Source organism: Vulpes lagopus, chromosome 6, assembly GCF_018345385.1.
Source record: "Vulpes lagopus strain Blue_001 chromosome 6, ASM1834538v1, whole genome shotgun sequence".
NCBI lineage: Eukaryota > Metazoa > Chordata > Mammalia > Carnivora > Canidae > Vulpes > Vulpes lagopus.
The window spans coordinates 45,980,941-46,053,029 of NC_054829.1; the positions used below are offsets into that span (position 1 = coordinate 45,980,941).

At 38.3% G+C, this 72,089-nt stretch overlaps 1 protein-coding gene across 1 annotated transcript; it reads right to left on the reverse strand.

Moving 5' to 3' along the window:
* Positions 1-41,973: 41,973 nt before the first annotated feature.
* Positions 41,974-56,386, reverse strand: TMX1 (thioredoxin related transmembrane protein 1). Its single transcript, XM_041759776.1, has 8 exons — positions 56,161-56,386; positions 52,996-53,111; positions 51,378-51,423; positions 49,030-49,158; positions 47,292-47,337; positions 47,096-47,197; positions 46,918-46,984; positions 41,974-43,725 (listed from the first exon to the last, which is right to left on the reverse strand). The coding sequence occupies exons 1-8, from the start codon at positions 56,310-56,312 to the stop codon at positions 43,547-43,549; spliced, it is 837 nt and encodes a 278-aa protein (XP_041615710.1). The 5' UTR covers positions 56,313-56,386; the 3' UTR covers positions 41,974-43,546.
* Positions 56,387-72,089: the final 15,703 nt, after the last annotated feature.

The following is a 72,089-nucleotide window of genomic DNA, read 5'->3' on the forward strand; positions in this document are numbered from 1 at the left end:
GAAAGGCAGCCAAAGGAGCTATTTATGGAGGTGTGGGCAGGGTTAAGGGAAACACAAAGTGACCCAGGGAACTAGCAATACAAGAAACAGTTGTCCCAGGGCCTGAGAAGACAAGGGGTGGAGGTAGTTACTGAGAACAAGTGAGAAGCTTAGAAGAGGCCACTCAAGTCATGGCTTTGAGAGCACATGGGCAGGGGGTAAAAATCAATATCCCACCTCTGTCCCTTCCACTCAGGCAATCTCTTGCAGATGGTTCCCACTGGCCACACAGAACTAGAGGCCAGAGCCTGGGCAGAGGTCTGTCTACCTGGGGTGCAGAGAAGGGTAGAGAAGGGATCTGGAGGGGCAAATGGAGGCTAATCAGCAGGGACTGGTCTGAAACAAGCTAATTATCACTCAGCCGGGGACTGTCTTGTATTTCGTCTTAGTGTCCCTCATGTGTGGGCCTCTCTCTGTGAGAGTCAGCATGAAGAAATGGAAAGAGCACAGACCTCGAAATCAGTTGCTAAACCGCCGAGCCACCCAGGCTGCCCTATATTATTTTGGATATCAGTTTCCTCAGTTATAAAGTGAGATGGTTTAACCCGAATGTACATGGTTTCTGGGGCTCTTTAGTTCAAAACCAGGAATTCTTAAGCTTTTTTTTTTTTTTATAGGAATTCTTAAATGTTAATGTGCATACAGATCACCCAGAGATCTTGTTAAAATGCAAATTACGGAGGCTAGTGAGGGTATGAAGCTTGAGATTCTGCATTGTTTTTTTGTTTTTGGTTTTTGGTTTTATCGAGATAGAAGTTTAAGGCATACGGCATAATGCCTTGACATACAGATACATACAGATATAGTCAAATGATTACCACCGAGGGCTTAGTTAATATCCATCACTTCATGAGATTCTGCATTTCTAACAAGCTCCCAGGTGACTGGGATGTTGCTGGACCGCACTTTGGTTGACAAGGTTCTAAAGGCCTGTGAGCCCTTTGATAGATTTTTCTGGAATAAATTGATGAAATCAATTTCATCAATCAAACTGCCGCCTTGCAGTTTTGTTTATTCTTTGGGGTTTGGTGTTTGTGTGTTAGGACCAAGAATTCTACCAAGAGGGCAGTCCCGGGGCTCAGCGGTTTAGTGCCGCCTTCAGCCCAGGGCGTGATCCTGGAGGCCCAGGATCAAGTCCCACGTCGGGCTCCTTGCATGGAGCCTGCTTCTCCCTCTGCCTGTGTTTCTGCCTCTCTCTCTCTCTCTCTGTCTCTGTCTCTCGTGATTAAATAAATAAAAATTTTTTTAAAAGGCCAAAATAATATAAATTGTCCAAAAACTCTGGGGTAGATGCTACCCCTTGATTAATCCTATAGGCATTTCCAACCCCCTCCTCCCTTACTACTTTCCACTTTACAATGTAAAACAACTACATATTTTCCCAGTCTCCCTTGCTGCTATGAGTGACTATATGACAGTCCTGAGGGTTTTTTGCAAATCTGATTTGTCAGTAGAGTAAGCCAGATGTGGATGTACTATCCTTCCCTGTTCATTCCACCTGAGCAGCCATGTGGTCTGGAACTGGGGTGGGCCTCTTGTCACAATAAAGCTACAAGCATGAGGATAAAAGAGCCACAGGATAAGGGCTGTAAAAGGTAAAGACACAAGGAACCTAGTCCTGGATAACATCATTTAGCTGGTGGCTGAAATCTAGCCAATAACTTCCTACTTTCAGCTTTCTTGTCATTTAAAAGTAAATAGATCTCTTTTTGTATAAGACACCATTTGTTCATCCTATGTAATGTTACACAGCTAGCAAGTGGTTAAGCCAACATTAGGACTCAAGGTCCCTGACTCCCAGCCCAGAAATACTTCCTATTCCTCCTTCATTCATTAAGTCAGAGAAATCTCCTTTCTGACTACATTTTAATAAACACATAGGGAATCAAGATGTGCTAAGGGACACTGGATGGGTCAGGTCAGTTGGTTAAGCATCCAACTCTTGATTTTGGCTCAGGTCATGATCCCAAGGTCATGGGATTGAGCCCCAAGTCAGGCTGCACACTCAGAGAAGAGTCTGCTTGAGATTCTCTCTCTTCCCCCCTCCTTTGTCCCTCTGCTCATGCTGTCTCTCTCTCTCTCTCTCTCTAAAATAAATGAATCTTTAAAAAAAAAAAGGTGCTAATGTGAGGATGCATCTGTCTATGGGAAAAGAAGTGTTATATCAACTCTTGTGAAGTTGACAGTAACATCTTAAGGGTTGGATAATCAGGTCTAATCTAGGAGTTTTGCATGTGTGTATTCACCCAACTTTAAAAAAGGAGACAAGGACAAGAGGAATAAAGAATAGACATACCTTCATTTCACCAAAGACTCTGCCCTGAGCATTTAGGTACCATGTGTTACTTCATAAATAAAACTGAAAACTGAACATCCATTAATACGGATCTACTAAGACATGAAAAATGAATGTTTGTCTAACCACAGGTTGCTGTTCTCAAAGTTACTTTTTAAAAATCAACAAAATATATGGGCTGGAACCCCTTAAGTCACAGAAACCATAAAAATAAATGAATGTGATGGTATACCCAGAAACTGAGAAACTTCCAGAAGCTAGACATCCCATTGGAGGAAATGCTGGCTCTGGCTGAGCCCAGCAGAGAGTCTGAAGAGACATGGCCATCAGAGCCAGGGTTGGTGAAACAGGTCAGATTTGCTCCCTTCCCTATACAGAAAGGCTTTTGAAGAGCTAAGGAGGGTCCCATTTAGGCTCTTGCCAAAACCAGTCTGCCATTTTTAAGTGAGAAAAATGAGTTGTTAGACACTGAGCAGTCATAATCACTTTATTTTTATAAGACTATGTTTTACAAAGCAACTTTTTATCCTTGCTGTGACCTTGTCAGGTTGGCTCTGCCTCCCATTTTACAGGTGAGAAGTTAGGAAACTTACTCAAAATCACACACCAATAAGTATAAAGAAAAAAACCTCCGTATGCCTCTGTAGGATCTCACTCTACCTCTCTCTAACTTCATTGGGACACTTTTCCTCATGTTTCCTCAGCTACAGTCATCCTGGCTAGGCCCCAACTCACTGCTCATTCTACACCCATTCTTACCTCTTATTTCTGGTCTCAGCTTCAAAGTTACCTACTTAAGAAATCTTTCACTTATGCCCTACCCTAGACTAATTATCCATTTTGTGAACTCCCACAAGGCTATATACTTCTTTGCACTATGGCTGTCATTAACTAATCACTTGATTGATTGATTGATTGATTGATTGAATGATTGAGTAAATGAATTAGGTAATGATTTGTTTACTCTGAGATGTTGGCACCAAGAGGTGGCTTTGTGTTAGGTTGGGAGGGAGATGTCTTTGACCACTTGACAATCTCCATTAGCTCTCCTTCACCATCTATTCCAAATAAACAGATAATGTGAGAGAAGTCATTTTGCAATACAAAATCACCTTCAGGATGAACCTCTGTACCATCCCCTTTTCTCTCTCAAAACCAGATTGAAAACCCATTCCCTCCTGTGTAGGCACTTTAGAACCATTTTTTAACCTCTTTCACTCTGAATAGAGTAAGAGTTCCATGAAGGCACAGACCATGTCTTGCTCACTCTTGAATCTCAGCACCTAACCCAGTGCTTAGCACATGGTAAGCACCACATTTGTTCAGTGAATGGATAAATGAATGAATGTAGGACTTTGTACTCCCAGATGGGTGGTTTCCCACTATACTACTCTGCCTCCTGTGAGGAAGAAGACTACAGCAACTGCCACTTTGGACACTGTCTTCTGCCGATCTCCAGTGCACAGCCTTGGTGGGGTCAGGGGCTTGGAAACACACAGCGCCTAACAGACATTCTTGGTTGAGTTAGCCAAGGTGTATCATCCCACATTGAGTGCCCTTTCAGGAGATTATTCCCTTAGCTGGGGAGAAATTCTGAAGTGCCGGAGGTAACAGAGCTGAGCAGAATCTTCCTATCAGCCAAGACTGATGGAGCTACAGCAGCAAGACCCAAGTCATCCCTGTCCTTGCAATCACAACTATAAAGAAATAAAACAGACACAGTGCTTCCCTCTGAGGCCAATCTCTGAAGATAAGGAGAGCACCCAGACCCAACAGAATGTACTCATGGAGGAGAGAATGTTTGAGGGCCCAGATTGTCCTTTTCTTCATCCAAGCTTTCAACATTTGGAAAAGCAAAACTCTTTATGGCCCCTTTCTCACAATCACTTGTAGATATTGATCTAAAAAAACAGAACAATTCCAGGACTCCACCCCAGACCTACTGAATCACAATCTCTAGTGATGATCTAAGAAATCTGTTTTGAACAAACTCTCCAACAAATTTCTGATGCTTGCTAAAGCCTTAGATGCTCTGAAGTCCCTTTTTAACCTAGAAATTTCAGAGCTGAGCATCAGTTTAAGCCAAGCCGGGCCTTCAAGGTAGAGGAATTCCATGGGACTAAAGGAGAATCCATCCAACCCAATTCTTTGCCAACAGTGGCAAGTGGCTTGGATCACTGCCTCTTCAGTCCACCTCTAAGCTTATCCTTATCACAGTCAAGGTATCTGGGACCTGCCAGAATGAGAAGAAAACTAAAAGATTAGGACCTGGTTTTTGTCACTTAAAAACAGTTCAAAGTGCCAGATTGAACCTGGAAGGCACAGGAATGTGATGGCTTTTCTTTGTTTATTTTGAGGATGAGCAGGGACATTTTGGCAGCCACATCCCAAAACCAAGATAGAATCACAAAGCCCATTTCATTTCCCAGTTACTCACTCAGCTGCTGCTGGGTCTAATCCCACCTCCTGCTAGGGCCATAAATCTGCCAAAAGTTCCAACTGTTGGGAGCAGCCCAGGGCCAGGTCACAACTGATCCAGAATCCTGATTGGTAGTTCATGGATTCTTTTGTTCTTTAAAAAATTGGACACTTTTGAGAAATTGATGACAACCAGAATCCCTCGTCTCAACACCACCCAAGAGTTTTCATATAATTTCAGGGGGGCAAAGGCTCCTTTGAGCCCATCCCTGAATCTCTGCTCATGAGCCCCAGGTTAAGAATTAACCATAAACATGATGGAGAGTTAAGAACCAGAAATGGCTAAAAATTTTTATACATACATGAGAAAAGTCAAGGTGGGGATGAGGTGGGATACGTAAGAAAACAAGTTGTGTGTATTCTTTTCATTCTTGTTCCATTAATAGAGATTTGGCAGAAATGTAGATATTTGCAATAGTTAATTTTCTGGAGTTTTATTAATCTGAAGTAGTTTTGTTATTTTAGGGACATTAATAATTGACTATATAGAATTTAATCTGCTCATAAAAAATCATGCTTGGCAAATATAATCTTTAAGACAATTAAATATTTACTGTCAAATTTACTTGAAAATGTTTGATATTTGCTGTGGGGTATGAAAACTGATAAACTTTTTATGAATTCAGGTTTAATTTTTGCTGTTGTATAAAGAAGCATCCCAAAACCGTAAATATTTTGAATTTAAAAGAAACATGCTTTTAAAAAATTTTTTTGTCTATCTCAAGTCCATATATCTAAGAGGACAGGTTCTTTACCCCTCCATACTCTTGAGACCTGTTATATCTTCTTTTTGTTATAGTTATTGGGCTCGTAGCATCACAAGCATGCAGCATGCTCCTACTCACACAGTGCTTGGTCAACTATCTGCCAACCTTATGCTGAATCTCCTAATTGTAGACTCATCAGCAGAGGAGGCTCTGAATCTGTCTTTTCCTGTAAAATGGTAGTGGCTCCCTGAACTTTGTAAGCCTGTATTTTGTACCATTTTCCATTGATTGTAAGGCACTCCTCTTCTTTTTTTTTTAATTTTTATTTATTTATGATAGTCACACAGAGAGAGAGAGAGAGAGGCAGAGACATAGGCAGAGGGAGAAGCAGGCTCCATGCAGGGAGCCTGGTGTGGGATTCAATCCCGGGCCTCCAGGATCACCCTGGGCCAAAGGCAGGCGCCAAACCGCTGCACCACCCAGGGATCCCAAGGCACTCCTCTTCTTATGCCCACAGGAGAAAGCACTATCCATTAAATGACAACACATGTCTTAACCATGGTCCTCTATAGTCGTAAAAGCCACTCAATGCTTTGACGTATCTTTCATCCATCCAACATGTGTAAGCAGCTTCTCCTGCACTTGGCTGGGCTTGTGATGGCCAACTCTTCTGTGGATCTCAGCTAGAGTTTCTTCTACTTGAGGGATGGCTCTTTTCCTCTTAGGTTCCAGAAAGCAGTCAGTTGTTGCTTTGCAAAAACTATGCATTTCCTTCCTCTCACTTTTATCATGAATCCCCATGATAACTCCATGGAGTAGTAGAGACAGAAAGAGACTATGATGTTTCAGGTGATGAAACTGGAAAGAAAGCCTGGACTGTTGGTGGGGGAAACAACACAAGCATGCATCCTCCCAAACTAGTGTTTACTCATCTCTGATTTCAAGACCCCTATGCAAAGAGCCACACTGCAAAGAGAAGCAACTCTCACTGAGATTCCAGAAAGGGTCACTCATCACAAGCCCACCTTCAAGATGGAAATGCTTTATTGTGGGTTCCTAGAAGCTGAAGTCTCCTTATATATGTTCAATTTAGTAAATACTCATTAAAATACTACACAAACACACCAAGCAGGATGCTGTTGGAGATTCAGGATGAAAGTGATGGTCCTGCCCTCCCGTGATTCATAATCTAGAGCTGTTCTCAGCCTGGGAAGGGAGAGGCACGGAGGGGGCATGGACCCTTTTGTGAATCAGGTGACATTTATAGGTGGTAGAAAATTGTTCCAGATCCCCATGTACTCACACAACTTGGTAAATCATTTCTTAGAGCTTATAGAGCTTGTAGACATTGAATGAGTACACATGTGTGTGTTCTATAGCATCCAGCCATGAAACTCATGTCATAGTCCTACCCAAATACAAAGAGACCAAGTCAGTTTAAGAAGGAGTAATAGCCTGCCCTTAGAGCTCAGGTTTTCTTGATTAACAGCTGCTACAGAAAAATGCCTTAATCTTGCTCAGACTTGTGTTTTGAGTCCTTATTTCTTGGCAGGGAGTGACTATACTCTCCAGAGTGCACAGCCAACCAAGGCATTATTCAAAAAACCCAAGGCTGTCCTCCCTGGACTTGCCCACAATACCTCTTGCCCCCACCCCCCATTTCCCCTTTAAATCCCTTGGGCAAGACCTACTGGGCCTCATTCTAAAATCTGACCTCCTCAGAGAAGACTCCTCTGAAAGAGGTTGGGGGACCCCACCCTGCCAGGGAAATCTCTTGCCAGGACTATGGCTACAAGGAGTTTCTGGCATTTGTGAGTTGGCTGGTGGTTGGGGATTTTCCAGTCTTTTCCTACTCTGTAAAAGCAACCAGATTTTTCATTTTAAGTTAGGATGTTGAAGTGTCACTGAGTTGCTGGGCACTGACATCTGGGACTAGAGTCTCATCGTGACCACAGCCAGAGTCTTTGTATCACTTAAGGAACAGGCACTCTGGCTTCTTCCCCATGTTAACTTGTGAATATGAGTATGGGGCTTTTGTTACACTCTCCACACCCTCTCTTAGGAAAGGGTTCCCACTTGGCTTCTCTTTCTGATCCTCAGGCCCAGAGCCACAGCGGCGTTTGTTGAAACTCTTGAGGTTGCATCCATTGTCTGTCATTCTGCTTCTCTGGATGTTAGCACTTCCAGTGACACACAAGGGAGGCTCAGATATGGCCTCATTTGGAACACTCCTCCTCCTCCTCCTAGTAATGATATATAGTGCTTTTGGTTTTATTTATTTTTTTAAATTTAAATTCAATTTGCCAACATATAGTATAACACCCATTGCTCATCCCATCATGTGCCCTCTTTAATGCCCAGCACCCAGTCACCCCAACCTCCCACCCACTTCCCCTTCTGCAACCCTCTGTTTTCCAGAGTTAGGAGTCTCTCATGGTTTGTCTTCCTCTCTAATTTTTCCCCACTCAGTTTTCCTCCCTTCCCTTCTGGTCCCTTGCACTATTTCTTATATTCCACATATGAGTGAAACCATATGATGGATTGTCTTTCTCCAATTTATACTGCTTTTGGTTTTAAAAGGGCTTTCCCCTTTATTGCTATTTTAACAATTAAGTTAAAATAGTAGTTAACAAGATAGTAACTCTATCTTACTCCTCTCAAGATAGAGTATCAGCTAGGATTGCAGCAGGAATCAAAGAGCACAAAGAGTTTAATTGAAAATTATAAAGAGGGAACCATCTATAGAGATATACCAGAGTCCAAGCAGGAAAACATAAACTATGCTGATTACTTTAATAAAAAGAATTAGTTTAAAAGAGTTGGAGATCTTTACATGAAGTATCTAAAGCAGTCAAATTCATAAGGACGGAACATAGAATGGTGGCAAGGAACTAGGGGGAAGGGGAGTTGTTCAATGGGAAGAGCTGTGCTTTCAGCTGTGCAGGATGAAAAAGTTCTGAGATTCCACAACAGTGTAAACATACTTAACACTACTGAACTGTACACTTACAAATGGTTAAGATGGCAAATTTTATCTAATGTGGCTTGTTTTTTTACCACATTAAAAAGAGAAAACAGTATTGGAGAGCTGAATACGTGAAAGAGCTCACTGACATAACACAGAAAAGTTAACAGTAAAATAGCATGGGGCCCTGGCCAGCTCAGTCGGTGGAGCATGAGATTCCATCTTGGGGTCGTGAGTTTGAGCCCCATATTGGGTGTGGGGCTTACTTATTAAATAAATAAATAGGTAGACAGACAAATTAGTGTAAAAAGAGACTATCACTACTCTGGCCAGGGAACCAAGGGAAGAACTTGGGGTTGAAAGCTCTGAGGCGCTGCCTGGATGATACAGGTGCCCCGCTGTGCTAATGGTTCAGGAAAGTGTGGCTGTTGTGAGAGGACTAGAATAGGAAAAACAAGCAAAGGGAGGACCAGGCCCTTCCTCCTCCTCAGCCTTTAGGCTTCCTGTGGCACCCAGTGTTGGCAGAATCAACAGGGAGCTGCTGGCACAAAGGGGTGTAATTTGCAAAGTCCCAGCCCAGCACCAAAAAGCAGGGCACAGAAGGGTTAGGAGCTGAGCAATATTAGCTTAATTAATAGGCACAAAAGGTGTGGGGCAAGATCACGGGAATGGTAAAACAACCACAACTGGGAACAGGAGGCAGTTACCATCCCCAGCCTAAGGGGCAAGAGGAAGGAATGATTTTATAGGGACCTCCTGAGGGTCAAAGCTGTGGGAAAGGGGAGACCAGGGGAAGCTGTGATCACCTGCCTGAACTAGAGCCAAGCAAGGAGGGAGCAGGTGTGTGTGGTGGGGAATAACCTCCTGACCTCTTACCTCCCACCTGCTCATCTCCTGAAACCAGCCTCAGCTTAGCCAAACCAAACTGGAAGCTAGGGATCAGTACGTTTCATATTCACTTAATAAAAATAGAATCTATTACATACATATATCTGCATCTGTATTTTGCCACTTCAGGACAATAGTAACAATGAAACAGATATCCCTCCAAATTAATATAGGTCAACCCATTCTTTTTAATACACTTAGCAATAACTTGGCACGAAGAAAATTTACTTTTAAGTGTGAAAAATTGGAAAAAAAATAAGTGAGAAATTGGACACATTTTTCAAGTCAGTCAGATGCCTAATACATACCACTAAAATACTTATTGATTTTCATAACACCTTACTGTAATGAGTGAACCAAATGTTTTTTACCCACTTCTCTTACCAATAGTTGAGTAACTGCTTTGCCTTCAGGTTCCTCCTCTAAAATGGGGATGATAATAATAATACACACCCAAAAGGATTGTTATGAAACTGAAATAAGAAAAAATAGGTTAAAGCACTGTAAAAAAGATGAGTTTTTATTTCCTGTTCCCTTCAGTCCTCCCTGGATCTCAGTGTGATTCTTTAGAGCACCATCATTACCACCATCATTGTCGCCGTCATGACCAGCCACTTCATCATCTCTACCATCATTCTCAGCACCTCCACTGCTGCTACCATCATCACCATCACCATTGTCATCACTAATATCATCTTTGTTCCAAGTCCTAAATATCCTTAAATTTCATTGCCCTTGGGACATTCAAAATTTTATTAAGAAAAAAATAAAAATAAAAAACCTCTCTTAAGGTAAATGAGAAGTGGGGATTTGGAGTCCAAAGAGCTCCACTGAAGCCTGCCCTGGCCAGTGACCAAGTATAGGTAGGTGCCTTCTGAGTTTCCCAGTTTTCTCATCTGTTAAGCAGGAATACCCATCTTCCTCTGCTGATTATTCTCCTTTTGGCCTTCCAAATCCATTCTTGGCCCTTTGCTATTCTAGTCTGTGTTCACAGAGGTTGACCTTTACAACCCAAATTATCTGGGCTCTCCACAGGTATGTGCACACAGTCATATGAATATTGATAGAAGGGCTAGAAAATACAGACCAAGCTTAAGCTCCCTGGTTGAAAGGGGAAGGAGAGTGGTGGTAGTGGAAATATAGGGTAAGAGAAAAAAAGACTAGGGAACAATGTAAAAATATTTACATCTAAAAACATTATGCTGGGGGCCTGGGTGGTGGCTAAGTGTCTGCCTTCAGCTCAGGTCATGATCTCAGAGTCCTAGGATCAAGCCCCACATTGGGCTCCCTGCTCAGAGGGAATTATGCTGCTCCCTCCGGCCTTCCTCTCTGCTCATACTGATACGCACTCTTGAGCTCTCTCTCTCTCAAATAAACAAATTTTTTAAAAATGAAAATAAAATAAATAAATAATTAAAAACTGCTGAGTAAAAGAAATGAGACCCAAAATCTTGCCTATGTATGATATCATCTGTACGAAATTCTAGAAAATGAAAAATCTGTAGTGATGGAGATCATGGTTGCCTGAAGCCAAAAGTGGGGGAAGAGTAGGGTATGAGGGAACATTTTGGAGTGAAAGAAATATTTTGTGTCTCAATTGTGATAGTGGTTACAAGGTGCACACATTTGTCAAAATTCAACTACCTGTATTTAAATCTGTATAGTTTATATGTAAATTATACTTCAATAAATTTTTAAAATATTCCTGGTATATTACAGAGGGAAGATATATGTCATATAATCCCAGACTGTAAATCTGTACAATCTGAATGTAGGACCAGAGCCAACACTGGCCAATGCACACATGGGTCTAGTTCAGGTGAATGTGACTACATCACCAAATTGGTTGATGAAATGGCCTTTCACAGAAATCCGTGTAGAGAAAACTCTACAGGGTCTTGGTGGGTGTCACATTTGAAAAGTTTTATCCAATGGGCTGTTGAGTTATAATACAACTTGGTAGAAGGAGAGTGGTCTTAGGACCACTGTGGCCAAAAAAGTCTGCCAACCTTCCCAGATTTCAGTTTCTTACTTTATAAGTTAAAAATAATATTACCCTTCAAATGCCAAGTTTTCGAGACCCTATTGCCATGAGAAATAATTCTAAAGATATGAAAGGAAACATCGATTGACTCAAACACAAAATGGACTGGGCTCATCAGCCAGCTTTGTGCTAATGGTACAAGAGATTTAAAACAACATAATGAGGGGATCCCTGGGTGGCGCAGCGGTTTGGCGCCTGCCTTTGGCCCAGGGCGCGATCCTGGAGACCCGGGATCGAATCCCACATCGGGCTCCCGGTGCATGGAGCCTGCTTCTCCCTCTGCCTGTATCTCTGCCTCTCTCTCTCTGTGTGTGTGTGACTATCATAAATAAAAAAAAAAAAAAAAAAAAAAAAAAAACCAACATAATGAGATCCCTGAATTCATAGAACTAAGCAAAGCCCCTCTTCTTTATGCCAGTCCTGTGGCTCCCATCCAGCCCATATCCTAGAAACATCTGTGGAACTTTTAAAAAGTACAGATTCCTGAACCTGTCCCTTGGAATGTATGACTCAGTGGGCAAGGGGCACAGCCCAGAGAGCCGGGTAAGTTCCACAGGGAACTCTGACAGTTAGCCTCTACCAGGCACTCGTGCTGCTCAGCTCAGGCATTCCAAAAGTGTCCCCTCAGAAAGAAGTTTTGTGATACTCTTTCAGCACCATCCCCAGACCCCAAAGAAACACACAAAGCAGCTTCCATAAGCGGCTGAGACTGGACACACCTGAATTAGGTAAAGGAGACAGAGGTATTAGACGGTACAGACACCCTTCCATATTTCCATTCAAAGGGCTTATTCTGAACCTTCTCTTCTACCTCCTGAGTACTAGTGATTGAGCCAGTTGGCCAATAGGACCTGAGAGGCTTTGTTAACACCTTATGCAATAAAGGTGCAAGGAAATGAGACAACTTCCTGACCTGACTCCGACACCCTCCCATACACCCTATACCCTGCCTTGAGATCCAGGCTTCTCAAGAACAATAAAAATCAGTCCTTCATTCACGTCCTCAAAAAACATTTACTGACTTGCCTACTATGTGCAAGCTTGATTCTAGCTATTGGGGACATAATACAGAGTTATGGACAAGCCTCCTGCTACAATCCAAATAAAAGGACAAGTAGAAAACAATAAAACAAAAAAAAGCATCAGATTTTGAGCACTGTAATGCAAGAAACTAAAAATATGTTGTGATAAAGAGTGAAGGACGAGAGGCAGGCCACAGGGGAGGGCAGTGAGATGGTGGGTAGTCAGGGAAGGTCTCCCTGAGGCAGTGACATCTGAGCTGAGACTCAGGAAGAAACTAGCATGCAGAGAGCCCAGCAGGGAGCACGCATAAGACTGTGACAGATAGGTCTGGCAGAAAGCAGGTGGCACCCAAAAGGGACTCTGGACAAAAGTACAGAGTTTAATGAAACTAGAGACAGTGTGTGATCTACCAAAGGTGGGGGGAGCCAGGGCACTCCTGGGATACAGCCAATCGCCGGTGACCTTTCCAGAAAGAAGCAGGGAGAATAAATACCCTGAACAAGTATCTTTTCCCTCCTGATTTCTTGCTAGTGCTTCCCATTGGCCAATTCCAATAGGAAGCCAGAAAACTAGCATGTCTACTGATGCAATTTATATGGTCAGCCTAGGGGGCACAGAACAAAGTGAGAAAGGATGGAAGTTGGGTCTGAAAGGACAAAAGGAAGGCATCGGTATAAACAGCAAGTACACACACTTGAGATAGGAAAAAGCAGAGCTCATTCATGGAACAGAAGGGCCACTGAGCTGGAGCTTACAGGACAAGTTTTCGGATGAGGACAGAGAAGAGACAGGTCCTGACCATATGGGGCCTTGTATGCTGAGGTGAGGTGCCTCATTCTGGGCCCAATGGGAAGACTTTGGAAGATGTGGAAAGGTGGTATGATCAAATTCCCACACTTTTAAGGCCTGCTCTGCTTACTGTGTAGGCACTGTAGGGGCGATAAGGGTGGATGCAGAAGCAGCCAGGGTAGCAGGGTTGCAATGAACCCACCTCAGGACTCAAATGTGTGAAGAAATTAGACTTCCACTTGGTCTAGAGTTGATCTATTCTTGCTCACTAGCCCCTATCAACTATAGGAAAATAAAAAGAGCAGAGAGATAACCCCTGACAAACACGGTGATTTAAGTAGTTCTTTTAGGTAAAATTCAGCCTCTTTGGTTAGACAATGCTTAGTCTCTAGATTTTGGCACCATACCTGCCCTCCAGGATGATGTATGGAGGGAGAGAAGCATGCATGACCTAATGGATTTTGGGTAAAAGACTCCTCAAAACCATGCAGGGTCCTCTGGTTTCTCTGGCTCCCCAGCCATGTCCCTTGTCCCCAATGTCTTTAGCCTACAATGGTGTCATTAGGGGCTGCAGCTGGAGCTGAGCTGGTCTACATCTTGGTTTGTACCAAGCTCTCCACCAGGTAGGACTAGCAGTCACCTCCACTCTCACTGGCATTACAGGCCCCTCTGAATGTCTCGAAGTCCCCATCTCAACAGGTCCATGTCAGCCCTGGCGGTTTTCAACTCCACATTCATGCCTTGGAAGAACAGAGGAAGGCTTGGGGATACAAATAAGATCCTCACTCTCTGATCATATCTCTGAACTCATTTACATGTGGTCACCCTCCAGGTTGGCACCTCTAGGTAACTTTTCCCAGTGTCCCAGGCTAGAAGCCAAGGAAGAGCTCCTCTGTCCTCTGTATTCCTCCAGGTATTTAATTGACTTCTTTCCCTCTGGCCTGCAGCCGCAAGGGAAGATGAGAATGCCTAACTGACCATTATCTCTTGTCTTCTTTCCCTCTGTCTTCCTCCTCCAAAAATCAGTGTGGACAGGTGTGCAGGCTTCTTTACCATAGCCCCATTGTCTGAAACTCCAGCCTTATCACTCATTCAGCATGAATGGTGAACAGTACAGATGTTCTAAATGTTATGGGAGAAATTTATAATCTAGTCTTGCAGCCCTGATCTTTGTTATCTAAATGGGCACCAAAGGGGATCCCTGGGTGGCGCAGCGGTTTGGCGCCTGCCTTTGGCCCAGGGCGCGATCCTGGAGACCCGGGATCGAATCCCACATCGGGCTCCCGGTGCATGGAGCCTGCTTCTCCCTCCGCCTGTGTCTCTGCGCCTCTCTCTCTCTCTCTCTGTGACTATCATAAATAATAAAAAAAAAAATTAAATGGGCACCAAAAACATTTATAAAACCCTCTCTCCCTACAAAGACTAGCTTTCAAGTCTACCGTCTTTCTGTATGACCCTATTTTTTAATGTCAGAAGCCAAATCTTAGCTTTTTCACTTTATATTATTTTTAAGATTTTGTTTATGTATTTGAGAGAGAGAGAGAGAATGAGCACAAGTGGGGGAGGGGCAGAAGGAGAGGGAGAAGTAGACTCCTTATTGAGCAGGGAGCTGGACAAAGGGCTCCATCCCAAGACCCATGAGATCATGACCTGGGCCAAAGGCAGACGCTTAACCAACTGAACCACCCAGGTGCTCCTCAGTTTGTATTCTTTTATCCCCTCTCTGAGCAGGTATATTTGGGGAAAAAAGAAAAGCACATTAAATTTCTCCAAGTCATTGCCATTGTTACTCCTGTTAGGAATCTATCTTAATGGTCTGGATAAGAGAGAAGCATAGCATGCTGAAGTGAAGTAGAGAGTAGGAGAGAGTAAAGACAGCAGATGTAGGAAATATTTTGGAATTAAAATAGAATTGGCTGAAGGATGAGATTGTAGCAGGTGAAGAAAATGGAAAATCAAGAATGACTCCTAAGAGTAATTAAGAGAGATGGTGGTCCATTTGGGAATACTAGAGAAGAAGCAGGTTTGGGGCAGGAAAAGTCAAGGATTCTGTTTTGCACCCAGTACATTTGAAATTTCAATCAAACATCTAAGTGATCATGTCAAATAGGCCACTGAGAATGGGGGCCAGAGATGATGATAAACACCTTGGAGTCAGTAGCATACAGATGGTACCTAACACCCAATGCTCCTTATGAAGAAATGGTAGGTTCATGCATGGGCTATACCAAGGATGGAAGTCTCTGTAGGCCAAGCCACATTAGGACAAAAGGTACAAGAACTATCCTGACCCAATCCAGATCTATCTCAAGGCAAGCTCTCAAGATTCAGTGTAACATTTAAGGTCCATACTCAGGCATCACAAACACATCTAGATTTTAGCTATAACCACAGAAGAGAGAGAAAATATGTATGTTGGAACTAGGTAGTTGTTTTTGTACAGACTTTTATCTGAGAGAAAATAACAAACACTTGGGATACTTCATCATGAAGATCACAGAGATACAAAGCACCTCCTAATAACTGACCTATCAACAAAGGATCTTGTGATGGACCAGTTTTTCAACCCAGAAGGCACCCTGAGGGTGGGATGTCTATCCAAAATGGACCTGTGGTTTAGAGTTTCATAACGTTTCTGTTGTTGGGTAGGAATAGGGGAAAAAAATGTGTAGGCCCCCCTAACAGAGTGGGGGAGGGGCAGAGTGCAGCGATGGGGGTGAAAGGACCAATACTATTTCCAAAGAAATATCCCTAATTGCTGAAACAAATTTCCAACTGGGTTCCTTGAGAATCACTCTTTTGAGACATCAAGGTACCCCCTCCACTATCAGGAATGAAAGGCTGACAACTAGAAGACAGATAGGCTTAATAAGGGTTTAGGGAAACCTATGTGGATGTCACACAAAAGAAGCAGGAAAATAGAAAATGATAAGACATGACTCTTCAAAATCTACATGTTTATGTAGGTAGGGTAAAAGATAAAGGGAAGACAGGAGAGGAGGAGCAAGAACAGGAGAGGAGAAAAGTTCTTTTTCAGGAATGATTACTGTTTAACTATAACCCTCTTGCTCCCTCTGGAGGTCAAGAGTGTGAATAACATCTGTAAAAGAAAAAAAATCACTGTAAGAGAAGGCTCAACTTCATTTGGACTGCAACTTCTTCACTTTAAAATAAGTCAGAAAAAAATACTAACAAAATAAAATCAGTATTAAAACAAAAGGACAAAATAAGGGCAATAAATAAATATTCCTCTGGCTTTTGGGTACTTTCCATATATTCTGAAATTTGAAGCCCAAAAACTTGAGGTGCTTTGTAAGCAAAGCCAGAGTACAGCACTAATAAAATACTTATGGCCTTTTAAGATGGGGAAAAGGTACAATATTGCAGTAGCCTACATTAATCTATTTCCCCAAACAGCTCGTTGTTTATTTTGTAAACAGGAAGATTCTTTAGGATGGTATTTTTTTTAAGGTTTTATTCTTAAGTAATCTCCATGCTCAATATGGGGCTTGAACTCAATACCCCAAGATCAAGAGTCATGTGCTCCACTGACTGAGCAGAACAGGCACCCCTAGGATAGTGTTTCTCCTCACATCAACCTAAAGTCTTCTGGAAGGGCAATGTCTGGACTTTCAGATTTTTTGTATTTTTTAAAAAGATTTTATTTATTTATTCATGAGAGACACAGAATAGGCAGAGGGAGAAGCAGGTTCCTTGAGGGAAGCCCGATGTGGGACTCGATCCTAGGACCCCAGGATCACGCCCTGAGCCAAAGGCAGATGCTCAACCCCTGAGCCACCCAGTGCCCCCAATTTTTTGTATTTTAACAAGGATGTCATTGTCACCAGGCAACTCTGTACTTTAGATGTAGGTGTATTTAAAAGCTAAATTACCTCATAATTTTAATGTCTGCTCTGGCAGTAATCACAGTGTTAGAATTTGTCTACCAAGATCTAGCAACTGAATTAAGAAAACAACCCAACGAGCCAAAGACAATGAACCTTTATAAAGCTAACACTCATGAGGCCATTCTTCAAGGTCTCAATACAGTAGTTCCAAACAAGGAGCCCAGAGACTCATTTTAGGAAGCTTCCTATCAGCCTAACGATTTTATAATACAACAGAAACTGACAATAACATTTGGACAGAAGGAGCAATGCCTCATAGCTGTGGGTTCAATTTGAGTAACAGTGTTTAATACATAGCCAGAAGGTAAATTTCTCTGGCTTAATTAACTATTCTTTCAGAAGAACAAACATCAATCTGGAGCATTATCTGTGGCTACAGGCAATGAACAGATAATATAACACCAACTACACCATGACAAAGTGCAAAAAGAAGCCAAAATAAATGTATAAAGGTAATTCTATGGTGATTCTATGCAGTTTAGTATATGCTAAAAGTGACATCTCAAATCACTGGAGCAAAGATGTATTTGAATGGTGTCAGGACAACTGGGTAGCCATTTGGAACAAAAGGTAAAATTAGATCTGTATTGCATTTCATGCAGAAGGATTAACTCTAAATGTATCAGATACCTGACAAATAAAACCATACAGGATTAGAAGAAAATATGAGTAACTTCCTTTTCAGTTTTGGTGTAGAGACAAAGACTTAAAATACAGAGGCAATAAAAGATTGATAATCTGACCACATAAAAATAAATACAATACAGGGGTGCTTGGGTGGCTCAGTTGGTTAAACTGCCAACTCTTGATTTTGGCTCAGGTCATGATCTCAGGGCCGTTAGATTGAGCCCCATATTAGGCTCTGTGCTGAGTGGGGACTCTGCTTGAGATTTTCTCTCTCCCTGTCCTTCTGCCCCCCCTCCCACTTAAACTCTCTCTAACAAGTAAAATCTTTTTTTTTTTTTTAAGTAAAATCTTTTAAAAAATAATTACATAACAAAAACAAAAATAAAACAACCCATCATAAACAAAGACAAAAGACAACTGACAAACTGGGAGAAAATATTTGCAAGACTTATCTGTAATATGTAAAGAGCTCTTGAAAATCAAAAAAGAACTGAAAATGCAGTAGAAAAAGGGGGAAAAGATAGACAACTCACCCCCAAAGTATAAAATAGTCCTTAAAAATGTGAAAAAAAAATGTTAGAGAAATGTAAATTAAGAAAAAAACCCACTGAAGTACCATTTTTATCTATCAGACCAGAAAAAATAGAATACAAGTTATTGGCAAAACTGTGGGGAAATACTCTCCTAAATTGCTGGTAGGAATGAAGATTGATACAACTCTTTCCAGAATGAAATTTGGCAATGCTTAATAAAAACTACAGATGCACTTCACTTGCCCCAACAATTCCACTTTCAGGAATTTACTCTGAAGATAAACTTCCAGCAACACAAAATGAATACGTGTAAGGTTATTCACTGCACACTGTTTGTAACTGCAAAATATTAGAAGCAACCTACATGCTCAATACCATTAGTAGGGAAGTTGCTGAATAAACGAGACATCCACACAGTGGAATACTATGCAGCTATAAAAAAGAATGAAGATCTCTCTGAATTTATATGGAGCGATTTCTATAACATATTAAATTTAAAAAGCAAAATGAAGTATGCTACCTTTCATGTAAGATAGAGGGGATATAACAATAGTACATATGTATTCATTATATATATATATTCACTTGTTCAAAATAAATGCCAAGAGGATAAACTATAAGTTAATGAATTTTGCCTATAGAAAGTGAGTGGGAACAAAGCAGGAAAAAAATGGGAAAAAAAAAGAAGAGTAGTGAAGGTGAGCCGAGGCAGTGAAACTAATCTGAATATACCTTGTTGTAAATAAATCTGGCTCTTAAAATCTTGTAATATTTCCATATACCCTCAAAATAAATGATTAAACTAGGGCCTGGGGGAACCCAAAGTGGAATAAACAGTAACAAATGAACTTAACTGTATTACATGAACACTATAACCACATGAAGAAAGTGGGAAAGCAAGAGCTGGCCTAAGAAACAGTATTTTGACCATCTACTGTAAAAAGAAGCTAAGACAAAAGGAACCATGCACAAATATTATACTCTACTTAGGAAATTTGTTTTTTTCTTTTTTTAAAATATTTTTATTTATTTATTCATGAGAGACACACAGAGAGAGGGAGAGAGGCAGAGACACAGGCAAAGGGAAAAGCAGACTCCATGCAGGGAGCCCAAAGCGGGACTCAATATGGGGACTCCAGGACTATGTCCTGGGCTGAAGGCAGGTGCTAAACCGCTGAGCCACCCAGGGGTCCCCTGGAAATTTGTTTTTCACAGGGGTGGTTAGCAATTCTGAAACTATCTTATGTGAATACTGTCTCTGAACAAATAAGTAAATATTATGAATAATGGGAGCCAGGTTTCTCCTACAAAAAAAGAAGACATTGCAATATAAGGAAATGGTGAGATGGAGAGTGCTAGAATGAACCCTGTGGTAAAAAACACTTATGACACAACTCTTCTAGCAAGGAAGCACTCAAAAATTAAAGGGGCATGCTGAAAGGACATAGGAGCTAACTGGAAGGAGCTCCGAATAGCTAAGTTAGGAACACTTTGAGCAACAATATATGTAATAATAATGATATTATAAATATAATTAGCATTCCAATTAATAAATGTGGAACGAATGAGGGAAATAGAAAATCACCATTAGGCAAGTATCATACCTACTTGCATAGAAGATCCATCAATGGACAGTAAAATCAGGAGGCAAATGAATTATGAGAAAAAGGATATTTACATAGTCTCAAAGTATCTCCCTACAAGATACTAATTACAAAGACAAAAATAGCTTACAGGGCAGAAAGTTGGCATACAACATCTTAACCAAGTAATCAAAGTGAACATCACCAGTGATAAGGCATAGCAAAATCATGTGTCCCTGACAGGACACACTGAGAAGAGTACAACATAACTTCTGTGGTATTCTTGAAAAACAACAACAACAACATCACATTAACTCACTCTAATCAGCAGAAAACAGCAGTCAAACCCAAACTGGAGGATATTCTAGAAAATAACTGACCAGTAGTCTCCAGAAATATCAAGGTCATGAAAGATAAAGAAAGGAGACAGGGACATGACAAATAAATGCAGTGTGTATGTGTGATCCTAGATTAGACCTGGAACTAGAAGGATTACTTCAACATTAGTGGGAATATTGTTGAAATTCAAATAAGTTTTCAGATTAGTTAATAGTTGAGTGTCAATGTTAATTTCCCTATTATTCTGTTGAATAAGTATAAACATGAGAGAAAGCTGAGTAAAGGTTATATAGGAACTCTATTATTTTTGCCAGTCTTTTTTGTAAGTCCACACTTAGTTCAAAATAAAAAAATTGTTAAAGGATTTAAAAAAAAAAAAGGTGTTTGGTTCTGTTAAGTGAATGTATGTCTATGTGGCGCATTTCTGAAGGGTATTTACATGTGTAATGCCTAATTATGACTCCAGGAGTTAAGCTCTGCAGATACCGATATGTAAATTCTATAGGAAGAATGCTGGACCCCAAAAAAATCATCTGCAGAACAGTATTTTGTTTAAAACATTGTGAGCTAGGGACTCCTTGGTGGCTTAGTGGTTGAGCGTCTGCCTTCAGCTCAGGGCATGGTCCTGGAGTCCCAGGATCGAGTCCCACATCTAACTTCCCTCGAGGAGTCTGCTTCTCCCTCTGCCTGTGTCTCTGCCTCTCTCTGTGTCTCTCATGAATAAATATATAATCTTTAAAAATAAAACAAAACATTGTAAGCTAAAATATGCCCTATATGTTTAGATTTGGGGAAACAGGAATAATAATAATGTGCTACTTGTGCTATTTCTATTGTCAGAGATACAGACCATAACTTTCAAGTCAGTAAGTAGTCACTGCATGTATAATCTGTGTTCAGAATTAAGCTCACAAAATTTTATTGGACACCTCATTCACACTAGTAAATCTTTTCAGTCCCACCTCTTGGAGTTAATGCTTGCATGGCCAGTCTTAACCAACAGGAAGCAGAAACCAATGGGTAAAAACTTGCCCTCCGTGTTCCCCAAGCAAACACTTCTGAGACACATTTAAAAGATACCCTATCAAGACTGTGCACGAGTCACCTATAGGAATGGACTACTCGATAACGTATTACCGTATTACTTTCTCCTCCCTCCCTGTTCAATTCCCCAGGCCCCTCATTCTTGCTCAATAGGATCACTTCTAAAGGAACTTCTTGTTTAGCAGTCTTTGTCATAGGCTCTGCTTTGAGGGAATATAGGGAAGGGATGGTGGAGACCCAAGCTAAAAAAAAAGATACATGGTTGCCCTGAAGTACAAGTAGCTGGCACAAATATGAAGTAGATACCAATCAGTGGGAGTATATTACTAAGTGCATAAAATAGCCTTCAAGATGTTCCCAAGTGAGAATTTTACCCATTATAGGATCTTTTCCAGATGGAGGTAGACTGTGAGGTGATCCCTGAGGAGTAATAACTCTTTGAGAGAGTAATAGAATAAGCAAAGAGGGTATCCCACATCCATGGACAGACAACTCAAGAGCCAAATCAAGTTGGGTTTTCTTTTAGCCAACATGGAAAAAAGATTGTCATAAGACCGCATCAGTACTGCTTGAGGACTTCTGTACATGAGCTCTTAAAGAAGTCTATCACTAGCCAGCAAAAAGATGAAAAATGAAAGCATTTTTACCTGGGAAAGAGAAAGGTGTATTTCAGGCTTATTTAGGCGAAATGTTAAGTCCTATTATTTTTTTAAGGGAGAAATTTCTTTTGTGGAATACCAGATAGGAAATAATTGATTTATACAAAGAACAAAAATGGAGAGGAGCCTAAAAGAAATATAATGTAGCAAAATTTCCATTTAATTTGTTAATAAAAATCAATTTGGTCCTATTGATATTTAAAGTAATGTTTAACAAAACAGCTGCCTAAAATTTATGCCACTCATATTTTATATTTGGCACACAAAACTTTTGTTGCTCTTTTCTTTTCGTATTTCCTTTCTTTTGGTAATATTTGTTTGTTTTCTTTAAAAGATCTATTAGCTACTTCTCTTCAAAAGAAAAAAAAGGAATTGTGAACTATGGTTAACCAGTGCCCAAGTTCCTTGCCAGTCTGAAAAGTCAGCTGGAAAAAAGTCCACTAAGGATGGCAAATTTTAAGCCAAGTCTTGGAGAAATTCAGCAAATTTTGAAAGACCTGCAAGAGAGCCACTTCTCCTGGGATGAATAGCCCCTCCTAGGTGTGGTAAATACATACAGAAGGATTTTAGTATAACAAAAAAGAAATGTTAACGTGAAAAATAAAGCCTAACTGAGAGACTTCACTTTTACCACTTCCACATTTAACACACATGAAAGGGTGACTTTTCAGTCTTTAAATCCCAACCCCACAAGACAAATTTTCCTCAGTATGTGAAATCATGTTGCTTTCATTTATCTTTTTCAGTTTCTCTAACTATGGGATGCAAGCTTTTGGGAAATCTAACCACCATATACAGTTACAGTTTGTGTACTGCACAAAAATGTACCTTATGCCAAAGGAGATGAGGGCCAAGGAGGGTTGAGCCCAGGAAAATGCATGAATATAAATATATATCTAAAACTGTACACAATTTCAGGGGATCCTAAACCCTATGAAGCCCAGATCACAAGTTCAGACCCTTCTGCTCTAGTTATCTCTACCCAAATAAATGAGGTTTGCATTTTATCATATTGAGAATTTGTTGCTGAGTCAGTCCTACCTCAGGCATTAAACTGATTACAAATGTGCCCTTTCCAAAGTAAAAGAAAATTTATCTTTACCAAGTTAATTACTTTGTCCTTTGTTACAAAATAGGTTTTATCTAAATAAGATCTTAAGACAATAACTCTCAGGTATTTTATCTTCACTTCTCTTCTGTCCCATAAAAAGGTCATTTTCTGGCCTTTATAAATTTAATAAAGAGCTAACATTATGGAAAGCATATCTAGGAGTAAAAGTCTCAATATTTATAAATCTGTGATATCTACTTTATATAATCTTAAAAGTTTCACTAAAATGAGAATTTATCAATTGAATCTATAGTTATAACAGCTTAACTGAATGAAATGACACAAGAACATACCCTTAAATACATACATTCATCTGTCAAACCCAACTGATTTAATAAAAATATTTGACAGTAAAAAGAACAAAAGCATCACACTTAATTTCAGGATGCAGCTATAAATTTAAATTCGATTCTGTGTCTGTGACATTACCATCTCACGCTTCAATATTAAAAAGTCCCCAATGTAATAGCTAAAAGACCTTTCACAATAAAAAGTTTTTGTTAATCTCTGATTTTGTCAAAACACTACTAAAGTAATAGTAAAGAGATTATTTATTTATTTATTTATTTATTTATTTATTTATTTATTTTTAATTGTAAACACACAATACCAAAAAGAACAAGAGAGTACTTCTGTTTCAGGCAAAATGACTTAGTGGAATGGATAACTTAAGAAAAACTCCTGGGACAGATGCCTAAAAGTTCTGGATAAAATGTTTTTTTAAATCTCTTTATATTCATGGCTGGACATTATGAAGAAACACTCCATAGGCTAAAAATGAAGCAAGAACTTAAATCAAGTGAGACAGCTAAGTGTAGGAACTAACAGTTCCCACTGACACTTCTGCTGATCCATGCCAGTGGATTCCAGCTTTTTGGTCTTTATACAAACAAGGGCACTGGAGAAAAAACCTAGGACCTAGGATGATAGGTCAGATGAGATAAGATGAGATGAGACTCGCCAACAACTCCCTCAGAAATAAGATAAACACAGAAGGAGATGTGAAGGAAATGCACCTATTTTACCTTAGCTCTGGGAGAAGGGACGATTCTTCTGAGAGTTTCTTCACAAACTGACCCTGCATACACAAACAAAATCTGTAGTACCTATGGGGATGAAAAACTCTAAGGTAAGAACTGAATTTAAAACACTCCCAAATGACTGGCAGAAATAAATCAAATCCTAGTGGAATGTACCTTGAAGCCAGGCCCCTAAGAATTTACAGATAAAGTAAATTATGAAATTAAGATAAAAAATCCCAAGGCACAAGAGAAAACAAATCAGCATACATGACTGACATTCAAACAGAACACAACCATATCTGACTCACAATGACTGAAAATAATTACACTGATAATATTTAAAGAGAACTTAAGAGTATGAATAGGCATATTTCATAAGCAGTGTCTAGAAATTTCAAACACATTATTGGATTTAGAAACTCAGTAAAGAGACAAAATAGAAGATTAGACACTGTTGAAGAATTACTATTAGAGATAATTTTGAAGAAGTTACTCAGAATGAAGGAAAAAGTAATAAAGAGATGAAAAATAAAAAAGGCAATTTTTAAAAAAGTTTTTATTTATTTATTCAAGAGAGACACAGGGAAAGAGGCAGAGACACAGGCAGAGGGAGAAGCAGACTCCATGCAGGGAGCCCAAGGGACTCCAGGATTACGCCGTGAGCTGAAGGCAGATACTCAACCACTGAGCCACTCAGGCACCCCAAAAAAGGCAATTTAGTAGAGAACAGAGGGAGAATTTTTAACATACCTCTAATAAGAAAATCAGGAGGATTTAATAAATAATATAGGGATGAGGCAATACTGAAAAATATAATAGCTGAAAAATTTCCAAAACTGATAAAAGGAATAAATCCTCAGATTCAAGAATCTTGATGAATCCTAAAATCCTTAAACAACGAGATTCACAACAAGACATTACAGAAGAACAAAGGGTAGATTTTAGTGCAGCTAGTAAAAGAAAAGATTATCTCAAAGAAATTAATCTAATAACTGGCTTCTAAAATTCAGAAGACCTACTCCAGAAAGAATTAAAATGGACCCTCCCAAAAATGGTCTGTGATGCAGAAACCAATGGTGAGCAAAAGTAAGTGGAAAATGCATAAGAAAATCTAAACTACTACTGTATAATGCAGTGATAATCATGCTAAAATTATGAGGTTAAATATAGAGAAGTAAAATAAAAGATAATAGTATATAATTTTGGTTCTGGGCAAAAATAATGATTAAATTTTGAATTTGTTAAATTAAACATGCTTGTTAGAATTTTCAGGAACACAAAAAATTAAAATTAGAGAGCATCACTTTCAATGCAGAACATAGAACTGAGAACAAAATTTTAAAAATATCCAAAAGAAAAAGGAAAAAATATATATATAAGAAACTTAAGAAATACAAAATAAGATGGTGGAAAGAACTCCAAATATATTAGTAACCACAATAAATATGAAAAACTAAATTGTTTAGTAAAAGAAAATGTCCATATTCAGTGACCTGTTTGTAAATAAAGTATTATTGGAACACAGCTACACTCATTCATTTATAGATCATCCAATGCTGTCTTTGCCCTACAACAGCAAAGTTGAACTCTTCAACAATGTCTCACTATGGGTTTTCCTAATTATCATAAACCTTTCTATTTGTATAAAACGAATTTGGACAAGCTTTTAATGTTCTGATTCAACTTCATGGGAATCACTAGAGGTCAAGTGCTTACTATAGTCTTCCATTTAACGTAGTAGCAAAACCTCTGGACCTGGTAAGGACAGCAGCTAAACTAGTAGAGGCTTCTGCAGATTTCGTTTTAGGGTTTCCTTTAAATTTGATGATGTCTCATGCTGTACAGTCTTTCTTGCTTGCTAGAAATATACATTTCTTAGCAGGGGATCTTATCTTCTGTGAAATTCTATTATTTTCTCTTGTACTCATTTACATTCATTGTTGTGACATATTCCATACTGCTGCTCCAAGTATTACCTGGAGAAGACACTCGTAACTAACCTCTGTGCATGAACAATCTATGCTCCAAACTGATTTATTAGAAAATACAGACTTAAACTTCTTTGTTGATGGACCTACATAGAAAAGTATTAGGAGAGATACACTGTAAAAAGTCTCACATTTCACCTCTAGGATGTGACACCCTGCAAGAGGCAGAATTTCTTTCATTATACTAACCAGATTTTGTTGGTTACTTACAGATAAGAGAATCTATATATAAACTGATAACAGGTATGATTTTTTTATCTCAGCAGAAAATCCAAGATCAGTTAACAGATTAAAGAACTTTGAAGTACTGTAATGCTTCTTAAAGTACTGGTTATTGTGATGATTGGAACTCATCTCAAAAGGAATAACACAACACTAAACAAAATTCTCTGGCATATCATGATGTGAGATAGGCATCCCTTAGTAAAATCCTAGCATCCATGAAATCCCAAAAGACCAAACCTTTGGAGAGATGAGGCTATATTACAAGATGCCAGCAATTTGATCCAGAGTTAGAAGAAAGCTACTGCAAGGAATCTGGATGCAAATTGCATGAGGATAATCTCTTGACACTTTTAGCAAGGGATGTGGTAAAAAGTTTCCATGAAACTACTCACCACAGTAAGGAAAAATTGGCCACTGTACTGAACCAACATTGATGTATTATTCAGAGAAACAGAAGGAACAAAATATAGACATACACACACACATACACACAAACACACAAATAAGCAGAGAGAGAACAGAAATCGGATCACGTGGTTATGAAGGCCAAGAAGTCCTATGATCTGTATCTGCTCTGCAAGCTGGAGAAACAGGAAAGCTGGTGAAATAATTCAGTCCAAGTTCAAAGGCCCCCAAACCAAGAACTCTGATGTCCAAGGGTACAAAGAGACAAAATTCACTCTCCTTCAGCATTTTTGTTCTATTTGGGCCCTCAACTGGCTAGATGTTGCCCACTCAAATTGCTAGTGCAGATCTTTACTCTAATGATTCAAATGTTAATCTCTTCCACAAACAACCTCATAGACACACCTAGAAATAATGTTTTACCAGCTATCTGGGCATCCCTTAGCTCAGTTGAGTGACATAAATTTAACCCTCAGTGGGGAAACTACTAAAATTGCTGGTGGTGTCTCTGATGCATGTCCCATGTCACCAGCATAATCCTGATAAAACTGCAAAGGTTGGACTTGTCCAAGAGCCCCAAACTCAGGTCCTCCTTAAACACTTCATGGATTTCATACAAGTACATCCTAGTATGGGTGTTAAATATGCTCTGGTCATTGTTCTAGCCTCATTTGCAGGATATGTTGAAATCCTTTCTTGCTAGACCTCTAGCTCCACAGTATAAAAAGTATTAACCTATGCAGCCCTGATGGCCCAGCAGTTTGGCAGCACCTTCAGCCCGGGGTATGATCCCGGAGACCCGGGATCAAGTCCCATGTCGGGCTCCCTGCATGGAGACTGCTTCTCCCTCTGCCTGTGTCTCTACCACTCTCTCTGTCATGAATAAATAAATAAAATCTTTTTTTTAAAAAAAAGTATTGACCTGATTTCATAACCCAACCTGAGGAATTCCAATCTCTCTCCCTACTGAACAGGGTACCAATTCTTCTGGGACTATCGTTAAAGAGTTATTTCCACTTACTCAGAAAATCTGCTATGTATTTTTTCTCAATTTCCAGGAGAGGTAAAAAAGAACAAATGGAATTCTGAAACTCAGTTTAACAAAGCTCTCAGACTCTCCAAGTTCTATGGCTTGAAGATATTCTCATGGGCTTTAATGATACCTCTGGGGTTCATGACCTCTTCTTGCTCTATGAGTGACTGGCCTGTCCAGGCATCTAGGATTATTACATCTTACTAGCAAGCAGACATGACCAAATATTGCAAGGTGCTCATGCAATACATCCAATTTTAGCAACAACAGGTATGAGGAGACCTGCCTCAGAATCCTCCTAAATAGTGCACAACCTAAAACGTAAAGATTTGGCCTTTTGGAAGAGACAAACTACTCATAAACTGGTAACCCATACAACCAAACTAACTATTGGAATAACACATTTTCCTTTGGGAGGAACCACCCGGTTTCCATGATACCACTCCTTTAACGAAATCTGGTAAATTTATGGGTAACTAAACTCAATCATTTTATTAGGCAACTTTTTATTTTTTATTTTTTTATTTATTTTATTTTTTAATTTTTTTATTGGAGTTAAATTTGCCAACATATAGCATAACACCCAGTGCTCATCCAATCAAGTGCCCCCCTCAGTGCCCATCACCCAGTCACCCTCGCTCCCCGCCCACCTCCCTTTCCACCATGCCTTGTTCGTTTCCCAGAGTTAGGAGGCTCTCATGTTCTGTCTCCCTTTCTGATATTTCCCACTCATTTTTTTTCCTTTCCTCTTTATTCCCTTTCACTATTTTTATATTCCCCAAATGAATGAGACCATATAATGTTTGTCCTTCTCCGATTGACTTATTTCACTCAGCATAATACCCTCCAGTTCCATCCATGTCGAAGCAAATGGTGGGTATTTGTCGTTTCTAATGGCTGAGTAATATTCCATTGTATACATAAACCACATCTTCTTTATCCATTCATCTTTGGACGGACACCGAGGCTCCTTCCACAGTTTGGCTATTGTGGACATTGCTGCTATAAACATCGGGGTGCAGGTATTCCGGGGTTTCACTGTATCTGTATCCTTGGGGCAAATCCCAAGCAGTGCAATTGCTGGGTCATAGGGCAGATCTATTTTTAACTCTTTGAGGAACTTCCACACATTTTTCCAGAGTGGCTGCACCAGTTCACATTCCCAGCAACAGTGCAAGAGGGTTCCCCTTTCTCCACATCCTCTCCAACATTTGTGGTTTCCTGCCTTGTTAATTTTCCCCATTCTCACTGGTGTGAGGTGGTATCTCGTTGTAGTTTTCATTTGTATTTCCCTGATGGCAAGGGATGCGAAGCATTTTCTCATGTGGCCATTTCTCTTCTTGGCCATGTCTATGTCTGCCTCAGTGAGATTTCTCTTCATGTCTTATGCCCATTTCATGATTGGATTGTTTCTTTGCTGTTGAGTTTAATAAGTTCTTTATAGATCTTGGATACTAGCCCTTTACCTGATATGCCATTTGCAAATATCTTCTCCCATTCTGTAGGTTCTTTTAGTTTTGTTGACTGTTTCTTTGGCTGTGCAAAAGCTTCCTATCTTGATGAAGTCCCAATAGTTCATTTTTGCTTTTGTTTCTTTTGCCTTCGTGGATGTATCTTGCAAGAAGTTACTATGGCCAAGTTCAAAAAGGGTGTTGCCTGTGTTCGCCTCTAGGATTTTGATGGAATCTTGTCTCACATTTAGATCTCTCATCCATTTTATCTTTGTGTATGGTGTAAGAGAATGGTCCAGTTTCATTCTTCTGCATGTGGATGTCCAATCTTCCCAGCACCATTTATTGAAGAGACTATTTTTTTCCAGTGGATAGTCTTTCCTCCTTTGTCGAATATTAGTTGGCCATAAAGTTGAGGGTCCACTTCTGGATTCTCTATTCTGTTACATTGATCTATGTGTCTGTTTTTGTGCCAGTACCACACTGTCTTGATGACCACAGCTTTGTAGTACAACCTGAAATCTGGCATTGTGATGCCCCCAGATATGGTTTTCTTTTTTAATATCCCCCTGGCTATTCGGGGTCTTTTCTGATTCCACACAAATCTTAAGATAATTTGTTCTAACTCTCTGAAGAAAGTCCATGGTATTTTGATAGGGATTGCATTAAATGTGTAAATTGCCCTGGGTAGCTTTGACATTTTCACAATATTAATTCTTCCAATCCATAAGCATGGAATATTTTTCCATCTCTTTGTGTCTTCCTCAATTTCTTTCAGAAGTGTTCTGTAGTTTTTAGGGTATAGATCCTTTACCTCTTTGGTTAGGTTTATTCCTAGGTATCTTATGCCTTTGGGTGCAACTGTAAATGGGATTGACTCCTTAATTTCTCTCTCTTCAGTCTCATTGTTAGTGTATAGAAATGCCACTGATTTCTGGGCATTGATTTTGTATCCTGCCACATTGCCAGATTGCTGTATGAGTTCTAGCAATCTTGGGGTGGAGTCTTTTGGGTTTTCTATGTACAGTATCACGTCATCTGCGAAGAGGGAGAGTTTGACTTCTTCTTTGCCAATTTGAATGCCTTTTATTTCTTTTTGTTGCCTGATTGCTGAGGCTAAGACTTCTAGTACTATGTTGAATAGCAGTGGTGAGAGTGGACATCCCTGCCTTGTTCCTGATCTTAGGGGAAAGGCTCCCAGTGTTTCCCCATTGAGAATGATATTTGCTGTGGGCTTTTCGTAGATGGCTTTTAAGATGTTGAGGAATGTTCCCTCTATCCCTACACTCTGAAGAGTTTTGATCAGGAATGGATGCTGTATTTTGTCAAATGCTTTCTCTGCATCTATTGAGAGGATCGTGTGGTTCTTGTTTTTTTTCTCTTGCTGATATGATCAATCACATCAATTGCTTTACAAGCGTTGAACCAGACTTGCATCCCCAGGATAAATCCCACTTGGTCATGGTGAATAATCTTAATGTACTGTTGGATCCAACTGGCTAGTATCTTGTTGAGAATTTTTGCATCCATGTTCATCAGGGATATTGGTCTATAATTCTCCTTTTTGGTGGGATCTTTGTCTGGTTTTGGAATTAAGGTGATGCTGGCCTCATAGAACGAGTTTGGAAGTATTCTATCTCTTTCTATCTTGCAGAACAGCTTTAGTAGAATAGGTATTGTTTCTTCTTTAAATGTTTGATAGAATGCCCCTGGGAAACGATCTGGCCCTGGACTTTTGTGTCTTGGGAGGTTTTTGATGAGTGCTTCAATTTCCTCGCTGGTTATTGGCCTCTTCAGGTTTTGTATTTCTTCCTGTTCCAGTTTTGGTAGTTTGTGGTTTTCCAGAAACGCGTCCATTTCTTCTAGGTTGCCTAATTTATTGGCGTATAGCTGCTCGTAATATGGTTTTAAAATTGTTTGTATTTCCTTGGTGTTGGTGGTGATCTCTCCTTTCTCATTCATGATTTTATTAATTTGAGTCTTTTCTCTCTTCTTTTTAATAAGGCTGGCTAATGGTTTATTTATCTTATTAATTCTTTCAAAGAACCAACTCTTGGTTTGTTAATCTGTTCTACAGTTCTTCTGGTCTCTATTTCATTGAGTTCTGCTCGAATCTTTATTAACTCTCTTCTTCTGCTGGGTGTAGGATCTATTTGCTGTTTTTCTCTCCAGCTCCTTTAGGTGCAAGGTTAGCTTTTGTATTTGAGTCCTTTCCAGTTTTTGGATGGATGCTTGTATTGTGATGTATTTCCCCCTCAGGACTGCTTTTGCTGTATCCCAAAGATTTTGAATGGTTGTATCTTCATTCTCATTAGTTTCCATGAATCTTTTCAATTCTTCTCTAATTTCCTGGTTGACCCTTTCATCTTTTAGCAGGATATTCCTTAACCTCCACATGCTTGAAATCCTTCCAAACTTCTTCTTGTGCTTTAGTCCTAATTTCAAAGCATTATGGTCTGAAAATATGCAGGGGACGATCCCAATTTTTTGGTATCGGTTAAGACCTGATTCGTGACCCAGTATGTGGTCTATTCTGGAGAAAGTTCCATGTGCACTTAGAAGAATGTGTATTCAGTTGCGTTTGTATGTAAAGTTCTGTAAATATCTGTGAAATCCATCTGGTCCAGTGTATCATTTAAAGCTCTTGTTTCTTTGGAGATGTTGTGCTTAGAAAACCTGTCAGTTGTAGAAAGCGCTACATTGAAGTTACCAAGAATAAGTGTATTATTATCTAAGTTTGTCTTAACTTTGGTTATTAATTGATTGATATACTTGGCAGCTCCCACATTCGGGGCATAAATATTGATGATTGTAAGTCCTCTTGTTGGATAGATCCTCTAAGTATGATATAGTGTCCCTCTTCATTTTTTACTACAGTCTTCGGGATAAACTTTAGTTTATCTGATATAAGGATGGCTACCCCTGCTTTCTTTTGAGGGCCATTTGAAAGGTAAATGGTTCTCCAACCTTTTATTTTCAGGCTGTAGGTGTCCTTCTGTCTAAAATGAGTCTCTTGTAGATAGCAAATAGATGGGTCTTGCTTTTTTTATCCCGTCTGAAACCCTGCACCTTTTGATGGGATCATTAAGTGTCATCATGATACCTATTCTGGCCGTTTTTGTGGATTGTTCCCTTGGACTTCCTCTTTCTTTTACAGAGTCCCCCTTAATCTTTCTTGGAGAACTGGTTTGGTGGTCACATATTCTTTCAGTTTCTGCCTATCTTGGAAGCTCTTTATCTCTCCTTCTATTCTGAATGAAAGCCTTGCTGGATAAAGTATTCTTGGCTGCATGTTCTTCTCATTTAGGACCCTGAATATATCCTGCCAGCCCTTTCTGGCCTGCCAGGTCTCTGTGGAGAGGTCTGCTGTTAATTTAATATTTCTCCCCATAAAAGTTAGAGATTCTTGTCTCTTGCTGCTTTAAGGATCTTCTCTTTATCTTTGGAATTTGCAAGCTTCACTACTAAATGTCGAGGTGTTGAACCGTTTTTATTGATTTTAGGGGGGGATCTCTGTTTCCTGGATCTGAATGCCTGTTTCCCCTCCAGATTAGGAAAGCTTTCAGCTATGATTTGTTCAAATACATATTCTGGACCTCTGTCCCTTTTGGAGCCCTTGGGAACCCCAATTAAATGAAGATTTTTTCCTTCTGAGGCTGTCATTTATTTCCCTTAACCTATCCTCATGATCTTTGTTCTCTTTTTTCCTCAGTTTCCCTCTTTGCCATCAACTTGTCTTGTATATCACTCACTTGTTCTTCTACCTTGTTAACCCTCGTCGTTAGGACCTCTAGTTTGGATTGCATCTCATTTAATTGATTTTTAATTTCTGCCTGATTAGATCTAAATTCTGCAGTCATGAAGTTTCCTGAGTCCTTTATACTTTTTTCCTGAGCCACCAGTAGCTCATTATTGTGCTTCTGAATTGGCTTTCTGACATTGAATTGTAATCCAAATTTTGTAACTCCGTGGGAAAGAGGACTGTTTCTTTCTTTTGAGGTGAGTTTTTCCTTCTAGTCATTTTGCTCAGTGCAGAGTGGCCAAAAACAAGCTGTACTTGATAGAAGTGGGAACTCTTCTCACTGTAGCATTCCAGCTGTTCTCTCTTTAAATCTCAGGCCAAATCCTGGGTTTTCAGGATGATTTGAAAGTTATCTAGGTAATTTGGTGGGGACAGGAGACTTGGGGACCCTACTCTTCCACCATCTTGCCCCTCCTCCTAGGCAACATTTTAGATGGCAAACAAAACACAGGCAGCCAGAAATCTAAAATCCTCTATGATATTTTAGGGGGAAAAGGCTCTGGTATCCACCAACATTAATATTTGGAACCTTTTATGCAGATATTTCAGATACAGAGCCTGGAAGAGAACTATGGTACATATGGTAGAGATTTGGAAGTGGTCTCACTTTATCCAGTTTTACAGGTAAAACACTATTTCTTTCACTTTAGATGTGCCTAAATGATGTTCTTGACACTATAAATTTCAGTACCTAGAGCCAGACTACTCCTTAAGTGGTCCCAAATCCTAAAAAACTACTTGACAACCACATAGAGGTATTTTGACCAAAAACAGGTAAGTGGGTGGCCACCAGTGATTTCATTTGTAACACAAAATTGAATTTATAATACATTTAGATCTGTAACACCAAAGTCTATTGGCTACTAACTACAAACTGTACAAGGGGTTGTTACCATGGTAAATAGACCCCTGCTCTCAGAATAGTCTCTTAGCCACTCTGACTCACCAATTTGCCTTTTAGAAAAAGAAATTAGGTAACTTAGTGAAAGGAGAAAAACCGGGCCTTGATTCAAAAACCTTAACCACTCACAGCAGATTCTAGTTTGCTTTCTTTTCTCTGCTAACTTCACTTTGCAAAAGGCCTAGAAAAAGGGAGCCATCTCACATGCTGTTGTTCAGAGAAAAAGCAGGAGAGCCAGACAAAGCCACTAAGGCTATATAGTTCCACTAAGGCTATATAGTTCCTGAATCCAAGAGATTCAGGAAATTGAACTAAGAGCCCATTAAGCCTAATATTGATGTCTTGAGAGGGAGTATATGCTGTTTTAGTGGAAAATGGTGTGATTATATCCCTGCAGAGCTTTCCGGCATCTCTGATACTTCTAAAGAGACCTGACAAAGAAATCACAAAATTAGGCAATTTGGCTAATAATCCCATGTCTGGTCCTGCAGACTCATTGCAATGGAAATGAAAATTGTTCTTCCATCTTCAGTTGGGCACTCTTGGCTCAGGGTTTAAAAGGTGCCCTACAAACTCTGATCATAGTCCTTCTCCTAGAATTTGGTATATATAGGGATTCAGATGGATGATGGCAAGTTTTAAATGCTGCTGTGCAACTAGTGTCCCATCACATAATTAAACAAATAAGCAATACAAAGAACAGAAAAAACTAACACCATGGATGTTGAAACAATCACCTGGGAACTGTGATCACAATGCCACAAATAGCAGTGAAGATCTGCAATAACGACTGTGGGACCACACCCCCAGTTATGAATCTTTCAGCTCAGACCAAAGAATGGTGGTAAGGGTATGATACTGGGAACTGAAACTATTTGCAATCACACAACTTACTGTCAATATTAACAACTTTACTATCCTAGTGTCTTCATTCACATGGCATTAGTATTCTAGGAAACTTGCCCAGAAAGCTCAAGTTGCAAATAACTTTATTGTTCAAGAACTTCCTCAAAGTCATTTACCTGAACACTAGACTATTCAATTTCTCCTCAACAAAGCATATACTCCCTTCTTAGGTGACACTCAGTGACTACTTTTTAAGATGTAGCTTAAAACCCTACTCCTAAATTTGTTCACTCATAAACAAGACCTCAAATCAAGAAACCCACCTTAAATCAGATCCCAAAAGAACTCAAATAACCTGCCTTTGCTTTCCCTCTCTCCAAGACAGTGTACTAAGGCTCTGTCAATGATGTGATTGTCCTTACCATCATAAAGAATAAACTCAGCTTTGCTTAATCAATAGATCATTTTTGTATATTTTCAGGAAGCTAGTATTCAACAATTGACTAGGAAGCTTAAATTATAAGGTACCATATAAAGAAAGCCCCGTATGAGGGTAGCATGGTATATAAGTTCCTATATTGGCACTGCCCTAAAGTGTACTTTAAGGAAAACTAATTGCCTTGGGAAGTTTAAAGAATGTTAATTTAAAAAGAGGTTCTGGGGCACCTGGGTGGCTCAGTTGATTAAGCATCTGCCTTAGGCTCAGGTCATGAACCCAGCATCTGGGGATTGAATCCTGAATTGAGCTCCCTGCTCAGTGGGAGTCTGCTTCTCCCTCTCCCTGTGCCACTCTCCCCACTCATTCCCTCTCTTTCTCTAAAATAAATAAAATATTTAATAAAAAATAAAAAGAGGTTATATGTTCAAATAAAGGGAAGTATCAGGTTGAACAAAGGTAAATTGGTCTTGTTATTACAGGGACAGTCTGTACACAGAATATACATGCTTTCCCTAACTCATTTTACAAGACTCTTCATGAAACATCTTGTGGGACTTGTGAGCTAAAGATAACTTGAGAAACACTGAACTCTACTAAAGTAAGTGAACCTAGGTTCTAGTCTTAAATCCACCACTTAATGATTGTATAACCTCAAGCAGGTCTTTGGCCTGAGTTTCAATTTCCTTATTAGTAAAATAATAACAAAACTTACCCTGTTCACTCATTAAGGTTGCTGTGAGTCAAATGAGACAAAGCTTGTGAAAGCTCTTTGAAAACTCTACAGCAGTACACACGTGGAGAGTGTGTTTGGTTTTTTTAAAAACAAAATATTTATTTAAGAGAGAGCACAAGAGAGCATCAGCAGGGGGAGGGTCAGGGGAATTGGGGCAAGCAGACTCCTTACTGAGGGGGGACTCCAACATGCGGCTGGATCCCAGGATCCTGGGATCCTGACCTGAGCCAAAGGCAGACACTCAACTGACTGAACCACCCAGGTGCCCCATGAGTCAAGTGTTCTTAACAATACCTCACAGGAGAGAGGTAAATCCATGGGGATCATGGGGCAGTATTATTAGTGAGATAAAATGGAAACTATGCTAATAAAAACTATTCTGTGCAAAATTGGATAATTAGCACCATCAGAGCTTTCTTTATCTACCTCAAGCCTAGTGGTAAACAGCTAAATAAATATACTGATCAAACACTTATTGAGCTCTTATAGTGTTAGGATATGAATGTGATTGACACAAACTTAAGTTGGGTACTTCTCCTTGTTACTATATATTATAATGATGCTTCAACCAGAAAAAAATAATAAAGCTACAGAACCTCAGTGTACCAAACTGGTACGCTTTCTATTGCTTACCACCAATATCAGATTTAATCTGATCTCCCTATATGAACAGGTGGAAATATTACTGATGAAGCTTAAATTCAATTATTCTCCTTGATGATTGCAGTTTAACACAGAGACGCAGAAAAATGAGGTTACTACAGGTTTACATTGCATAGTAATACCAAATATGACATGACAGATCTCCTATAAGCCAACAGCTCTGCTTGATCAGACTTGGGTTCTATTTAATAATATGAACAGAGCATTTTAGCTTACAGTTTGTATAACATGGCACGGCTTCCAATAATCCCAGTAAGAAAACCTTATGAAGAAAGAAGGAATCAATTGTGAGGAGACCAGAATTCTTACTCTCTATTTGCCCTTCATGAGAGGTCTAGGGAAGAAACTTCAGGTTGCTCATCTTGGACAAGAGTGGCTCCCAGACTTCAAAATTTTATCATCCAGTAAAATTCTCCAAATTTAAGACACTCATAAGAGACTGTCAACTCTTTATTATGGTAGGGTCATTTAAAAAAATCTAGCATTTTTAATTTTAAAACATTAAGAAGAAGGACATAGGGGGGCCTGGGTGGCTAGGCTGGTTAAGCATCTATCTGCCTTCAGCTTGCGTCAGGATCCCAGAGTCTTGGGATGGAGCCCAACATGGAGCTCTGCTCAGCAGGGAGCTTATTTTCTCCCTCACCCTCTGCTGCTGCTCCCCATGCTTGTACACTCTCACTCTTTCTGTCAAATAAAAAATTAAAAAAAAAATTTAAAAGAAGGATATAATCCCAGAATAAAAGTTAGGCCTTTAATAAAAAACTCATCACATTCTCTTGTCTTTGTTTACTCTAAGTTTCTCTGTAAGCTCATATCCAAGGATGAGAACAAGTAACACACCATTTTATGCAATTTACATATCTCCAGATTAAAAATCAGCTTGAAGGCTGGAACCAGTTGAACTTGAACTCATACATAAACAAAGAACATAACTAAACATTTTTACATGCAGCATATAACTCAAAGTTAGCAAGTAGTCCTCCAACAATGAAATATCAAAACATGCATTGACAAGGAGCTCAACCATCAAAAAAAGTAACTGGATTCTCAACAGATTTGCAAAATAAACACTTCAAACTACAATGCAAGTTACAGTCTATTAAGCAGTAGGCTTATTCAGCTGGAATCCCCTTTCATAAACATCAGATTAAGAAACATTCTATATCAAGCTATTTGCACATGCTAAGTTATGATTGGCATTTTCACATACATTCTTATTTAATCTTGACAATAAACAAATAATAAACTTAGAAAAGAGAGAAACATTCCAGAAGACATAAACAAACTTCACCTTTTACTACTTCATCCTTTATTTGCTCCTCCCCAAATGGAATAGAATGGCAAAATAATTCCTTCTTACCATCTTCAAACTTACATTGTTCTCATTCTCAGCAAAAAACTCAAGCTATTGTCAAAAATGACAATAGGAATTTGCTCACTAAACACAATATCCAAATAAAAGAGGATTTTACAAGCCAAACCAGGCTATTTTAGGCTCAAAACTGAGTCAACACTAAATAGCCAGCTATACTTACACTCAACACACTATTTTTAGCTTCTAGGATTTCACCTCTAATGCTTACAGATCCTAACGTTAATGTAATAAAATATAAGTGCACACACACACAAAAAAACCTTCCAAAAAAGTAAAACTATACTCACTTTTCTCTACCAAGTCTGTTTGAAGTACATGTCTGAATTAGTTTCAAACACATACATAGAGATAACACTTTTTCCTGACATTGGAATGTCACAGGGAGAAAAGTTAACCATACCTGAGGTGGGCAATCTGAAAATGACATGGAATTGAGCTAAATTATGCCAAATAAAGATACCATTGTTCACAAAGTCCAGAATGGTGACAACCATGCTGATACTTTAGATACAAGGAACTGAAAAGCCTTATTCAAAGTGGTTAGGTAATAAGGAAAATTATCTCTAATAACAAGATGCCCAGAGATAGGATGTGCTCTGGCAAAGCCCTAGCTTTGCTTTTCTGATTCTTTTGGTTCTGCCCTCCTATTTATTCATTTCATCCTCAGGCTGTGAGATGGTCATAAAACTCTAAGAAAATGGCCAACTCCAAAAGAAAGAGACATCTCCTTTAAATCCTCATTTTTAAACAGAGACCTTACAAGAAGCCCCTACCTCCTCAGTGGCTCAAACTGGACTACATATTTATTGACCATGTCAATCACTGGTTTGGATTATCATGGTGTCTTAATTCAAATTCAAATCTAGGTGAGGAGGGAGTCAGCTTGTCCTGAAGCACATGGCTGCAGAGAGAGAGATGGAGAACGTAAAATCTGGGTTCTGCTGAGAAGGATGTGAATGTTAGAGAGTAGAGTAGACATCAGTGTTTACAATGATAGTGAAGACACAATAGCCTTTTTTTTTCCTGCTCTCCCAGCTCAGCAGACTGAAGACCTAAGTTCGTGTCCAGTGACACCCACACAGTTTACTGTCAACATGAACAATCTTACTTTTCAACTGTCTTTCTTCACAAGGCATTAATATTCTAGGAAACCTGCCCAGGAAGTTAAAGTTGCAAAAAACTTCATTGTTCAAGAACTTCCTCAAAGTAATTTATCCAAGGACTGGACTACTTGACTTACACGCATTTCACAAAAATGAAAATCAGTGTAGAGAGGTGGTAGTCACATTCCCAGTCAGGGGCAGAGACAAGACTTGAAGCCAGCTCTCCTGACTTCTGTCAAGTTTCCCCACAATAGTATGCTTTGAATCAAACTAACAAGTATTTTCAGGTCTCAAGGTGATGACAATCAGGTTTTAGAGACAACTTAAAAATGCAGTGACTATCTTGTTAAAGGTAGAGAACCCCAGAATCACTGAACTCATAAGCTGAGGCCAGGGATATATTGTGATTTGCTCAGTATCACTCAGTTAATTGGGATTATAAATGAGAGAATAAATATTACAAGACAGAATGTGATTTAACTGCCAGGGAATGATGAAAACCTACACTTTAGGTTTCTGACTGTAGGTCAGAAAGGATTTAAAGGATTTGAGCGGACTGTTAAACCAACAGATGGTATGTGAGACATGTTGGCCTAACGACAGAAGATTTGTTAAAATAGTTTCAGGAATATTAGTTGGGCTGGGGTGGGGAGGTAAAGTTGATTGCATTGATAATTTCCAACCAAGTATATAGTATAGATGCTTCTGTGGAAGCAGAGATGTCTGAAGTTTATATAGAGAAATTTTATTTGGAATGCCCAGGTGGCATTAAGTTGAATCTTCCTAAGTACTGGACTGGACATACTCCAATCTACTAGTAACATCATTTCTATGACATGCTGTATTAAAAACACTGAAACTAGAAAAGTTTTTAAAAAATACTAAATTACTTATTCTTCAAAATTAAGTATATTTTCACTCAGTTTAAAACTGGCTCTTTTATATTTAGATTTGAAAGAAATTTCAGAGAATCAAACCTCTACTTGGTCATTTGACTTCTTACATTTTCATTTTTCATATTTTCGTTTTCAGGATACAACCAGTCTTGACTTGTCATACCACAATGAAAATAAATATAAAAATAATGTCACACAAAACCAAATGGGTAGAAAGGACAGCTGATTTCATAAATGGCCACAATACTGACAGTACCACCATTTGTAATTAATGAGTCAAAAGAAACAATCATTAAAAGAATATTATTTTAGATCGTTCAAATATGTAATTTGACCTTACTACTTATATATTATCAAACTTCTCATTTAAATTTATTGTTGTTCTAGTTTTAATGGTTTTAAAACAAATGCAAAAGTTGCTACATAAATACAAATCTAAATCTGCAAGTAAGATGCTTAAAATTTTACTTTCACAATTATACAGTTACTCAGTAGGACTACTCATTTAAATTTCCACCCCAGGTCAATTATTTTATTAATAAAAGATCCATATCAAAGTAATTGGTTCTGATAAAACTGGAAAAAATTTATTGAAAGACTTCTAACTTAAACTATCATGATAGATCAGAATATCCTTGGTAACTCTAAAATAAGTCAAAATGTTTAATGTTAATCTTATAATGTAATTACATCCAGAGTTATGCCTTTGATGCACTGGGCTGAATAAGAACACAAGTGACTTGACAGAAACTTGTTTTCAAAAGCACCATTCAAAAATGAAGCTGGACCACATTCTCACACCATACAGAAGAATAAATTCAAAATGGATTAAAGACCTAAATGTGAGACCTGAAAACATAAAACTTCTAGAAGAAAACTCAGGCAGTAATTTCTCTGACACCGGCCTTAGCAGTATTTTTTAGGTATGTTTCCTCAGAGAAGGGAAAAACAAAAGCAAAAATAAACTATAGGGACTCCATCAAAATAAAAAGCTTTTGCACAGCAAAGGAAACGATTGACAAAATCAAAAGGCGACCTACTGAATGGGAGAATTTATCTGCAAATGATTTATCCAGTAACAGGCTAATATCCAAAATATATAAAGAATTTATACAAGTAGACACCACAAACACCCAAATAATCTGATTAAAATGGGCCGAGGACCTAACAAAACAATTTTCCAAATATAGCATCCAGATGGCCAACAGACATGAAATACTCAACATCACTTATCCTCAGGGAAATGCAAATCAAAACCACGAGGTATCACTTTACCCATCAGAATGGCTATACTTAATGAGAAAAGAGATAACAAATGTTGGTGAGAATGTGGAGAAAAAAGAACCCTTGTGAATGGAAGCTACGATTATACATACAGGACTCTTCATTAAAACTTTTGTCATTCTTGCTAAGTATCTAGATAATATGTAGTAGAACTGCATTTTCCATTGGAGTGGAAAGATTTTACACTTCCAGGGTATCACTGAATAATTACTGGGGGGGGGGGGGGACAGAGTTCTCCAGGATGCTGATATTGCACCTTAATCTTTCCTATAATGGAAACAAAAGGGTTCTGTTAAAGGTAAAATGATACTGCATAGCTTCTGTACACCGCTAGTGTGACAGAAAATTGATTATTCAGATGTCTAGAGTGATGACTGAAGAGTCACTGGAGAGATGCAAGAGTCGTGATGAAATGCAAGATGTTTTCTAAAATATCATGGCTCTACTTAGGCTACTTTAAAATTTTACTTTACTTTTTAAATTTTTCACATTGTTTACTTTTAAATATTCTACATACATAGTATTTTATAATCATTTAAAAACTTAAAATCTATGCTGTGTATATGAGAACACTAGAAAACAGAATGCCTGATTAAGGAGCACGATTTTCCTCTATCATCTCAAGTAACAGAAAAAGAGGTGTATGACTCTAGCTTTTTGACTGTACAGATCAAGAACACACAGTGACACAACTATTCATCTGAACATTGTTAAATACAAAATAATTAGGCTTTTCTAAATATGCAACCAGAAATCACACTTGTCTCCAGCTTTAGTGAAGTGCTTAGAAAAGTTTATTTTGTGCTTAGACTATTTTTCTAAAGCATCACAAAATTATTATACATCCAAAACTCATCAATGATAGAATGTTTAATATTCTAAAGGCAAGATCTTTCAGAAAAACTGTTGTACATTATGATACTGTGTAAGTCTAATGGAGTCACATAGCAGCAGAATCTAGACAAAAGGGACCATCACAGAAATTTTCTATTACATAATGGACAAATGACTCATTCTGAGTTATGGTTTTTCCCCGTTTTGTAGGTAATACAGTTCTTATTTCCACTCATCACACCTCACTGCTTTTGCTGAAAGGTGAAAACTCTGTGCTGTAGCTGTCTGAGGAGTAAAAACATATTAAATGTCCCATACTGCTGATGCTTACCTGTGAAATACTACACAATAAAAAGTACAGCAGAATATGGATTTTGTGTGTTCATAAACTTAAGAATGCTATGATTTTTAAACATCAAACATGCACAGCCTTTGTAAAATCAATTAAGAACTTTCTGTGTGAGGACAAACGTACATTGAAAATATACACTGAGATACTTTTTCCTGAGTAGAATGTTAACTTTATTTTATATCAAATTAAGTTTCTATGAATTTTCAAAATGTAAAATATCAAAGCTTTTCCTCAACACCAAATAAAAATCAGGAATGTTCACTTTCATATTAAAAAAAAAAATTCAAGTAGAGGTTCAGTAGAATGTTATAAAACCTGAAATGAATGGCCAAAATTTTAAATTATTAGTAGATAGCTCTTCAATTTTAAGAATCCTGCAGTAAACTTCAGTTTGAAACAACAAAAAAGAACCATTTATTAAAGAATGAAAAACATTTCCAGAAAATTATCCAATTTGGAAAATGAAAAATGTAACCCATGGTAAAAAAAAAAGTACAAATCATACACTGAACAGAAGGGGACAATAAAAGCAACCGACCTTTATAGGAATCAAGACAACACCATGGACTTATATAAAAACTTCCTAAATCAGTAGCATATCCTGTATTATCACATGTAGAAAACTAAAGCAAAGTAGTTATTAGTTGCATAATCTAAAAATAGGAAGGAATTTTGGACTATATCTCTAAAATGACCAGAGTTGTCACTGAAATACACATTTCTTCAGACAATGGGCAAAGTTCCCATTTATGGGAAAATGTTCTTTTTTCACACAGTGAAACTGAGAAAAATCATATCAAATGAGAAATCTTCTTCTCCAAAGTAATCCTCTTAAGTATCTCAATAATGCAATATTTGGGAAATGTAATTGTTCAACTCAGAAAACTTGAAACATTATTAACATACTCAAATCTTATTGCTTGGCACCAGATTTTTCAAAAATTAAAGAATTGTTTAAACCACCATACTGCTGTTCTTAAATCCTATTTCAAATTTTTTTACGTAGTATTACTTTTATTTTCTGAAGGTAGTCTGTTCAAGTGCTACTTTTATTTTCTGAAGGTAGTCTGTACAAGCATGTCACAGTTCACTTCAAACCAAAAAGAAATGATCGATCTTCTGTTTTTGCCAAAATAATACTACAACATTTAGAGAAATTAACTAGGATTTATCTGTGGCCAATGAAGGACCCACAGAACGTTGTCTTATGGCATTCTGTGGAAAGTCTTTGTTTGTTCCTTCTTTACTTCCAGCTTCCTCTTCTGAAACATCTTCTTCATCAGCCTCTTGTTCCTCCTCCACTTTTTGCAAAGATTGAGAAGACTCTGGTAATAATTTTTCTTAAAGATAAAGACCAGATGGAATTAGGAAGTATAAACTTCCAGTTATAAAATAAATAAGTCACTGAGATGAAAAGTACAGCATAAGGAATATGTAATAGCATTATATGACAACAGAAAATAACATCCACAGCGGGCATTAAAAAATAATAATAATAAAAATCAAGACCAGAAATAGGTTTTCCTTTCCTTGTTGATGTACTAGACTTGCACTAGAGTAAAATCAAGAGACAATTCATATGCCCATAGACTGCTTTGCCACTTTATTTATCAATCCTAAATTTAGATTTCCAAAAGGAATATCTTTAGGAATAAACGACACCATAAAAATAAAAATTGGTTTGCAAGATCCACCTGACTTACCAAATTCATTATAATTACCTGCTTGTTTATAAACTGAACTGACATTAATAAGCTAAAATTAATGCTGTGATTGTGGATGCTGTAAGAAAATACGCTGCTTTAAACAGAGCTATCTTAATTTGCTATTACATCTTCTAGCTGGGTGCCTGGGTGGCTAAGTGGCTAAGTGTCTGCCTTTGACTCCGGTCATGATCCCAGGGTCCTGGAATTGAGTCCCATATGAGACTCCCTGCTCCGCAGGGAACCCGCTTCTCCCTTTGCCTCTACTCCCCTCCCTCTCTCTGTCTCTCACGCATGAATAAATAAAATTTTTAAATCAATAAATCAATCAATCAATCACTCTTCCAGTTAACAAGTACAAATCACCACTACCTTCATTTCGGTTCCCAGATGAACAGGAATCAGACATTTACAATCAAAGGTTATATTCCTACCCAGGTTTTTTCAAGGAGTTTCACAAATGTTCTTCCTTACATATATAAAAATTACAAATAATATAATGTACAAATCCTAAGTATTCAGCTCAATGAATTTTTTTTTAATATTTTATTTATTTATTCGTGAGAGACACAGAGAGAAAGAGAGGCAGAGACACAGGCAGAGGGAGAAGCAGGCTCCATGCAGGGAGCCCGACATGGTACTCGATCCCAGGTCTCCAGGATCATGCCCTGGGCTGAAGATAGCACTCAACCGCTGGGCCACCCAGGCTGCCCAGCTCAATGAATTTTCTATGTTCACACATATAACATATATACCCTTTCCATTCTTTTAAAAAGACCCATTGATAGTTAACTTCAACTTAGAACACACCATGTTACTGAGATACAGAACACAGAATTGGGTCAATGAGCTTCAGTCTGTTCAGTGATCCTAGCCTGCCCCTAATCTTAGGTGATCCAGAAGAGAGTAGGGAGATGCAAGGGTGTTAAGGCACAAGAAAACACTGGAAGAAATTACCACATGGTGGACAGTGTTATTTGGTCTGGCATCCCTCCTTCTGTTGGATTAAGAGCCCCTTTTCTGTACCACATCTCATGTAGCAGTGGTGAGCACTACAGTATGCAACAGCAGTTCTCCACCAGGGGTGATTTTGCTGCACCCTGCCCCCATCCCCTATTCCCCACCTCCTGGCCAAAAGAACACTTAGCAATGTGTGGAGATATCTTTGGTTGTCACAACTAAGGAGCAGTGCTACTGCCAACAAGTGGGATGCTACCAAACATTCAACAACATACAAAAGACAGTCCGTCACAATTAAAAATTATCCAGTCCAAAAGGTGAGAAGTGTTCAGGCTGAGAAACCCTGGTTCAGAGTGACTGTTCCAAACAAGTGAACTCTCTATACTAGTGGAGTACATGGGAGTTTTTCTAAAAGATAGGTGGGTGTAGGGAAAAAAATGTATCTCCTTCTTACTCTGGATTGTGAACTATGGCTCTCTTAATCATTTTATGCTAAGGACTGGAAAGAGCCAAAAATGAAGCAAACTAAGGCATAGAAAACTAAGCAATTCAGAAACACATCTTAGCATTTGAGCCCTAGAATCCAACCATCTCTGCCCTCAAGACTTCCTTGCTATCTGAAGCAATAAACTTCCATTTAGCTTAAAGTTGGACTGAGGTAGGTCTTACCTAGCAACTCAAAATCTAAGTTAAACACACATACTGGAAAACAACTCAAATCATGTGGCCGGCTGTATCACATTAAAGTATGGGTTAATATCTATCAGTTGTGCCACAGATTACTTAAGAGACAAATTTGTTGTTAGCTTTAAGGGTTTTTAAGTGGTATAAACATTACATGTACATTCACCAACTTTTATTATTTTTTTTATTCAACAACTTTTAAATGGTCTTTTAAGTAATCTGTGCTTGCATTTCTTTCTTACAGGTCAGTGGCTCTTGTTTATAATGATTCCTTTCCCGTATATGTCCTTTTCATTACTGATGTAATGATCTAAGAAATGAAAAGATAATCTGCCAATTATCAGCAATCTCCACTGATTTCAACTAAAGAGTTCTGATCTCAAAATACCCTAAGTCATGAAAGGCAGCATGATGAAAATGTCATGCCAACAGTCTAATTTAGGCTCTACTCTACTCTGTCACTTCTGTGTGACGCTGGGAAAATAGTTCACTTCTCTGAGCCTTACGTTCCTCAACCACAAATGGAGAGGGTATCACTTATGAAATCTAGAGAGTTGCTGAAAATTGAATGGGATGGCACAAAATGAAAGTTCTTTATAAACAGCAAACAGGAATGCTTCCAAATCAGTATAATTCTCAAGATTAAAATGCATGTTTGAGAAGCAATTATATTAAGACAGACATCAGTGAATACTTCTAATTATATAAACTCATCTTGGAGTACAGTGTCAATGCTAATCCTAAATCAGCTATTTTTCCAAAAGCCTACCATAAAAACTTAACTTGGCTAGCATATAAAGAAAAATTTTCAAATGTGGTCACTATAATAATGAATGACTTCAAGAGTAGAATATATTCAACCTTTTCTCATTCAAGTATACTCAAATGGATCCATGAATATCATGGAATTTTCAAATAAAATGACAACAGACCAATGTCATTAAATATCTACAAGTTATATGCACTGTTAAAATTATCCACATTATAAAAGCCAAGAAAATAACTATGTTCCAAAATCCACCAGGCTGTCATTCTTACACAGAATAAGTGTCTCCCAGTTCCTTCCAACATAATCTACCATTCATATTTAGAAAGCTAAGCTGGAAGGGCAATCTGTTATGTGTGTGATTATGTTCACAGAAATGAACAGAATTATAGCAAATAAACATTTAAAAATATACTTACTGGAAGGGTATGGCTGTGGTCTGCGCCTTTTTGAAGGAAAAAGGCAATCTGCCACAAATATCATACACTGCAAAAATAAATACAAGAAATTCAAATGTATATAACAGAGCTAGTGTAACTACATTAAATTATCAGATTTATTTTTTTTTCCCTAGTACTCTGAAAATGAAATACTTACAAGTCCTAGTAATAGTCCTGAAAGCAGAGTGGCTAAAGCAAAAACTGTATATGATCCCCAAACTGGTAATCCCAGGTCTTCAATAAAATAGTTATGGCAAGTCTAAAACCAAAAGAAAAAAATAAACTAAAAACCTAGTTGTTTAGAATAAAAGTGTCAAAAATGTTTAAAATAGAAATAAAACTTTAGCCCATACCCGGATCCACATAGACAGCTGAAAGAGTGCAGACATACTACTCATCCTGAAAGAGAGGGGAATCAGAAACTGAGTAAGACACACAGCTTAAAAGTACAATATGTGCATATCTATACCTTCTACCTTTCAGTCAAAATTTCCCCATCATGACAGATTTTATTGCTGGTGTTAATCCTCCAAAGCATGAGCAGAGAAGGGAGCCTGAAGGGAGAACTGGGAGCACTTGTTGAACTGATCCTGCCCACCTAAGAATTATCCCCCTTTTGTATTAAAAATAAATCTTACAATAGCATTAGTTTGATATCATTTAATGATATATAAGAAACTACATAGGAAATAAATGCTAAGTAATAATATAAATAAAAATAATAATTATTTTCACATAAACCCAAGTAGCTTAGATGGGAAGTTAGAAAAAGGCATGCTCCAAAACTAAGAAGGGTTTGTACCCACAAACCCTGTTTTCCCCCAGAGGAAAAGTGTTGCCACTAACACATGAACTAATTCACACCTAAGCCAAAGTTCCTGGATGCAGGATGGTCTTACCCACTGCCAATCATTGGGTGGGTGAACCTAATGACACAGAAAGTGCCTCTTTCAGTCCACCAGTAAAAAAGGCATGGACTGCTGAATTCAACAGAGACTTACAAGCTACTGGAGAGGGGAAGAGTCATTTACAAGATTTCAAATTAACAAAAATCAGTTGCATTTTCAGTTCAACACAAAAAGGTGATTCAACCACATTGCTTCTCCTGTTTAAACTGCAAAATGGGAACAGGAACAAGGAACTGAAACATAAAGCACTGTTGTAGCCTCACTGTAGTCAGCACTAATTAGGCTCTATCAGGAATATCAGGTGCCTTAATTGGGCTGGCATGATGGTTCAGTAGGGGGAATTCTGAGAGCTACAGGACAATTGAATTCAGAGATTATCACAGGAAAGGTGTCAGGAAAAGGTGGTAAAGAAAAAATTCTACTTCAAAATACTGCCTAGGGTTGATCTTTCGTCCACTCCCAGAATCCAGAGCATTTTTATCTCTTATACCATTGGTGTAACAACACCCCCCATCCTTCAAGAGCAAGTGTGGTAAGAGGACAGGAAGAAACAGATTGGCCACACCAAGATGACTCCATGGGGACCTCAGCAAAACTCAGTATTTCTGGATGTCTCTCAAATGATGTGTGAGGCCTTATATGCCAACAGCTAAGAGGAAATATGGTGGCTATCTCCAGGCATTACTACTCCATTTGCCTAGCTATACATAAAGCCCAGTGGTTATTCATGCCATTAAGATCATTGTTCATCTATACTATTCAACCAAAAAATTATCAGATGGGTAGAATAATTCAATCACATGAAGAACTCAAATCTAAAGACAGCAAAAGGAGATACATGTTTGAGGCTTCTCATTCAAAGAATAAGTTCAAATGATAACTTTACCCATTATACTGTTCAGGAAGACTCTTTAGTTTTTGATGATACAAATAATCATGATCTACAAAGCTAAAATATTCCTGAAAAGGCTTTCAATTCTAGTGAATGCCTCCTTCTAGCTTAACAAGGATCAAAGTATCGGACTTAAAAGAAAAAGCCAAACTAAAAATATCACAGTAAATATAAATGTACCGTTAAGGGTCCAAGAATTAAAACTCAGTATGAATGCTTTATTCCCACAAAATGTAATTATCTGGTCCAACTGATTCTGAAATAAATAATAGAAAAATCCTTCATACTTACAGAACAGAACCTGGACCAAACCATGATGAAACCGGTTCAATACTTTTCCACTCTTTCTCACTTATGAAATTTATGAAGTCCTTCTTAGTCCTTGGGCCTTGATAGCGCCTAAATTCACCATCTTTACAACTAAAGAGGATCAGAATTACATATTAAACAGAACCAAGTAGGTAAATTTTGTGTTTGTTTTACTATTTAACATCATTTTACAATCAATCCTTATATTCAGAATCATTAGTAATGCATAAGTAACAAATCATACTAACTGCCTACTCATAACATCTTAGCTCCAAATTTAAACAATGGGGTTATAAACAATCATAAGCCTTAAGACTATTATTACCTTTCCAAATAATAAAACTATGAAACACAGTAGTTATATGTCAATTATAGCTCAATAAATGTGTAACGCACATATTAAAAGGATGACTGCATGAAAATTTGTGAGAATAGTGTGAGAATAGTGTCTGGCACTTATTATTAGCCACTTTTAAACTATATAGGTTAAAAATTTAAGGCATTTTTCTGGTATTTTCAGCCCTAATCACATCATTTTAGCTGTGCTACTGTGAAGTCCTGGAGGGATCTGTTCGTGTTTCCTTTCCTCTTATTTTACTGTCTGCTTTGCATTCTTCCTGACAGCCACCTCCCCCTTCCCATTCCCAATGTATGAAGTTCTCATAGGTTCAAAAATGTTCTCCCTGGTCCCACATCTTCACTATTTTCAAGCTACCCTAAATAATACTGCCAGTCCAACCCTATATAATACTTTTATTTTTATGGCTTAAGTGCAAAAACCTTCGAAAATTCCCTACCTATAGTAGGGTTAGAGGATCCTTTAGCCATCCAGAGCCAAAGACCACAAGGAGGCCCCCTCTCAAAAAACACAAAGTTTTGTAACGTCAATGGCATTTGAGCTGTTTTTGAGGAATAGGCAGAAGTTCAACAGGTGAAAGAATGGGCATGACAAACAATGTGACTTAAAAAAAAAGACAGGAAATTCCAGATAAGTTCAGGGGATGTTAAGAAGTGAGAAGGAAAATCAAAGACAGTGATTAGAACCAGTTAAGGGGCATGTGGAGAAAAGAACTGAGTGAAAATGGACAGTAGTACTTACGGAGACATAGAACACGTGTATGAACAGGCACAAAGGGAGTAGGGATGAATACAAAGGTATAGGGAAACAGACATAAACATGAAAAAAAAAAAGTTGACAAAGAAAAGCGAGATACAGACACACAAAAAACTGTCAACTTGCTTTCATGATTTTATATGAGAAGAGAAGTACCTCCTGGCATTCAACTCACCAACTAGATGAACTTTATTTACCTTATAGGGCAGGTCAGGCATACCTCAGAGATATCACAGTACCACCCCAGTAAATCACAACAAAGCAAGTCACAAAACTTTGTGCTTTCCAAACACATATAAATATTTACTGTACTGTGGTCTACTAAGTATGTGATAGCATGTCTAAAAAAATGTACATACCTTCCTTAAAAATACTTTATTGCTAAAAAATGTAACCCATTAACTGAGCTTTCAGTAAGTTGTAATCACTTATTACAGACCACCCATAAGAAATACAGTAATGAAAAAGTCTGAAATATTGCAAGAATTACCAAAATGTGACAGAGACCCAAAGTGAGCAAATGCTATTGGAAAAATGGTACAGATTAGCTTGACACAAGGCTGCCACAAACCTTCAATCTGTAAAAATCGCAGGATCTGTGAAGCACAATAAAATGAGGTGTGCCTGTATAGACTTGAGATTTCTGATCCCCAGTTTAAAAGAGAAATTCAAACTAAAAGACATGATACTGAAGACTATATAATCTTGTTCATTCTTACTTAGCACTCAACCATTTCACTTACTACTGTCTGAAGATTGAGCTATAGCCCTTTCAAAGCTAATTTTTGAACATATCAGATTCATGAGACTATTTATGACTGTTCATGAGATTATCCAAAGGGTAGAATGCTTATTTCTGCACTCTTTGGAAAATTCAGGGTTGCATCTACATCCCTGTGATGAACCAGGAACCACCCTAGCCCAGTGATTTTTCTGTTACCAGACTTTCTACAGGACTTAAACACAACTCTGGGCTCATCATCATTTACTATACTATTTGGTATCATATGAACATCATCCTCCAAAATAATTACAAAGCTCTGAGACCAGGGACTGTCTCATACATCATCCATCTATCTAGAGACACCTTGGACAGCACTAAGGGCAAAATAAGCCTTACTGAATATAATGCTGTTTAATCCAGGCCAGAGGCCTACTATTCTGATTATGCTATGTCGAATCCTTCTCTGTAACTACAGATTCTTCAAATACTTACTGATAAATAGTAGGAAGAGCAGTTATGATAAATCGTCCACTCAGCCCTAAAAATTATAAAGATTAGAAATAAATACAAGAAAGAACACACAGCAGGTTTTATATGAGCCAACAATCACTTGCTACTAAAAGTTGATTCTCAATTATTTCAATATTAATGGGGAAAGCATATGAAATCATACCTAAAAGTAGTTGAGCTTTGTAACAATAAAAAATCCTAATTATGTACTTAAAGCAACTTTAAAAATCAATACTATTGCGCAGTATCTCAATTACAAGTACGTAAGGCTTAAATATCGAAGGTATCTGTGAATATATATATTAACATTTGATCAATTATACCACTGTGTGATAAGACTACTAGCAATGAGTAATGGGAGAGCACAATATAACAGTAATCTTAGAAAAAAAAAAAAAAAAAAAAAACAAAAAAAAAAACAGTAATCTTAGGTCTAAATCAAATGAGGAATCCCTGGGTGGCTCAGTGGTTTAGTGCCTGCCTTCGGCCCAGGGTGTGATCCTGGAGTTCCGGGATTGAGTCCCATATCAGGCTCCCTGCATGGAGCCTGCTTCTCCCTCTGCCTGTGTCTCTGCCTCTCTCTCTCTCTCTCTCTCTTTCTGTCTCTCATGAATAAATAAATAAAATCTTAAAAAAATAATAAAGTAAAATAAAATAAAATTGCATTTGACATTCAAAAAACAAAGGCAGAGTCTAATGTGTTATTAAAAATGGAAAATATAAAAAAATGGAAAATATTTTGAATCTTTCATAAGGTGAGCAATAACAGCTAACATTATTAACCATGTTAGGCAGTAATATAACTAGAGTTTAATCTATGCCTCAGTTTTCTTATCTGTAAAATGGGGATATTACCTATCTCACAAGGTTGTACAGAACTATATGCATAGGATAAACGCAAAACACTTGGAACAATATCTATACCAGGTAAGTACTCAATAAATATTAGCTATTATTACCATCTGGGATGGGAACAAATTCAACAACTCAAGTTTATTGTGACCAAGAACAGGTAAGATAAAGCTGGTCTAAGAAAGGAGCATCCGTAAGAGTAGGGCATGCCACTTGTTCAGGGGGCCATGTCAGGAGTATATTTGACCCCATAACCATGAGATCTTTGTATTAAAAGGTATTAAATTTGAAACCCAATTAAAAGATTCAGATCACTTGTCAGGAAATGTGCCCTTGGCTCTATATAGAACCTCAACCACATGCTCCTTATTCTGAAGCTTGGTATGGATGCAAATGACAGCTTGGCCAATGTCCACCTAAACCACAGTATTCTAGGATTTCTCAAAGGCATCTTACCACTAGTCTGGGGCCTGGGATAAGAAGGGAAAAAAAGATCAGATCAGAGGCTCTTATATGGGCAAGAATGGGGAGAAGGCAATGTCTCCAAGGTCCCTTAGAGCAACACAATCTGCTTTCTGCAGCCACTGCACAAGGATCCCTATCCCTCATCGGGGAGGTAGGTGAGCTTAAGTAGCATAGACAGTTATGTTTTCAAAATCTAAGGAAAAGTAGTTAAAACCAAGTGATGTGGCAAACAGGATGAACATATTAACCCAATCTGCAAAGACTAACCACGGACTTACAGTACCTGGCTGCTCTGTGACATCTACTTTTGCAACATTAACCTCAAGATCTTCTCCCCATTCAGCAAAACTTTCCCATTCTGGTTGAAGATTCTGACAAGCAGGACACCATGGAGCATAACTAAGAAATATAGTTAAAAAAAAAAAAGTTAAGCACCATATATGTATAATTTGTGAAGAATATTTCATACTAAAAACAATACAGCAAAATGATTAATTTTGTGAAGATGAAAAAGTTTTAATTGTGGGTCTAACATTCTGGAAATCAAAACTCTTAACTGATTACACTAATTACAGAAAAGTAATTGTGAGAGTAAGTTCTTAAGACACAAAAATAAGTTCTTAAGACACAAAAGTAAGTTTCTAAGTTCACATGCAAAAGAGCTCTTTAAAAACTTTTGAATTTCTCGGATGCGTGGTGGCTGGCTCAGTGCTTGGGTTAAGCATTTGCTTTGCTTTCAGCTCAGGTCAAATTCCCAGAGTCCTGGGATCCAGCCTCCAGTCAGGCTCCCTGCTCAGCAATAGGAAGTCGACTTCTTCCTCTGCCCCTTCCCCCACTTGTGTGCGTGCTCTCTCTCTCAATAAATAAAATCATAAAAAAAAAAAAAAAAAAAAACCAAAACCTGTAAATTTCTCTATAAATACGTGGCCATTGGAAACCTCAAAACCAAATCTGGAGCTCACTAGTTTTAATAATTTGCACTACAGGAGTCACAAATGAGAAAAATAGGAACTCCCCAGGGCTGAAGTGAACAAGGAAATGTAGGCCCCTACTTAATGGAGAATAATCACCAGCAAGACCACCAGGAAGCAATTTACAGCTTGGTAGCAAGGTCTAGCTTTTATTTAAAATTAGCTGAAAATCTGCATTTTTATGCAAAAATGTTACCTCAAAACTAAGACACAAACAGTAGGCAAGCCAAAAAAAATTCCTTTTGCCAGCCCTTGGTCAGCCAGTTTCTAAGACCTCAGGTTTACAAATCTATGGGTAAATTGGCTTTTTAATTACTCCTCAGACATTCAGCATCTTTCAAGGCCCTGATTTTCCCCCAGGATTTTATCATCTTTTAATTTGAGTTAAAAAAAAAAATCAGTTTTTTAAAAAATGTAACCAAGAATAAAAAATCAGTTTTTTTAATGTAACCAAGAATAAAGCCTGTACTTGTTGAACACAAGAGTAGTTTCTACATTTCATTATATCTGAAATTACTTTATGAAAATAAAATTCCTGAAAGTAATTGGCACTGTGGAACAAGACTAGCACCATACATGAAAGGGAAAGCCCTTAACAAGAGATTGTATTTCAATGAAAATATCTCTGTAACAAAACAGATCAAGATGGATGTAATGCAGATAACAGACTTGTAATATGAGCTGACTATCATTAGGACTAGACCAATCTATCCCCCTTTTCAAGTTCCTCTTGTTTTTTAGGTGCTTTTTAAAATCTTAACCCCAAATTCGGTAAGCTAAAGGAAAAAAATAAAAAGTACAATAATATAGTCTAATTTCACTGAGTTCTAATTCAAACCCCCTAATAAACTTTTGACCACTATATTTATAGTTTAAGCAAATGAGTTAAAAAACTTCAAAAAAAGAAAAACTTCAAGTACCACTTGACTGTATTTTGCACATATTCATAATCACTATTGTTTAATATTCATGAAACTGTAACTATTTTATTGGCACAATCTAAAATAAGTCATTCATGTCAATAAAAACTAAATGTTGTCTTTGGTTATATTTCCTCTGCCCTGTAGCTTCAAAGGTGCCTGAAAATCCATTTCACTAAGTTACAGATTATATGTATACTACAAAAACACTTCCCCCTAAGTTTTCCTTCATATAAATGTTCTACGCCTTTTTTGATTTTATAACTCAGGAGTTACTGATTTGGCCTTCTGCGCTCTCCTTTAGGGACATCTACCTCCATCCATCAACTGGCAACCTAAGGATACAGGAAATCACTCACCTGAACTGTTTTAAAGAAGGGGGCTATTCTAACAATTATTGCATACCTACTCTTAGGCTCTGAAAACAGAAAGGAAGCCAGTATAACAGCACTGGACCACATTAATTAAAGCCTTTAGGCATTTCTCACTTGTAAAATGCAGGAAATAATACCTTACAGAATTTGTAGAGCATTAAACGGGATAATGTATGCAAGGTGCGTAGCAGTGTCTAGTACACTTAACACTCATTAGTGTTTTTTTAACTAACATCACTAACACCACTATTATCAATAGTAGTACCATTAATCATTATCACCACCACCACCACCACCCATCAGCAACTAAAGCAAAGGGAGGCAGAAGGGACACTATTAGAGTCCCCACAGAAAAGTGATTTCTTCTGTACAGTAAATCATCATTTACTGGTGGTCTTAAGAGTTTATAATCACACTCATACATTAATTTTACTTTTTAATGAAATAACACTTGAGCCTAAGAGTAACAGTCCACCGTATTGAGTTCTTTGCAAAAACACACATCCAAAGGAAAATTGAGATGTGGAGAAAGTGAAACAAACAACCAACAACAAAACAACAACAACAAAAAAAACCAAAGCAAAAGAAAATTTAACAACAATCCAACTTGAATTTACTCAGCACCTCAAATAAGAATATACTCAATCCATAAACTAAAACTTAAGATTAAAAAAAAAAAAAGAGTCTCAAATTCCAACACTATAAATGGACTTTTAAAGGATAATTAGAAGGAGAAGAGAGGTTCTGCTCAATTCACTCTTTTGTAAAGTCTGGTGAAAAGTCAAGTGAGAAGTTTGTGGAGGGATCATGCTAAAATAGACAGCTGTATAGGAGCTAGTGAGACCAACCACCTCCAGCCCAGTCATGAAAAGTTGAGCGAGAATTCCCAGCGGAACGCCGTCTCGGAGCCGCAGCACAGCGCTAGACACACCCTTCGGGGGAAACTCAACGTTCCCGGGTAAGAAACCAAGGGGTGGGACCAAGCCAGCGGCGCATCCGAATACGAGTTTAGGGATCCCGAAGAGCCAGGGGCGCCGGCTCCACGGCTCCGAGGCGTAGTACTGGGGAGCCCAGGGCCCGCAGGGCGTGGTGGGTGGAGGTGAAGTCGGGTGTCCAGACGTGGATCTAGGACGCGGACCTTCCGGCCCACCAAGGGGACCCGAGACAACCGCCCCACACTCACAATTCTATCATCCACTCTCCTTTCAGCAACTCTTTCCAGTTCTCGTCCGTGATGATGCGCACGTCGCTCCGCCGCCCGTGGGTCCAGGGAGCCCCCCAAACCAAGAGCAGCAACACTGCCACAGGAACCACGGGACTCCCGGAGGGCGTCATTCCTGCAGCTTGCCCACCCCACAGCAAGCGCGGCGGCCCCCACCTCTGCGCAGCCGCTCTTCACTTCCGCCCTCGCGGGCTAATCTGCGCATGCGCCTGACCGCGCGGCTCAGCGCGCGCGCGCGCGCGCTCCTGGGAACTCTCAATGCGCATGACAAGGCCGAGTCCGACTGAGTCGGTTTGTAAAGCACGCCTATCCCTAGTGCGCATGACAGAGTTGCAGTTTCTTCCCACCCTCTGGTGAGCCCCCAGTACGTTTGGAAAGGAGCAGCACAGGCAGGGGGCGTGGCCTAGGAAGTGGGGCGGGGCTTCGGAGATGACTGGCTTAAATACCGCTCCAGCGTTTTGGCCCCAAATAATTGGTAGTCGTACTTCCTCCAGCCAATTGGTAAATTTACTCTAAAGCAGTTTCTAGTTAAGTGCCCTTTAGAGTTTTCCCTTGCTTCTTTTGAAGTTTTTTTGTAGTAAAGCTAATGAATGTTTATGTAAATGAGAATATTGGTTTACTCGGGGAATACAGACTGGAAAGATGCAACAAGGGAACCTTAGGGCATACGTTTTACATTCCTTATCTTGGTCTCAACAGTTGGTTGCATGGGCGTACACATATAAAAAACCATCAAGCTGTACATGTTGAGATTAGTGCACTGTATGCACTTTAGGATGTATGTTGTCCTTCAATTTCTTTTTTTTTTTCAAGATTTTTTTTTAAGATTTTATTTATTCATGAGATACAGAGACAAAGAGGCAGAGACACAGGCAGAGGGAGAAGCAGGCTCCATGCAGGGAGCCTGACGTGGGACTCGATTCCAGGACCCCAGGATCACACCCTGGGCTGAAGGCGGCGCTAAACCATTGAGCCACCCGGGCTGCCCTCAATTTCTTTTTAAATGTAGTAGTTGACAGAGATGCAAGATCTGAAATTCAAAATGGGAACAAAACACATAGGCTTATAACAAATATTAGAAATTTTTTTCTCAATCGTTGTAAATGCAAATACACATCAAAACGTGCACTGCCTCTAGAAAGTATTAGTCCAACGTTGGTAGTTGTAGTCCTTACATCTCACCTCACATCTCTCCTCAACTCACCCCAGTTGGCTGACTTCCTCACCCCTCCACTGAAAGGCTCTTTCTAGGACACTAGTGATCTGCATGTTAACAAAGCCAATTGTTTCTTCTCGGTATTCATCTTACTCCACTGACTGCAGCATTCTGCAGTCACCACACCCTCCTAGAAGCTGCCTTACTGTCTGGCCTTCAGTTAGGCCTCACTCGATTGTTTTTCTCCTTCCTCACTAGCTGCTGCTTCTTGGTTGGTTTTTATGTGATTTCTAGACGTCGGCTTGCCCCAGTTTGCTTTACTGGCCCTTCCTTCTCTTTGTATCGACACACTCCTCCAGGTAACCTCAATCTGGCTGTAAAAGCCATCAGTATACCTGTCATTTCTGCTCTGACCTTTCTGGGAAGTTTCAGACGTAATATATTCAACTCTTTGCTGGACGTCTCTTGGATATCAAATAGGCAGTTTAAACATAATGTGGCCAAAAAATAAAATTCCAGGTTCTCCCTCTCGTAGTCTTCCATCTCAGCAAAAAGCTCCAACGTCCATCAGGTTGTTCAAGACCAAAAATTCACATTTTAATTCTTTGGCGCTTTCCCTCTTCATCCCTTCTTCTTGTACTTCATCAGCAAGTCCCATAAACTCGACCCCCAAAACATATCCTGAATCTGACCACTAATTTCCATCTCCATAGCCAACACCCTACTCCAAGGTTCTGTCATCTCTTGCCTCTAATATATTAGATTCCTAATTGACCTCCCTTTGTCCTCTCTTGCCTCCTTAAATAAGATCAAGCCATTTCTCTTTAAAACTTTCCAAGTGATTCCCACTTTACTTAAAATTAAATCCCAACTTCTTAAACTCCTTATTATCACTTATAAATTCCTACATGATCTGAAATCTGCCTAACTGCTCCCTCAGGTAGTAGTACTCGCTCTCCTCCTTTTACCCTACTACACTCCCATCGCTCCTTGAATATGCCATACTCATTCCCACGTTAGAGAATTGGCATTGGTATTCCCTGTACCTAGACTACTTATCCACTTGTTTTCATATCATTCCATTTTGTCATTGATCTCAGCTTAAATGTTATCTCTTAAAAGTCCTATTAGAGAGTCATATTATCCATGATTTTAGTCTACTCTAAATCTCTGCATGATATTAAACTGATGTCCTTGTTTATCTGATTTGATTTCTTTCCTCACTCAATAAGAATATAAGTTTTAGGGCACTTGGGTGGCTCATTTGGCTAAGCAACCTACTCTTGATTTGAGCTTGTGTCATGATATTACGGTTATAGGATGGAGCCCCATGTCCAGCTCCACACTTAGCATGGAGTCTGCTTGTCCCTCTCCCTCTGCTCCTCCCCACCATGCTTGCACTCTCTCTCTCTCACTTTCTCCCAAATACATAAATAAGTAAAATCTTTTTTTTTAAAGATTTTATTTATTTATTCATGAGAGACAGAGAGAGAGAGAGAGAGAGGCAGAGACACAGGGAGAAGCAGGCAGGCTCCACACAGGGAGCTCGACGTGGGACTTGATCCCGGGTCTCCAGGGTCATGCCCCGGGCCAAAGGCAGGCGCTAAACCGCTGAGCCACCCAGGGATCCCCAAATAAGTAAAATCTTTAAAAAAAAAGAATATAAGTCTCATGACAGTGGAAAACTCTATTTTGTTCACTACTATAATCTCTAAGGTATAGTGCCTAGCCACTATTAGAACTTAGTACGTAATAAATGCTCAATAAATATTTGTTGAATGAATGAATAAGGGAAATCATAATTATAGATATGCCATGCTTTTATTTTAATGTATGTGCTGTATTAAGAAAGAATATAAATATATTCTTATGTGTAATATAGAGATAATACCTCCTGTTTATACTTATAGGGTTGATAAGAGGATAAAATGAGGTTATGTTCATGAGTATTCCTTTTAAACTATAAATCATTCAAGACTATTAAAATTCCTTTTAAGGAAATTTTCCGTACAAAAAATGCACTTAGGACTAAAAGTACTAAAGACTGTTAAGTGAAAAGAAATACCATCTAAAATATTTTCCCATTTTGTATGCGAATTTGTACCCCATAGGCAACTGCTATTAACATTTTCTTTTGTATGCTTTTGGAATTTTTTTGTGTACATAAATTATTCCATATATATATATATATTCCATATGTATGTGTGTATATAATACACACACACACACACACACACACACACACACACACAGGTACCTGAATGGCTTAGTCAGTTAAGCAGTTGCCTTCAGCTCAAGTCACGATTTCTGGGTCCTGGGATCCACCCTGGTGATAGATTTCTGCATTAGGATCCAGGGAGCAGCTGTTTACCAACCAAGTATTTCAATATTTTAACAACTGGTGCATCTTTACCTTCACAATGTAACTGAAGACTTATCCCAGGCTAGGGCTGTTCCTCTCCCTCTGAGAGCTAGTTTTTCACTGTTCTGTTTTATTTCATTAGGTTTAGGGGGAAGAGCCACTGATGATCTAGCTTCACTGCTAGGGCTTACCACAGAAACTCACAAGGAAATACTCTTAAATTTAAGTTACTAAAACCAGATTAACCCTCCTAACTAATCAACCAAATCATGAAGTCCTGTTGGTTTTAACATCTAAACCCATCTCAAATCTATCTGTTCATCCCACTGTCATAGCCCTGATATATGCCATCATCTTTTTCTTCTGGAATCTTGAATGTTTTTTTTTCCTTTTTAAAAATAATAATCTCATTATTGATATATAATTCATGTACCTATAGCACAACATAGCCCTTTAAAATATACAATTTAATGGTTTTTAGTATATTCACAGTTATGCAACTGTCACGACAGTCAAATTTAGAACTTATTTATCACCTTAAACAGAAATTCCATGTACATTAGCAATCATTCTCCATTTCCTCTCAATGACCCTTTTCCCCAGCTCTCAGCAACCACCAATCTACTTTCTGTCTTTATGGTTTTGGGTACTCTGTATATTTCATAGAAATGGAATAATATAATATGTGGCCCTTTGTGACTAACTTCTTTCATTTAGCATAATGTATTCAAAGTTTACTCATGTTGTAGCATGTATCAGTACTCCGTTTCTATTCATTGCTAATTAAACTTTCCATTGTATGATTAGAACATATCTGGTTATCCATTCATCAGTCGATGGACATTTGATTTGTTCTACTCCTTAGCTGTTGGGTATAATGCTTCTGTGAACATTCATGTACAAGTTTTTGTGTGGATATAATGTTCTCATTTCTCATGGGCATCCACTTTGAATTGAAAGTCTTTATGATCTAAGAAACTATTGCCTAATCCAGGGTTTCCTATGTTTTCATATAAGAATTTTATAGTTTGGGGCACCTAGGTAGTTCAGTTGATTAAACACCAATTCTTGATTTCAACTCAGGTTGTGACCTCAGGGCAGTAAGATCAAGCCCCACATCTGACTCCACACTGGGCATAGAGCCTGCTTAAGTTTTTCTCTTTCTCTCTCTCCCTCTGCCCCTCCCCCACCTCTCTCTCTTTCTCTCTTAAAAGAATTTTATAGTTTTAGCTCATACATTTAAATCTTTGATTCATTTTGAGTTAATTTTTATATATGGTGTGGCTTAAGAGGTCCAACTTCATTCTGTAGCATGTGGATATCCAGTTGTCCCAACATCGTTTGTTGGAAAGACTATTCTTTCACCTTTGAATGGTCTTGGGAACTTTGTCAGAAATCGGTCATATATGTATGTTGTTTTATTTTTTTCCTTGAATTTTCGTTCTGTTTTGTTGATCTACATGTCTCCTTTGATGCCATTATCACACTGTCTTCATTACTATAGTTTTGAAATCAGGAAGTGTGAGTCTTCCAACTATGTTCTTTTTTTTTTTTTTAAAGATTTTATTTATTTATTCATGAGAGTCACAGAGAGAGGCAGAGACATAGACAGAAGGAGAAGCAGGCTTCCTGTGGGGAGAGCTTGATGCAGGACTCTATCCCAATACCCCGGGATCACGACGTGAGCCAATGGCTGATGCTCAACCACTGACCCACCCAGGTGCTCCATGTTCTTTTTAAAGATTGTTTTAGCTATTCTGAGACCCTTGAATTTCCATATAAATTTTCAAATTAGTTTATTGATTTCCATAAAAAAGCAAGCTGGAATTTTTCAAGAAACTACATGAAATCTGTAAATCAATTTGGAAAGTATTTCCTTTTTAACAATATTAAGTCTTCCAGTCTGTGAACATGGTGTGTCTTTCATTGATTTATGATTTATGTCTTCTTAATTTTTTTCAGCAAATTTTGTAGTTTTCAAATTATAAGCTTTGCATTTTTATTAAATTTTTTCTTAAGTACTCTTTTTCATGCTAATATTAATGCAGTTATTTTCTTAATTTCATTTTTTGTTTGTTTATTGCAGCTGTATGGAAATGTAATAGAATTTATATTTATCTTGTATCCTATAATTTTGCTAGATATGTTTATTAGTTATAATACATTTTAGTGGATTTCTTAGGATTTTTTTGTATGTAAGATTATATGATCTTAAAGTAAAGATAATTTTACTTCACTTTTTTTCAATCTAGATGCATTTTATTTAATTTTCCTCCCTAATTTTCCTGGCTAGACCTCTGGTACAATGTTGAATAGTCTTGATGTGGTAAGACTAGAGAAGTCTGTCTTGATTCCTATTCTTGAAAGCATTCAGTTTTCATCATTAAGTCTAATGTGAGTTTGGGTTTTTCACAAATGCTTGAAGAGGTTTCCTTCTGTTCCTAGGTAGTTGTGTAGTTTTATCATGATGGAATGTTGAATTATGTCACATGCTTTTTCTGCATTTATTGAGATGATCATGGTGTTTCTGTCTCTTATTCTATTGATATAGTGTATTGGATTAATTGATTTAAACCGACTTTGCATTTCTGATATAAATCCCATTGGTTATGATGTTTAGTTCTTTTTATATATTGCTAGATTTAGTTTGCAGGTATTTTATTCAGGATATTTACATCTATATTCATAAGAGATATTGATCTGTAGTTTTCTTATGATATCTTTGTTTGGTTTTGATATCAGAATAATACTAGCCTGATAAAATGAGGTAGAAATTGTTCTCTCCTTTTCTATGTTTTAGAAGTGTTTTTGAAAAATTCTATTAATTCTTTAAATGTTTGGTGGAGCTCAACAGTGCAGTCTTCTAGGCCTGGGCTTTTTTTTTGTGGGTAGTTTTTATATATTTATTTATGTTTATTTTATTTTTAAAGATTTTATTTATTTATTCATGAGAGACACAGAGAGAGAGGCAGAGACACAGGCAGAGGGAGAAGCAAGGAGTCCAATGTGGGACTCCATCCCAAGTCTCCGGGATCACACCCTGGGCTGCAGGCGGCGCCAAACCGCTGCGCCACTGGGGCTGCCCTGTGGGTAGTTTTTAAATTCCTAGTCCAATCTTTTGTTGTAGATCTATTCAGATTTTCTACTTTTTCTTGTGTCAGTTGGGTAGTTTGTATCTTTCTAAGAATATGTCTATTTCATCTAAGTTATCTAATTTTTTGGCCTATAGTAGTTCATAGTATCCCATTATTACCCTTTTTATATCTGTAAGGTCAATATTAATATCTCTTCTTTCATTCCTAATTTTACTAATCAATAATTCAGTAATGTGAGTTTTTTTCTTTTTTTCTTGGTCAGTTTAGCTAAAGGTTTGTCAATTTTATTAATCTTTTCAAAGAACCAACTTTCAGTTTCATTGGTTTTCTCTATTTTAAAAAAAATTCTCTGTCTCATTATTTCCTTCCTTTTGCATCTTCGGATTTAGTTTTCTCCCTTCCTCTTTCTAACGTATTTTAAGGGGGAAGATTTGGTTAATGACTTGAGATGTTTCTTCTTTTTCTAACATTGACATTGAACCCCTAAGTTACCTTCTAAACACTGCTTTAGCTGCATCCCCTAACTTTTGTCACGTTGTGTCATCATTTCATTGCTGTCAAGGTATTTAATAATTTTCCTTTTGATATCTTCTTCATCCATTGGTTATATAGAAGTGTGTTGTTTATTTCCACATATTTTTGAATTTCCCAAATTTCTTTGTCATTAATTTCTAATTTCACCCCCTTATTATCAAAGAGATACTTCCTGTGATTTAGTTTTTCCTAATTTATTGAGATTTGGTTTATGGCCTAGCATATAGGCTAACCACAGAATATTCCAGCCCTTGAGAAGAATTTACATTCTTCTGTTGTTAGGGGAGTGCTCTATAAATGTCTATTAGGTCTAGGTGGTGTATAGGGTTGTTTAAATCTTTTAATTCCTTGCTGATCTGCTGCCTAAGTGTTCTATCCATTATTGAAAATGGGGTATTGAAGTCTCCAACTCTTATTGTTCCGAACTATTTCTCTCTTCAATTCTGACCATTTGTATTTCATGTGTTTTAGAGCTCTATTATTTATATCTTTATAATTGTTATACATTTATGATCCATTGGCTCTTTTATCTTTATAAAATTTTCCTCTAGGGGATCCCTGGGTGGCTCAGCGGTTTAGCGCCCGCCTTTGGCCCAGGGCACGATCCTGGAGTCCCGGGATCGAGTACCGCGTCGGGCTCCCTGCATGGAGCCTGCTTCTCCCTCTGCCTGTGTCTTGCCTCTCTCTCCCCCTATGTCTATCATGGATGAATAAATAAAATATTAAAAAAAATTTCCCTCTAAATCTAGTAACTTTTTTGTTTTGTAGTCTATTTTGTCTGATATTACCTTAGCCATTTGTTGTGACTTTGTTAAATTAATACTTGTTGTTAGAGCCCTGATAAGAGCCTTTATCAGATGGCAAGTTGCAGTTTAATGAAAGAACACAAGGGAAATTGAAATAGAGAAGTTTATTGCTCACAAGTCCTGAGAGAAGTACACATACACAGTATGTCTTGAGGGTCAGTGGGTAGAGTGTTTTGGGATTCTTGGGCTATGGCCAAATTGGCCAATTCAAACAAACAAACAAACAAACAAAAAAACCCAGAGTGTTGGTAAATTTCAGAGTTTTTATCTAAGGGGTACACAAAGTGAAAGTCCTAGGAAGAAGGTGGGGACTATTTATCATAAGGGCCGTTGAGGGAGTCCTATCAGGAGCTTACATTTACTTATGACTCTATTATGGGCTATTATCTAGGGCATACACTCACAGAAGGGCTCAAGGCTGATTTGACCACCTGCAGACTGCAGGCTGCTTCACCACCCCAAAAGGATGCCAAAGCAGCAATATTATGGTGTAACCCAGCTAAACTCTGACAACTACACTGTCTGTGAGATAACATCCTTAGTCTCACAGCTCTCTAAGCCAAGATTAGGAAGATTAATTATTCTCCTTTCCCATCTAGATGCAGAAAGACAAAAGTAAGGACCATTCTAAATTTATGAGGTTGACTTAAAAATTTTACTTTAAAGAAGCGTATTAAATATTTTATAATGTTCTCATTCATGCATAAAATGTTTAAATGAAACTTGAGAAAATTCTGAGTATTCAAAGTGATGCCATCACATGAAACCCCTAATTTAGACATAAGTGAAGATTTAGCCATCTGAAGGATTATAATCACTGGCATAATTACTTAGCAAGTTAGAGGGGATTTATAGCTCAAGATTAGCTTAATATATGTTATTGCAGATGTCCACAAGGCATGAGGAAAGCTAAAGCCACAGACACCAGACTTAAATTTTGAAATGTCAACTTCAGAAGAAGAAAGAGAAATGTGTTCACTTAGCATTGAAATCTTTGACACAAGTAGCAGCTCTTCCTGCATAGATGGCCCAAGATAGAGAAAGGATCGTAAATGATACGGGGTCAGGACAAGAAGAAATGCTTGAATGGACCCAGACAGAAATGGTTATCTGAGCATGCCATGGATGTCACAGTTTCCTTGCCCATGAGAATTGACAGTTAATATGGAACAACATTGCATATTATCTTATTTTTACCTATTACATTAATTTTAGTACGTTAAATATCAAAGTTTATATATGTATATTGACATACCACACATATTTAAGTATCTCTCTAAAACTCAGTAATTATAGAAAATGACCCTTAATTGTCGTTAAGGGACTAAATGCTTATATCTCTCCAAAGTTCATATGTTGAAGCCTTAACCCACCATGCAATGGAATTAAGAGGTGGGGCCTTTGGGATATCATTTGGTTTAGATAAGTTCATGAGAATGGAATCCTCATAATGAGATGAGTGCTTTTATAGGAAGAGGAAGAGGAAGAGGAAGAGACACCAGACTGGTTTTCTCTGCCATGAGGAAGAGGGCCCTCACCAAGAACCAAAACTGTCTGCACCTTGATCTTAGACTCTCCAGCCTCCAAAACTGTGAGAAATAAATGTCTGTTGTTTAAGCCACCAAGGCTATGGTATTTTCTTATAGAAACCTAAGCAGACTATTACAGTCATTTTTAAAAATTAAAAGGAGCAAGCCCATATGCTTTTGGTTTTGGGTTTTTTTAAATTTTTATTTATTTACTTGTTTTAATGAGAGAGAAAGCTCATGTTGAGGGTGAGGCAGAAGGAGAGAGAGAGAGAGAGAGAGAGAAAATCTGTAGCGTGACTTCACACTAAGTATGGAATCCAACACAGGGCTTGATCCTATGACCCTGAGATCATGACCTGAGCTAAAACCGAGAGTTGGATGCTCAACCAACTAACTGAGCACCCTGGTGCCCTTGCTTTTGGTTTTTAATATTTCCATTCTGAATATTTAGATCAACAGTGTAGGGGGCAATTGCTTTCACAGAAGCCTAGTTATTAATTATGTACTGCTCCCCAAAGTTACCTCAACTAAATTAAATAATAGACATGATCCCTCACAGTTTCTGTGTGTTAAGACTTTAGAAATGACTTAATTCCTGGGAGTTCTGGCTCAGGGTCATTCATGAGGCTGTTGACAAGGTATTGCTCGAGGGACATTCATCCAAAGGTTTAACTGGTGCTGGAGGATACACTTGCAAAGTGACTTTCATGTGCCTGGTACATGGAAGGTGCTGGCTGGGGGAGGCTTCAGCACCTTTCCAGGAAGGCCTCTTCATAAGCTGCTTGAGGTTTTCATGACCAGCTTCCTCCAGAGGGAGCCATCCAAGAAAGCGAGGCAGAAGCAGTAATGTCTTTTCTGACCTGGCCTCAGAGGCTACTGACTGTTGGTCACTTCCACCACATCCCATTGGTGCTAAAGGTCAGATCTATTCATTGTGGGAGAGGACCACATGAGTGTATGATACAAAAAGGTAAGGATTACTGGGGGATATTTTGGAGGCTGGCTACCACACCTTACAGCTCCATTTTAATGGTCATGATAGGTTAGGTCTGGTGGCTAGGAACCTGGTTCTGAAGTCAGACAGACCAGTATTCCAAATTTAATGGCACTACTACTTACATTTTCCAATCTTCTGTTTCTTATCTGTTATATGGAAATGATAGATCCACCTCAAAAGTTTGTTGTAAGCATTAAATGACTTACTGTGCACAGAATAATCGTTTCTATCAGATCATATCATTTCCCAACTCAAAATCTTCAGACTTAGGGCAGCCCTGGTGGCAGAGCGGTTTAGAGCCACCTGCAGCCCAGGGCGTGATCCTGGAGACCCGGGATCAAGTCCCATGTCGCTTCCAGCATGGAGCCTGCTTCTCCCTCTGCCTGTGTCTCTGCCTCTCTCTCTCTCTCTCATGTTGCTCATGAATAAATAAATAAAATCTTAAAAAAAATCTTTAGACTTAGAAATTCAACTGGACTACCAGATCCTGACCTACCTACAACTAACTGACTTAGCCACTCTCACTATTGCTGCTGCTACTACTGGCACCGCCACCAACTGATCTTATTTCTTCTTACTGTCTCCTTTCCTCACTTCACTCTACCCGTTGGTCACCTTTTCAAACACACTATGCTCTCTCCTACCTCAGGGCCTTTGTAGTTGCTAACCCTCTGCCTGGAACACTTTTCCCTTATGTTTTCATAGATCATTTGCCTACTTCATTCAGGTCTCTACCTAAGTGTTACCTCCTCAAAGACCTTCCCTGACCATTTCTTTTATCCCTTAATCCTTCTTCAGTTTTTGATTTATATCACTTACCACTACTTGATATTATATGTTTGCCTATTTTGATTATCATGCCTTTCCTTCATTACTGTGTCACTTCCATGAGGACTGCATCTCATTCACCAACTTATCTTTACTCCTTGGAAGTATGCCTGGCAGGGTTCCTGGGTGGCTCAGTCAGTTAAGAATCTGGCTTTGGCTCAGGTCATGATCTGCAGGAAGCCTGCTTCTCCCTCTCCCTCTGCCTGCCATTCCCCCTGTTTGTGTGATTGTTCTGTGTGTGTGTGTGTGTGTGTGTGTGTGTTAAATAAACAAATTATATCTTTTTTTTTAATTAAAAAAAAAGTATGCCTGGCTTACAACAGGTGTCCCAAAAATATTTGTTTAAAAATTAAATAATACATATGAATTATTCAGCACATTGTTTGAACCACAGCATCATGAGAATTCAATAAATCTTATCTGACTTCAACTTCATCATCATCAACATCTCATCAGCAACATCCTTCCCATTATCTTGACCATCCTAATCTCTCACATATATATGTACTTTACAATTTTCAAATTCCTTTGTTATTTATAGAGAGTATTTATAATATTTTTAAATCAAAGCTATCATTGTGTAGCTATAGTTTTTTAAAAAACACTTTATTTATTTATTCATGAGAGACACAGAGAGAGGCAGAGACACAGACAGAGAGAAAAGCAAGCTCCCTGCGGGAGCCCAATGTGAGACTCAATCCCAGGACCCCGTGATCAGGACCTGAGCCAAAGGCAGACGTTCAACCACTGAGCCACCCAGGTGCCCCTGTGTAGCTATAGTTAAAATGATTTGGCAGGTAATAAAACTGGGAAGTGCAAAGGGAGGATTTATCTCCTATACGTGACTTTTTTTCAGATGGCTCTACCTGAGAATTGGTCTTTTCCTCCCAAATAAGCAGGCTTTGCTAGGGACAAATGGTATGTTATGTGCAGATCATTTTAAGTTCATTTAAGATTTGACTTTTAAAAGAGTCTTTAGAGATTGGATAGTGCCCTGGATCTTTCTTGACCAAACTCTGAAGTAGAGGATCATGTTTTATGACTCTTTGACCTTGGAATTGTCCTAGAAGGTTAGTAATTTCTTCCACACACTCACTATCCCCTTTACCCTCACTGCCCCTAGCAAACCAGATCCCCATGCAAGGTGGCTTGCCTATATTGCGCCTTCATGTTAATCTGAAAACGGCAAACTTTTGTCCTGGCAAAGGAACCCTACTAGGGACCTGATTTGGTGTGGACAATAGCCAGGGCACATGGCTTTGCCAACAAAACACAAGCTGACTTTGAGCCCAATTCGGCCCTTGGCTGGAGGCCCTAGAGCACAATAGCAGGCCAAGGACATCTCTTGTTCCTTCTGTGCTCCTTACAGGCTGCACATCTCACTATCATTCTAGGAGATGACTACCCTGCTAAATCATACCGAGTACAGCAGTCTTCACTGAGGCGGTTTAGTACAGTGGGGACTTCAGAGTGAAACATTTAAGAGTGAGTGTTCTAAAGTCAGATGCCCTGGTCTTGAATCCTACCAGTTAGTAACCTGAGACCTTAGGCAAGTGATGTAATCTCTCTTGTCTCAGTCATGGGTCATTGTGAGGATTATATGAGTTAATATATATAATCTATACTCAATACATGTTATTTGTTAATATAAGGTAGCCTGGAAAACCTAAGAAGGTTGTACAAAATGCCTCCTCATGCATTTATGAAAATGCAGTTCCATCTAAGACTGCTTCACTTCAGTGCCTTCTACTCACCCTTTCTGGACTCAGTGTTGAGTCATTCAGCAAGCCTCTGAACACTTACTGTGTGTAGTGGTAGACAAAAACATTTAAAGAGACACTCCCCAACCTCAAAGTATGTTCCCTAATTCTCAAAAAGTCCATCAAAATAAGAGAATGCTACATAATGTCCTAAAACAAATATGACCATATCAGGAAGCATGGCATAGGCCTCCTGGTTTACTGGCATGGAGTCATGCTTTAGAGATAGATCATCTCTGAATTCAGGCTTCTTCACTTATTGGCTGTGTGACCTCACCTAAGTGACTTGACTTCCATGAACTTCAGCTTTTCAGTAGATAAAATGAGGGGGGAAAGTTTTAAGGGTTATTGTAAAGACTGAGATAATTTTAGAACAAAAGGGATCTGGCACATAGGAGGTGACTATTTAGTGGCAGCTTTCATCCTTACAGTATTTTCTGCTGTAAAGTTCTGTGATGGCTCCTAATATCCCACAGGCTAAAGTCAAGATATATCATATTCCAGGCCTTTGGGAACCGAGCCCCACCCACCTTTTTACCCACACCTTTCACCTTGCACTTTGTAGCCTAAATACATAGACCGACTGTGATTTCCAAAACCTGGTATTACACATACCCCGCCTGTGCATCCAGTGTCCCCTCTATCTAGAGGACCCTTCTTGCCTCTTTTGCCCAATGAACTATCACTTTTACATAACACATATATATATTTAAAGAAGAGTAATAAAATGAACATTTTCTTACCCCCAGCTTAAGACACAGAAATAGAAGGCCCCTAAGCACCCCACACTTTTTTAAAATCAGCATTTGTGATATTTATATTTTAAAAGCATGGCAGTTAAAATCCTTATGTTCATGTATCACCTATGCCATGAAGAAACCAAGGAACTTAAATGTGGCATAAAAGCCATACTAGTCACTCTGCAGAAATGTTGTTAGCAATTAAATATTCAAATGCAATTTGACCAATATTATAGAGAAAAAATAATATTTCAATATTTTAAATTTAAGCAGCTTTTTTCCTACTATGTATTGCTTCTTTTGAAAACCTACAGCACAATTCCTTTTTTAAAATAAGTATGGTGGGTTTTTTTCCTTGCTTTTTTGGGGGAGGGGGCGGTGTCTTAGGTTTTTCTTGACTGGTCATAAGGAGCCACTAGGTGGCAGAGGATGCTTTTTTGATAGCAGGGAGAAAACATTAAAAAGAATTTCAGTAGGAAATAGGTTTTGGAAAACATAAAAAGCATCACACTGTAGACTTCATAGGTTAACATGTTATTCTAGTGCCCCATGGCCTTGGGATTAACAATTTTGGCTTACTGCCATATTTTAGTAACAACCACAATAATACCAAAACCTCAAAGATTTATTGAATGATTACTGTATATACCAGGCACCAGACTAAGAGGCGCCCACACATTATGCTGTTTAATACTCACAGAAGCTAGCAGAGGCAAACACTGTTGAGCCACTCTTTGCAGAAGAAGCCGAGTCTTGAAAAGAAAAGAAACGATGTGCCTGAGACAGTGATAAGTGGCAGAGGTCAGATTCAAACCAGGTTTGTTGGATTCCAGAGAGTGAGGAATTAACTACTTCACAGATTCTCAGCACTGGGAGAATATTTAAATCTTTTTGGGAGGATTAACTGCTCTATGATATAATTAGTTTTAGACATGTGTTAAATTCAGATATTTTCTAATATTTTAGATGTCACATTCATATCTGTCAATCTAATCCTTAAAGACCTTACAAAATAAAAAGTTTATTAAGGACTTCACAACCTCCTATCTCTTTTCCCATTTAGTAACCATTTGAACCCAATTCCTATACATCATGTTTAATCTATTCCCTCAAAACCTCCTTTCCATTATACCTGTATGTCAAGAAAAGACAATTTATGAATGAAAGCCAACTTTTCCATTGTTTTATAGATCTTCCTCTAACTAAAAATTTTTAAGTTCCCTGCAACAGTGTAGTTTGTAGTTTACAAGAACAATATTTTAATGGTGTCCATGACCACACATAGAAAATAAAGTGAAATCAGATGACCCAGTCATTAATAGTTTTTGCAATCCATTGTATTCATCTTCAGAAAACTACATATTCTAAAGCCTGTAGCTGACATAAGTTATCAAAGAAGCAATTTTTAAAAATTTCCTCAATAACAATAGCAGTTTTAAAGATATACACTGTAATGGGAAAAGGGAGAAACTATAGATACAATATTCCTTAATGGTAAGCTTTGTGGCAATATGTAACTGTTACATAAATCTGAAATGGGGCAGTGATCATGTAGAAATTTCATAAGGCTATGGCTAGTCCTCCTTCTAATTGGTAGAGCTTTAGTTGGTATCTTATCCTTGTGTTTCCTTTATAGTTTTCTTCTTTGGAAAAAGAAAAGATTGGGGGAGGGGAGAGCAGTGAAGGTGATATCTCATATCTACACAGATGTTATTTGAATAAAAGAAGGAGCATCTCCAAATCCTCATGTTCTTGGATATGAAAATGGGAGTGCAGGCCAACAGAAGGAAGCTTGAATCTCATATGTCTTTATTACTCATTAAATTATGATATTATCCTCAAATCATCTAGATTGAATGATGATACTTTATATTACATTCATAAAATGCTTTATAGTTTAGAAGATGCTTTCAAAAACGTCAGCTTATCCCTTGCAATAGAGAAGGGAGAAAAGCTAACAGATGAGCAATTAGTAGTTCATTGGATGTTGGTAGTTTTTGGATGTTAAATTTGATACTTATTTGTATTGTCACTTAAACTAGATTTTAGTGTTTATTATTTTTCATTATGAAGATCTTCAAAT

Coding starts and splice junctions, on each gene's coding strand:
- TMX1 (XM_041759776.1), bottom strand. CDS start 56,312: ATGACGCCCTCCGGGAGTCCCGTGGTTCCTGTGGCAGTGTTGCTGCTC. Junction 53,112..56,160: donor GGAGAGTGGATGATAGAATT/GTGAGTGTGGGG, acceptor TATATTTCTTAG/TTATGCTCCATGGTGTCCTG. Junction 47,338..49,029: donor TTTGGTCCAGGTTCTGTTCT/GTAAGTATGAAG, acceptor CCTCTCTTTCAG/GATGAGTAGTATGTCTGCAC.